At 51.6% G+C, this 70537-nt stretch overlaps 1 protein-coding gene across 3 annotated transcripts; it reads right to left on the bottom strand.

Moving 5' to 3' along the window:
* Window positions 1-952: 952 nt before the first annotated feature.
* SOGA1 (suppressor of glucose, autophagy associated 1) lies at window positions 953-30776 on the bottom strand. Of its 3 annotated transcripts, none has more exons than XM_054081378.1 (16): window positions 30108-30776; window positions 20639-20863; window positions 18872-19030; window positions 16218-16280; window positions 12274-13506; window positions 11185-11301; window positions 10766-10891; window positions 10167-10397; window positions 9891-9998; window positions 9433-9603; window positions 7938-8189; window positions 7727-7798; window positions 7285-7355; window positions 5611-7060; window positions 5373-5514; window positions 953-4378 (listed from the first exon to the last, which is right to left on the bottom strand). In XM_054081378.1, the coding sequence occupies exons 1-16, from the start codon at window positions 30717-30719 to the stop codon at window positions 4350-4352; spliced, it is 5061 nt and encodes a 1686-aa protein (XP_053937353.1). In that variant the 5' UTR covers window positions 30720-30776; the 3' UTR covers window positions 953-4349. The 3 variants fall into 3 exon arrangements, with proteins under 3 accessions (XP_053937353.1, XP_053937351.1, XP_053937352.1); XM_054081376.1 differs by having other exon boundaries at window positions 1496-4378; window positions 11185-11304; XM_054081377.1 differs by having other exon boundaries at window positions 1501-4378; window positions 9433-9600; window positions 11185-11304.
* Between the last annotated feature and the right edge of the window lie 39761 nt (window positions 30777-70537).

The following is a 70537-nucleotide window of genomic DNA, read 5'->3' on the forward strand; positions in this document are numbered from 1 at the left end:
TACTATGAAAGCACCTTGAGTAGCACGGATGGGGTGGGAGGCTGGTTCTCCATCTAACCTAGCCCCACACTCCATCACTAACAGTTAAGGGCCCTTCCTGCTTGCATCAGGGATGACTGTGCAAGTGGTGGCTTTCCTGGCTTGGTAAGGGATGGGATACAAGGCAGGGAAAGGAGGAAGAGAAGGAGAAAATAACAGCAGGACTCAGATGTGCAGGGAGCAAGAAAGTGCAGGGAGGATGGAGGAGAGGACAAATGGGAGAGGTCCAGCTGGGAGAAGACAGGAGGTCAGTTGAAGAAGAATGAAAGGATAGTGAGAGAAGGTGGTGTGAGGTAAGGGAGGATGGTTGGAGGTAAGGGAGGGGTAGAGGGGAAATCTGGGACACTTAGAGGATAAGGAAGGATGGGGAGAGGCAGAGGAGTATGAGGAGAAACAGAGACTGGGAGGTGAATAACAAAGGACGGTGAGATAGCCAGAAGTTGAGTATGAGGTGGGACAGGGCAAGAGGTGAAAGCATGAAAAATGATGGGGAACAATGGGAGATGGAGATTCAAGAGAAGAATAGAGACAGTGGAGGAAGATGTATGAGATGGGAGGATGAGGGAGAAGGTATGGGGGATGGTGGAAGGTGGAGGACAACGAGGTACGGGCAGTGTTGAAAATTGAAGAACAATGAAGAAGAAAAGAGAGGTTGGATGAGGAAGACTGGGCAGACCGTAGGAAGTAGAAGATGAGGAAGAACAGGCAAATAGCTGTATTGGGGCACAGAGAAGAATGGGGGAGACAGTGGGAGTTGGAGGAGGAAGAAGAAGGTGGACAAAGTGGAAGAGGAAAACAAGGAGGTGAGATGGCAGGAGGTGGAGGACAAGGAGGGAAGGGAAGATGGAGATGAAGGAAGGAGGGATATGGACAGTTGGAGATGGATGAGGATGGCAAGAGGGATGAAGAGACATTTAGGGGATAAAGAAAAAGATTGGAGGGCAACAGAAGATGACGGATTTGGGGATGGGGAAACAGAGGAGGATGAAGGGGATGAGGAGACAGGAGGAGGAAGAAGAGGATGAAGAAAGATGAGGAGATATGAAGTGGAGGAAGTTCGTATGGGTGGTGGTGGTAGCTAATAGATGATAAGCAGGGATAAGATGTAGAGGAAGACAGTAATGGTGGGAGCTGATGGAGGATGAGAAGGGATGATGAATCATTGACAGAAGGAATACGAAACGAAAAGAGAAACTGGAGGCAAAGCAGGATGAGCATGGTTGGGATAGGATGAAACTGGAGAAGGAAGAGAAGATATGAGATGGTGGGAGGTGGATAACAAGGAATGAGAGGTAGTGGATGAAGGTGGAGCAGGTGAGAGGGACAGGATGCAAGTGAGACAGGAAGATGGGAAGGTGGGATATGAAGAGCAATGGAGGAATGGGAGGTGGTGGGTGATGAAGAGCACAGGAAGAAAGGATGGTGTGTGGTGAATGATGGAGGAGAACAACAAGGATGTAATGTAGGATGCAGGAGCAGTAGAGGGCAGGAGGGGTCATGCTGGGAAATGGAGGAGAATGGCATGGCAGGGATGGACGGGACACAGTGGATCACAGCACATTCTGGAAGAGGTGTGGAAGGAAAGATGGGATGTGAAGGGGTGGAGGTGAACAGAGAGGGATAGGAGGAGGTGGGTGACAGTGGGGCACAAGAAGGGATAGGACATAAGGCAGGACGCAGGAACACAGGAGAGAGGGACAGGACGTCATGGCTGATAGGGAATCACAATAAGGAAGGATGGGACCTGGTGGGTGATGGAAAAGCATAGCAGGGAGGGATGGGACAAAGTGGGCAACCGGAGCACAGGAAGAAGGGAAGGGATGGGATGGGTGGACAACAGAGGAGCAGCAGAAGGAGAGATGGGACATGAAAGACAAAAGTACACAGGAAAACTGTTGAGATATGATGGGTGATGGCGCATGGGAAGAAGGAATGAGATGCGTGGATGACAGAGGAGAACAGGAAGGAGGGCTGGATTGGGTTAGGTAGGTGATGAAAAAGCAGAACAAAGAAGAATGGGACATGGTGGGCAATGGAAGAGCACATGAGTGAAGAAAGGAATGTGACCGAGGATGGACTATAATGAAAAGGAACTATAGGACAGGCGGGATGAAAGAACAGGGATGAAAGGGATGGGACATGAAGGATGATGGAGGAGCAAAAGAAGGAGGGGTGGGTCATTGTGGGCAATGAAGGACCTCAGGGAGAGACAGTTTAATGCAGTGATCCTGGAGGAGGCTGGGAGCTGCAGATGAGGGACACAAGGGCAAGAAGCCAGAGGCAGTGATGGGAAAGGGGATGTGGGGGTCTGTGTGCAGGCTGGGATGAGTTGCTGGGCAGCATGGCACAGGACAGGGAAGGCAAAAGAAACACCAGCATCTCAAGAACAATGCAGAGCTGGGAGGAGCCTGGTGTGAGGTGACAGCCCTGGCAGTAAGGCCATGGAGGACCACGGGGTGATGACACAGATGGCACAGTCGGGGTCAGCACGTGGGGAGGGTGTTGGGGAGAAACAGGCAGCTGATGAGAGGATGGGACACCGTGTGTGGACTGGGAAGCTGGCAGGGTGGTAGAGACAGAGGGACAGGATCTAGGTGCATCTTCCCACCCATGGGTGCCCCCTCCACCCCACACTCCCCTCCACAGCAGCACCGGTTCCCCAGACAGGACAGGCATCACAGTCCACCCCATCATCACAGCACGGGAAGGCAGCACCGAGGGTGTGGTGAGGGGTTGCAGGACTTTTATTCATCACATGACAAGCAGGCATGGGACAGGGGTGCAGGATGGGATGGGCAGAGGGCCTGTCATCAGGGCAGAAGGTGCCCTTCATGCAACCTTGGCATGGGCTGGCGAGAGCGAGCAGGAGGACAGGGCAGGGGGAAGAGTGGCTTTGCCCAAAGCATGTCGTGCTTTGCCCTGGGCTGGGCACTGGGAGGATGGGAGAGAGGATGCACGGAGGCCAGGGCTCAATGAGCCACCTCCCGCCTCAAGGAAATCTTCCCTTTGCCTTTGCAAAACCTTGCCAGCCTCAGCTCAGCCCCCGGCCCCGCGGGAAACGCCCAGCACCACTATTTACAGAGTACGACAGAACAGACCAATATTACAAATAATTAAAAGGCAGTTGTAAAAATGAGAAACCACATTCGAAAAGTAGAGAGTCTTTTAAAAAAACAAACAAACAAACAAAACCAGAACACCCCCCCACCCCCGTTATCAATGAAAATGCTAAAAACCACCCCAAAAGGATCTATGTACAGCAGAAGATCGCCCATGGCAGCGCTTGTGCCTGCCGGGGTGCAGGAACACGGCTTCTCGGTGGCAGGCAGGGATGCTGCCCGGCCCCAGCTGCTGGTGAAGGTGGGCAGCACCTGCCCTGCACGTCCTGCACCCGGGTGACGAGCCAGACAGGCGCTGCAGGAGCAAAAGGCCATCGGTGTTGGGCCTGCTGGGCCCTGGGCTGATGCTGGAGTGTCCGGAGACACAGGCAGTGAGTGGCCGTCGTGGAGATGCTGACGGAGGCTGCGACGTGGCAGTGATGCAGCCTGCCTGCTGCAGGCAGCGGGCGGCTGGACGGGAGGGGGCAGCAGCTTCGGCAGCAAGAGCATTTTTTAAGCAAAGCTGCAAGATGACAGCAAGGTGCAGAGCCCCCAGAGCAGCGTACGAAGCCCCAGAGCAATGGGCAGAGCTCTTGGAGCAGTGTACATGGACCCAGAATAATGCATAGCGACCCTAGAGCAATGCACAGAGCCCCTGGAGCAATGTACACAGCCCCAGAGCAATGCATAGTGGTCCTAGAGCAGTATGGAGCCCCAGAGCAATGCACAGAGCCCCTGGAGCAGTGTACACAGCCCCATAGCAATGCACAGAGCCCCTAGAACAACGCACAGAGCCCCTGGGGCAGAGACTAGAGCCCCCAGGGAAAAAGTACATGGTCCTGGAACAATGCACAGAGCCCCAGGAGAAGAAGGCACCTGCAGGCAGCGCCATCTGGGTGAATCCCTGGCCTGGCCCCCGGCAGGCAGCTCAAAAATAGGTCAGCCAGCTGCTTCTACATCTGCTGTTCTCTCCTGGAGCTGCACAGGGGCACCAACACTGCTCTGCATGGACCTGGGATGCAGGTCCCCAGCCCCAGGAGCTCTGCGTTACTGCAGGGGCTGTGGCCGCTGCCCCCCCCCTTCTCCAGATAAGGCTTTTTCTGGTGGTGACCGAGGGATGGGCGGCGCAGACCGCAGGCCACGCTGCAGCCTCCCAACCCACAATCCCTTAATCCAATTGGTGCATCTCCAATGTAGCTTGTTTCGGTATTTCTAAAATGCACTTGGTTTTACATTGCAGGCTGTCCGGAGTTGGGCAGAGCCAAGAGGGGAAAAAAAAAAGAGAAATATGTATATTCAGCACTTGGAGAAGTAAATAACTACAAGTGGCCCCAAGCAAAGAGGTGGGTGAAATGTAGAGGGGCACCACAGCCGTGGCCCCTCGGGATGGAGGGAGGAGATTTGCATGCACATGTGTGCGCACACACATTGAGGCACATGCTGTCTCTCCCCGTGCTGCGCACCCAGCAACCCTGTCTTTGCAGCTGGAGGAGCCAGGGGGACCGCCTGGACCCTTGCCAACAGTGAGGAGCCCCAACAGCACCCCCCAGAACAGAAGAGTGGCCAGGGAGGGCTCCCACGCCTAGCCTGGGTGACCGCAGGGACCCTCCCCGCCTCCTTCCTGCCTGGGGAAGCACGTGTGGCCCCACGGCTGATGCAACCGCGCCGCAATCGGAGCTGGCAGGGATGCACTGGAGCTCGGGCAGGGCGGGCAGCGCTGGCAGCGGCTGCGGGAGCTGAAGCCAGCACCCTCTGCCCACGGGGGCCAACACAGCCTCCATCCATCACATCCACACGGCTCCATCCGTCGCATCCACACGGCATCCCAGCTGCGCTTTGCCCCACCCCTGCGCTATCTACACGAGCAGCCTTCCTGGGCTCCTCTCCCCTTCTTGGGGCCCCTGCGAGCCCTCGGCATGGTGGGGTTTCAGCTGACATCCCACGGTGGTGGGCACCGGCGAGGACCCCCCAGTGCTGGCAGTGGCTCTGAGGGAGCGGGTGGTGAAGCAGCCACCCTGGTGGGGTCTCCCCGTTGCACCCAGGGCTGCCGGCAGCCTCAAACGCCAGCTCCACATCTGCTTCCTAAGCGTCCCTGGGGGCGAGGGGACAGTTAGGAGACAGATGCACCCGTGCCGTCTCCGAGAGGGGCCCCCGCGGGTGTCAACACAGGCGCTCTTCCAGCAGGAGAGTGGAAAGCAGGCACGCTGCGTCCCCCAGATCCCCGTCCTCACTCACTCGAGGCCCCCAGCTTGTCCTCTGCCCTGGGGGGGTCCGCGGGGTGCAGTTTGCACTTGGAAGGGGAGTGGCGGATAGCAGAGCGGGACGGTCGGGCGAAGCAGGAGGTGAGGGACTGGGAGCTGCAGTCACACGCCGTGTCCTGCAAAGACAGACAGGGCACAGGGGGGTTAGAGGGGTCGGGCACCCCATCCCTCACCACAGTGGGCCACCCTGCGGGGCCACCCTGCCTTGTTACCTCGCTGGCTATGGCTGAGATGAGGTCGGGGTCCCGCAGGGCTGCGTCCTTACTCCCCTGGCCAAGAAACGAGGCTTTGGGGTCCTCGCAGCTGCTCTGCTTGAGGACTTTCTTGTTCAAGACACGGGAGATGTTTTCGGGTGGGTGGTGGGTGGTCAGGTTGGGGTGCTCGGCTCTCTTGCTGCCCTCCTCTCCAGCGGCTTCCTTCTTCTCTGGAGGGGCAGTGGGGCTCTGTGCCCTCCCGCAGACGTTCCTGAAGAACTCCTGCACAAGGCCGTACTTGGGTGCTTCAGGCTTGGCCCTGCTGCCATCAGGGCAGCCTGGCTTCCAGATGGACTCAGTGCTGCCTGTGTGCTCCACCACACTGAACAAGCTGGACAAGCCATCGTTGATGTTGCTGAGAACAGGGCTGTCACGAGTGGTGGTGGAACGGGCCCAGGCAGAGCCGTTCTGCTTGCTCTGGTGCAGGTTCCAGAGGCTCCTGTCCTTGGAAGCATCCAGCTTGGAGGAAGACCTCCTCTGGAGCTTTGGAGAGCCGTATTTCGGGGAACAGCATGGCCGCTCAATCCTGGCATGGACCTTATCCAGGGAGGAGGAGATCTGCTTGCTGCGCACGGACACAAGGGAGGAGCTGCGTGGGGACCAGCTCTTGCCATGCATGCCGCTGCTTCGTGGCAGGTCAGTCTGCAGGCCGATGCTCACCGTCTGGATGGTCTGCGTCCCCACATGGGCCAGCCCCACTGTCTGGCTGGAGGTACTTTTCACTTTCCTCTCCAGCGAGCTGGAACGGATGGCCTGCCGCACGCAGTTGGTGATCTCCTTCATGTCATCACTCATGTTGCCAGAGATCTCCAGGTCATGTAGCGATGAGGGGAAGCGAGGCACTGGTGGCACTGTGCTCTCCACTGTGCCACCATCCAGCAGTTCCCGCTGCTGCTTGGAGAAGTTGCACAGCCACTGGCTGTAGGTGCTCTCAGTGGTGGCCGACTCCTCCGGCTCCTTCGGCTTGGCCATAGTGAACAAGAACCCAGGTTCAATCATGATCTTCCCCTCCTTGTTGTGCACCAGAGGCGCCTCCAGCCGCCGCACCACCGGTGGGCTGTAGTAGATGCGGATCCCTGTCTTGTCAGGTGCTGTGTAGCTCCTCTGCATTTGCTTCTGGGATGGGTCATGCCCGGAGAGGCTGCTTGCCTGTGAGTAGTCCCAGGAGGAGATGCCCAGCTTCTCCTTGGCCAGGCTGTCGGGGGCAGGTTGCTCAATATTCACATATGTACAGTTTGAGGGAGGAATGCCAGTGCTGTCCCGGATCCCATTGGGGAGCAGCTGGGTGGCTGCAGATGCCTTTTTGCCTCGGGAATGGTCACCCAGCCCCGGTGCAGTCTTTCCAGGGAGGTAGGGAGAACAATCGAGCAAGCTTTCAAACTCAGACATGGAGGAAACAGACTTGGTCCTGTGGGAGAAGAGAAGACAGGGCTCACAATGAGACAGGGCAGCAGGTTGAGGGGCAGCTGGAGGCACCTTGTTCCCACCCCAAGACGACCCTCTTAGGAACCCAGTCATGCTCTTCTTGGCTTCCAGGACAACCCTGAACCATGGCTGCATCTCCAAGTCCAGGGACAGCCCTGCGCAGCCTTCGCCACGCCCTGTGGATCATGCAGGAACCAGTGCACTCACCTTTTAAGGTTGGTTCCCTTGGCTTCTGCTTCAGAGATTGTCTCTTTGTCTGCGATCTTTTCGTTGAGAGCCTAGGAGGACACAGGAGACAGCTCTGGTGTCAGCAAGCACAGGACCAAGTACACAGGGGCTGTACCCTGCTGCTCTCCAGCACTGCCACCTTCCCCCCTGCACCAAGGTCCAGCATCCCATTCCTAGGGCTTCATGGGCTCCCTGTGCTCACATCTATTCTAAATCAACTTTTTAGAACCCCACTGAAGCCCTTGCGGTTCAGTGACGGTCTCCACGCTCTCCTTCTCCCCAGTCCCTGGTGCTCCTCCTTGCAACCTCATTTGCTGTGCGAAGGGGTTTTATCTGGGGTTCACACAACCTCACATCTAACCCTCGGCATAGACGTGAGCCCAACAAGCACCCTGAGAGACTGCTGCCTTCTCTTGCCCACCTCTTTCCAGTTGCTGCCGTGCTTCTCCATTTCAGAGTGCTTCAATGCCCATGGGTTGGCTCCTTTCTGCAACTGGAGGACATGTTGATCACTCAATGTGTGCAATATGTGCCCCTCTGGGCAAGCAAACCCATCTGCCACTTGCCCCTGGAGTGCATGGAGGGCAAGCGGCAGAGGATGGAGGATGTGTTCATGATGGGGGACATCATACCTGGTTGATTTTGTTCTGCAAGTCCTTCGCTTGCTGCTCTGCCTGCTGCTGCTCCTCCTTGAAGCGGGCCAGCAGCTCCACCTTCTCCTGGTTCCAGTTCTTCTCGCTGATCTGCAGCTGCTTGGTGAGGTCCATGACAGCGCTGTAGGACTCAGCTAGGAGATGCTGGTGCTCCTCACGCTCCCTCTTCAATGCCACCTTCCAGTCCGGCAGCGCACGCTCTGTGATCCCTTTGCCTGCCTTTGACTCCAGCTGGGGGGACACATTGGTGATTGTGTTTGTAGCCATGTCATGCCAGACGGCCGGGCAGACGGTCACCCAGCGGGACACAGGCTGAATGTCCTGCCTGCTCGGCTGTGCTCTGCCTGCAATCCTGCCTGCTGGAGCCAACTCCTGCAGAGGGGCAGCATCGCCCGCAAGGCTGGCATTGCAATCCCTGAGGGCACGGCTGCCACTGGCAGCCAGGAAGGCACCTGAAGCCAGGGTGCTGACACCATGGCAGCTCTGCTTTCTTTTGTGGGGTAGAGAAGAGAAATGGGGACGACCACTGAGCTTTGTCTGGAGAAATCCTGCCTTAGTGGTGCTGGATTCATTTGGGTCCCCTCAACCCTCTGTACAAAGGACGACAGGGAATGGCTATAAACTGGAGAAGAGAAGATTTAGACTAGATATTAGGAGGAAATTCTTCACAATGAGGTTGGGGAGGCCCTGGCCCACGTTGCCCAGGGAAGTCGTGGCTGCCCAACCCTGGAGGTGTTCCAGGCCAGGTTGGATGGGGCTTTGAGCAGCCTGAGCCAGTGGGACGTGTCCCTGCCCACGGCAGGGGAGTTGGAATTACATGATCTCTAAGATCCCTTCCAACTCAAACCATTCTATGATCCTGTGATCACCCTGGCCATGCTGTCTTCTGCAGGTGAACAGCATGAAGGAGCTGGAGGAGGAGGAGCTCGCTCCACAGCAGCAGATGGAAAACAAGATGTGCATCTGTGCCAGGGACTGGAGCTGATGTACAGCCACAGCACAGCATAAGGGAGCAGAAACCCCTTATCACTGTGAGGGCAACGCCGGGGGATTGATGGGATTGTTTCTGCTCAAAGGAGCTTCCCCTGTGTCAAGGCTGCCCTCCCTTACCTCCTGCCCTCTTACAGCATCCATGGGGCTGCAGACCATCCCATGCTTTTCCCAGGGAGAAGAGGGCCCTGATGCCACTCTCAGCTGCCTGTCCTGGGGAAGGATGCTGAGCCCCAGCACCATCCTGCCCACCCCAGACAAATGCAGCAGAGGAATAAAGAGCATCCTCTGCTGCTCCACCATCAGATTTTCATGCCAGCCCTGTTGCTATAGAAACTCGTCTGCTGGAGTGGCTGCTAAGTGAGATTCCCACAGTGCCACCCTGCCCCCCCAGCCCCGCTCAACAGCCAGTGATTGGCACAGGACGCAGGCAGACCCCCAGCCCCACGTCCCCACCAGCCCATGGGGTGTCTGGGGCTCCCACCTGGGCAATGTGACACTTGAGCTCGGCGCGCTCCATCTCCCAGGCAGCCTTGGCCTTGGTGAACTGCTGCTGCAGCTCGCTGGCACCGCGCCGCTCCTCCCGCAGCTCCGTGCACAGCTCCTTCAGGGTCACCTTCATGTCTGCCAGAGTCTTGATGCACTCGTTGGGCTGCTGGGGCATTGGGGGTGAGCAAAGGGGGCCAGGGCTCCACGTCAAAGAGAACCCAGTGGGGTAGGACCCCTTGGGAGCTGCTCTCTCTGCACCCCATCCCTGCAGCTTGCCTGCCCCTAAGGTGACAAAGGGTGTCACCAGGGCAGGAGACAACCCTGAGGGTGACATATCAGTGGGGAGCACCCCCTCCCAGCCATGCACCCTGAGAGGAGCAGCCACCCTGTACAACAGAGGCGTGGTGGGGACTAAATCTGTCCACCCCTTGGCCTTGTAGGGACCCTCCTCACCGTGTTGGGGGTCCAGGCATCCCCGGCGCACATCTTGTTGTCTGTCTGCTGCTGTGGGGTGAGCTCCTCCTCCTCCAGTAGCAGGTACAGCTCCTTCATGCTGTTCACCTGCAGAAGACAGCATGGCCAAGGTGATGAGGTGACCCACAGCCCACAGCCAGGGATGGAGGACAGCCTAACAACCCTGGATGGGCAGGAGAGACACTCCCAGGGACACCTGAAAGTGTGGCCCTCTCTCCAAGGCAGCCAAGGTGAAAGCCCCCCAGTCCACAATACCTCCAAAAAGTCCTCGCCTTCGCTGTGCACCATCTTGCCCTGGCGCCAGCGCTTGAGGAACCACTTAAGCTTCATGAAGAGCAGAAGGAAGCTCTGCCTGAACTGCTGTGACTCCTGCACCAGCAAGTTCTTCTCCTGGCTCCAGAACTTCTGCTCCAGTCTCCTCTGCAGGTTCAGGCTCTGCAGCTCAAACTCCCGTCGCAACAGTGCTTTCTGGTGGTCCTCCTTCAGCTGCAGAGAGAGGCATGGGCTTGAAGACAGGGGCTGCCAACAGCGATGTGGTGCCTCCACCCCAGGGTCTGGGTTGAGCCTGGTGCTGGCACCCTGTTTAACACCTCTGGGAAACTGCTACCCTGCGGCTGTGTGCCTGGGACAGCAGGGCCATCAAGATACTGTGGTGGGTGGAAGCCTGGCATGGCTGCACACCCATGTGCAAGAATTGCGCTCAGCCCTGGTGCCCTTGGAAGATGGGACATGCTATGTGTGGTCCTGGGTGACACTGGGGTCCCCAAACGGGTCATCATCTTGGGTCTAGAGGTGGCATGGTCATGCGGATAGGGACATCCCCCTCCCATGGGTCACAGCTTCTGCCCACTCACCTGGCAGATCTTCTGGGAGAAGTTGTCCACCTCGTCCTTCCTCAGCTGTCTTTCCTGTGAGAGCTGCTCCTGCAGTCCCCGCAAGCTCTCGTTGGCCTCTGACAGCACCAGCTGCAGCTCCTTCATCTGCAACAGCAGGAGGAGGGGATGGGAATGGCGGGCTGTGCATGGCCACAGCTTCCCGTGTCCCTCCGATGAGGTTCTGTGGCTTCCCTTGTTCCCAGCTCCCAAGGATATCCCCACCGCTATTGCTTTGCCCCCAGCCCCACTGGCTGAGAGTACACAGCTCCCTGTGTCCCTTTCTGATGGGGTTCTGCAGCTTCCCTTGTCCCCAGCTCTCAAGAGGGACAAATCCATCCCTGCAGCCCTGTCCCCAACCCCATTGGCCGAGGGGACACGGCTCCCCACCTGTGACATACCTCGGTGGCGTAGGAGTCGTTCTCCTCAGGCCGGCAGGTTTTGTAGCTCCGGGGATTCGTGGGGTCTGTGTCCTTGGTGTGGGGGATGCGGAAAGGGTCGGCGTCCCTAAAATCAGGCTGCTGCATGCGTGGGCAAGTTAATGAGAACAAACCAAAAGATTGGGAAGAAAAAAAAGCCAGAAAACAAAACAATGGGTCTCCGAAACAGTAAAGAACTACAAGACAACAAAAAGGATGAGGAGGAGAAGGAGCTTCATCACCATGGCGGGAGACAATGCAGAAACCAAAAGGAAACACAGGATGAGGAGACACGTGGCCTGGATTGTTTAGGGAAAGGGGAAAAAAAGAGAGAAAGAGGGAAAAAATGTGCAAACACCAGTTATGGTGCCATGCAGTGACTGGGAGAGACTGGAACCTGGGGCTGGGGGGGCCACATGCAGAAAAATAGGACTCTGAACAAGCGAGTGTGCTCCAGAAAGGGGCTTGTGCTCGCAGCCCCAACCACCGCTGACATCAAGCTGGGCCCCCAGTGAGGAGGGGGATGGCAGAGCTGCTCTCTGCTGCTCCAGAGGTGCTCCCCATTGGATGCACCATGAGCCTTCGCTCTCCATATTACCCTGCCTGTGTACCACCGGGGGCTGAGGCTTCTTGAAACCAGGGTCCCTGCAATTTGGGCTGCTTTCAGGAAGCCACAGGCAGCTCTTCTCCCACCCAGCTCATCTCCAATAAACTAAGAGCCAGGGATGCTGGGCTGAGTTGGGAGACAGCAGCTGAAACATCAGCCCTTGCTAAGGTAGGCTCACACCCAAGAGCCCCTGGCCACAGGCAGGGCAGCCTTGGCACAACCAGCTGGTGCCACGATGCACTGGGACGCCCACCATCTCCTGCCCTGGGCACACTCTGTTGGAGCAGAGTCCTACCTTGTCCCCAGTGCCACTGGCATGCAGTGAGGTGTTAGTTTGGGTTTTGCTCTGGAGAGGCAGAAGGAAGGTTACATTGGAGATTGTGGTTTGCTCCATTAAAGCAGGAGGAAATAGGGCAGCAAATAAAGCAGTGGCTGCTGCAGGGGAGGTAGGAAGAAGCCCATACCTGGAAGTCAGAGGCACGCTCCTTCTGCAGTCCCTCTTTGGTGGCATCGTGGCTGCCAGGGCCAGAGAAGGGGAAAGAGTCTGTGTGCTCCTTGAGGCCGCTGGTGAGGTGGTCCACCTTCCTCACGAAGCAGCCTAAGTCCTGCTGGAGCACACCCAGCCGCATGAGGAGCACATTCATCAACTTGGCATCACTGGGGCTCTCGCTGCCACTACTCACTGCCTCGCCCAGAAGGTTCCCTAAGCACTCGTTGTCCAAGCAAGCCTTCAGCCCAGAGGTGAAGCCGTTGGCATCCGAAATCAAGACATCAATCGCTTTGCTGACAAGTGCCGCCTGGTCCCGGATACCCAGCAAGGTCTCCAAGTCCTTGGGCTTGAGCAGCTTGGCGGGACCATCAGGCACCTTCCCACTGCCAGGCACTCTGTCCTGCCCATCGGCTTCACTGTTGCCCAGCCCGTCCCTCCAGCCGGTGGTGGGAATGCACTGTGCCGAGTCGCCGGCCTCAGCGTCGGTCTCCAGCATGGGCCGGCTGGTCTGGCAAGAGGCCAGGTCACAGCGCTGGAGGTTGGAGAGCAGCACGCGGTTCTCGTACTGCAGTTTCTTCACCTTGCCGCTCAGCTCGCTGATCTGCACCTTGGCCGTGGCCAGCTCCTCCTGCGATGGCTCACTGACCACTGAGCAGCTGTCCTCCGACAGTGTCACATCCAGGTCATGGTCCGACTTGTACTTGGTCAGCTCGTTCAAGAGGAGCTTGTTCTGGTCCTCCAGCTCCAGCAGCGAGCGCCTCAGCAGCTCGGCCTCCTCCTCCACGAACTGCAGGTGCCTGCGCAGCTCTGCCACTGTGTCCCCTGTGTCTCCACAGCCCGAGATGCCTGTCAGGAACCGCATGTCCTGCCCTGGCAGCTCTCTGTCCCCCTGGCCCTTCATGTCATCCATCTCTGCCCGCAGTCCACGGTTTTCCACCTCCAGCTCCACTATCCTCCGGCTGAGGATGTTGGCTTCCTCCTCCACCAGCTTGAGGTGGACCTTCAGCTCAGCCTCCCGGGAATGAGGAGAGTCAGCCAGCTCCTCCACGGAGAGGGAGCTGTCAAGGTCCCCATACAGGGACCTGTACTTGAGCAGCTCCTCCTTCATGCCATCATTCTCCTTGGCCAGCTTGGTCAGCTTCTTGCACATCAGGGCCGACTCCTCCTTGGCAAAATGCAGCTGGCACTTCAGGTCTGCGCTGTCCTCCTGGGGATCGAGAGAGTGCAGGTGTTAGAAACATGCTCCCAGACGCCACGGTGGCGCTGAGCATACCCAGGGGACATCCCGGTGATCCCTGGGGAAGTGTAGCCTCCAGTCATGTTGGGGGAAAAAAAATTTGAGATCCATCCTGGAGGCTTTGAGGGAAAGTCTGGAAATAGGGCAGAATGCCCAGGTGAGGAGACCTCTGGCTCCAGCCCCAAGAAGGACACTGAGCATGGATGGACTGAACGTGATCGGCTGTGAGGAAGAGGGGGAGGGAAAGCTGTCAAACTCTGCAGAGCAAAATAAAAGCCACCAACAAGGTTCCCTCCCGAAAGCTCACAAGTGCTGAAATGACTGGTGCTGCTGCTGCTGCCACCGCCCCACCAGGGCTCTGTTCCCCCTGCTCAGCCCCAAATGCTCCATCATGGGCAGAAAAGCAACAGTTTCAGTTTCAGCATCCTCTTGAAACCTCCTGAAGTCCTCACTCAGCACTTGTCCCTGCTGCTACCACCTTGCTAGGGAACAGAAAACTCAGGCAAACCCCTTGCATCAGCCTTCCCAAGCCCCTTTGCTTCCTGGGACCGTTTCTCTGTGTGCTGTTTATATTTAGCAGCAAGGATCTCGGCTATTTGCCCAGGCAGACCGTTTCTCTGCTTTGGAAAGCTTTTTGGATGGAGGATCAGGATTTCCTGACATCCAGCTTGTGGCTTCCTGTGCCTTGGGGTCACTTGAGTGCTCCAAGCTCCGGCATGGTGACTGCCAGGAGGAGACCTGCCGGGCTGCACCCCTCACCCCGTGGCACCCACTGGAGCTCTGGGTGGGTGCTAGAGGTGGCCAAGTGGTTGCTAGCCCTGACAGCCACCTCCCTGGCTGAGCTCTTCCCCATTCCTTGGATGGTAAAAACAAGCTGATCCCCACTCTTTGGAACACCCCAGCCATGCCCATGCTCACCCCCCCAAACCTCACAGCAACCATTTACTCTGCAGACTTCCCAGGCTGCTTATGTTGAGACTGGGGGCGATGGGGGTGTCCTGTGACTTTCGGGTGCCATTTGACTCCCCAAATGCCCTGCCGTGACCAGAGGGACGAACATGCTGCTCTTCCGTGCCTGCACATGGAGACTACCGGCCTGGCTAAGACGCATTAAAGCTGTGCCTCCCTAATTAGCTGCGGAGATTAGGGGAGGGCCAGCTCTCTGGGCTGGGGCAGACATGACCTCAGTTCCTGTTTTTCCAGGAGAAAAAAAAAAAAAGCAGCAGCTCAGCCGTCTGCCCTATGGCATCGCTAAAGGGACACATACGTCCCCAAGACCACCTTGAGTGCTTCTGGGGTGCAGGGCAGACCTCAGTGTTGAGTTTGTCCTCCCCCCAGGGCCACTTTTGATGAGCAATGATGCTCGCCCAGCCCAGGAAAGGGGCCCAGGAAGCCACAGATGAGTCACGAGCATCTGTGCCCAAGGGGCCACTGGGACATGGCTGCGTGGGAGCGCCAGGGAGGCCATATCCAGGGGCATTTGCATCCAAGGAAGCTCGGGGTTTGCTTTCCAGCATCGACTCCTTCCTAGAGCATCGGTCCCGCTGCAGAGCTGGTGTCACATCCAGCCCCATGGCCTCAGGCTGAGGGGTCTTGGCTCTGCGGGGCTGTGGGGAGCAGCGGGAGATTTTACTGTGGCCCAGGGCAGGGGTTTGTTTCCTGAGAGGGTGATGGAGGGGCTCCTGGACAGTCCCCTCGGCTTGGGGCACAGCCAGCTGCAGAGGCAAAGCCACAATCTCCTCTTTGGGGAAATGGGGGGCAGGATTCTGGGACCATCAGCTGCCCTGAAAGGGCTCTCAACCATGAGGTTAAAGGGAGATGATAAATAAAAGATCAAAGTGGAAAGTCTTTCAGGGCCTGGGGATCCCTCTCCTACGGCTGCACAGACCTGGCACAGGTCACCCAGAAGCTCTCAGGGTTCTTGGGGTCCCTGCCATGAGATGCTCTCAGCAGTGCGCAGCAGGAGTGGCTTTACAGGGTCTCCCTCCCTGTCACAGCTTTAGGGGAACAGATCTACTCCCCAAAATAAACCTTTCAGGTCTTCTGCCTTTGAAAGAGGATTTTTCCAGTATTAAAACACTTGCATTTCTATTCCCGCAGCAGCAGTTCTGCCCCTCAAGCCCCGGTAACGGCATTAGCGAGTCACAGCAGCTCAACCCAACAGCAAGTGACAGCTGAAATCCCGCTGCCGCCGGCAAATCCCTCCTTGCCCGCACTGCCCCAGCAGCCTGGCATGAGGCAGAGACAGCTCAGCCTCGAGCCATTCCCTGTGGGGACCCACTGCTCCCCCAAACCCCACAGGCCATCCTCCAGCAGAGCTGCTGACACAGGCAGGAGAGCCCCAGATTGCAACAGCCGCAACCCAAGAGCAGAAGCAGCTTTGTAATGGGAAAGTCAAAGTCCTTCAACTCCTTATTAATACATGGAAAGGGTTAAAGCCACCGGCCAGCCACTGATGCTCCATTGATAAATGAGGCAAGTGGCTGAGGACAATGAAGATGGCCCAGCACATCAATCCCTCCCTTATGCAGGGTCTTTGAAAGGCAGGAAAGCCCTGCAAGGGAGGGGATGGCACTGCCATGCCCAGATTTACTTCTGGGCCAGGCGTATCTCTGGCTGGCACCACAACTTGGGGTACTGTGGGCAACCGTGGCATGTCCTGGACACGCTGATGCCAGTACCTGCACTGACGGCTTCTTTTCAGTCTTCCCCAAGGAGCGAGAGCCCCGCTTCTTCAAGGAATTCTGCAGAGAGAAAAGAGAGCTGTTACCCACAGCTTAGCACAACAGCTGAGCACGGACAAACCCACCCAGCGTGGATGGACATGGACACTGCCTCCTCCAGCAGCTCATGAACCCGAGGAAAACACCAGAGCCCCAGTAAGCCTTTGGGGAAGCTGAATTGCCAAGCATCAGATCATGAGGTTTGGCCAGAAATTCCCCCTACAGGCAAAGGAGTAGTGAGAGAGCAGGAGTGAGCAGGAAATGAGCTGTGGAGAGGCTGAGTCATGGTCCTGTCAGGGCTGGATGGAGTGGGGAATCCAATGCCCAGGCCAAAGGACGGGCTCTCGGGGCATGTCAGTGTGAGAGCAGCAGATGATGACATTCCCCATCGCCTCTTCCCCAAGCATGGGATGCATCCTCATCGCTCAGCTATGAGGAGGGCTCCTCAGCAGGATGATGCTGACTCTGCCCTCGGAGTCTCTGGGGACACAAGGGATGATCTTCAGGCTCGTGAGGACAGCTGGGAGATGGGGAGGCCAGATGGATTAATAAGGGAGATCGGAATAAGGGGGGAAAAAAGTGGGAGCCCAGAGCAGGGCCAGTTATCTAGGGAGCTGGAGGAAACCCTCAAAATCAACCACACAGCACCCCATGAGCACTGGCCGATCCATGCAGCTGCCCCGGCTGTATTTCCAAGCTGGTGTTGAGGCCCAGCAGCCAAAGAAAGCAGCTGTGAAATGTAAGCTGCTGCCTCTGCCAAGGTGCTGGGCTCCAGGCTTTCCTATTAAGGCCACGACCATCGCTGGAGCTGCTGCTGCTGCAGAGCCTCTCCCAGGGGCTGGCTGTGCCACGTCGGCATCCCTCACCCCCACGCAGAGCACCCTAGGTCAGATGGTGGCCGTCATCGCTCCACCTTGGGCGCATGCCTTGGGTTGGCCATGTCTACGGGTCTCAACATTGGCATGGGGTAGCTGGACCTGTCCCCCTTTTCTCCTGCCCCCCAGGAGATGCCATGGAGGTATAGAGCTGTAGGTACAAATCCGTGCACCTTTGGGGATGATCAGCCTATCCCAACAATTATCCAATTAAAGGAGAAACCTCTTGGAAGGGAGAAATAATCAGCCCTGGGGGTAAGCCCAGTCCTGTGCAGCCTCCTCCGTTCCACCTCCGCGTTGGCTTGGCTGCTAACAAGCTCTGCCATGCTTTTCGCCCTCCAGCAGCAGGGAGGAGGTGGGAGAGGGCCATTAGCTGTTTGTCTAATTAGCGCTCTGTAATCAGTGAGTAACCCCAATGCCCTTGCTAGCCTGGGGACACACCATGCCCAGCTTGGGGAGCTGTGCTCCATCTCCTGTCAGCCAGCAGTGTCCCCTTTGGGCTCATGCAGCTGCAGAGCAGGGCTGTATCCTGTCCCACGCTCTTTTGCCAGGCCAAGGCAGCAGCTGGTGCTCAGTTCTCCCTGCACAGTGACCACGCAACCATTTTCTCAGCTTGTTTTTCAAGCGCAAAAGTCCTCCAGCCCAGCTCCCGCTGCTGCCATTTGTTATTCAGCCCGCGCTCGCAGGCTGCAGGGAAACAAACCCATTTCACGCCTGTTAGCAGAGGCTGCGCAGTGGAGGGAGAAGACACCTCAGCTGGGGCGATGCTGCTCCGTGCCACCCTGTGAGACGGTGGTTGCAGAGGGGACAAGTGCAATGCTGGCCAGGTCTTGTGGCTTAACTGTAGCCTGTGCATTAAGCAGAGCTGGCCCCAGAGATCCTGAACCGTGTGCTGCCTCCCTGCCCTGCTGGGCCCAGGAGCACGGCTGAGGGCAGAGAGAGCCCTCCCTGCCTCGTGTCCCTGTCCTGTCCCCTGTGGGAGCCGGGCCAGAGCTCTGTCACAGTATATCTCCTCCCACGCACTGCCCTGATGGCTCAGTTAGCGATGCTTCCCGAGGTTCCTCGGGGACCGAAGGCATCCCGGGCAGTAGGGAAGTGGGTTACAAGTGCCACGATGGATAACAAGCGCATGCTGTCACTAGGATGCTTTTCCTGTCCTCGATGATGACACTGCTCCTGGCTGGGAGCTGGTCCCAAACCCAACATGGCATGGAGAGCCCTGGACCCACACATATGGGTACATGCACAGCACACGACTTCCCAGGACACTGACAGGACCGCGCACCCCCAGCTCTGCGGAACTCCTGGGACACTGCCGGGACACTGCCACACAGCCCCCATGGCTCAGCCCGATGAGAACCAGCAGCACGCGGTGAGGATGTGGCCAGCAGCAGGCACTGCGCCAGGGACACGGTGGACTCCACACATCGTGCAGGGCTTTGGCCAGTAGGAGTTGAGCACGGCTTAGGTGGCTGGGCTGAGCAAGTGGCCAAGGACACATGAAGTGTCTCTAGGGCAGTGGGGGAAGCCCTGCAGCCCCACCTCATGCCCATAATGTGGATTGAAGCACGCCTCGACGATGACAGGCTCTGCTCAGGTTTCACAAGCATCTGCAGCATGGTTTAGGTTTCAGCAATGTGAGCAGGGATGGGGGATCCCACAGTGCAGGGCCAGGACACCTGCTACGAGCAGAGCCTTGGGGATGCCTCTCTATCCCCCCTCCCGTGTCCCCCTCACCTCTCGGAGCTTGTCCATCTCGTTCTGCACCACCTGCTTGGCCAGCTCTGTCTCAATGAGCCGCTGGCGCAGGTCCTCGTTCTCCTCCTCCAGCCTGATTCTCTTCTTCTCCACGGCTTCCAGCTCATTGTGCAGCCGAACGGAGACGTCCTTGGCCACCTGGGGACACAATGAAGTTGTCATCAGGCTGGGCACAAGGTGGGCTGGGACCACAGTGCCTGGGCACCTACAATCCTCATGCAGAGATCATCCGGCAGTTACTGAGACCCTTTGGAGCAAACATTGTGCTGGAAGACACCCTGGCTCATGTATGTGTCCCCTTGATTGGTGCTGCGACCACTGTTCTCCTTTCCCTAGCTGCAAAGCTGCCTCGTGTCCCCATCCCATGGCCAGACTCTGCCTTCCCCAGCCCTAACACGATGCTGTGGGGATGCTTGTCGCCTTTTCCTACATTTTATCCTGCGCTGTGAGGCTGGAAAGGCCTCCATAAGGCTAGGAAAGCCTCTGTAAGGCTGGAAAATCTGGTGGGCAGCACCAGAGCAGGCAGCCTCTCGCTGCAGGCAGCAGCTGTGCCGGTGGGAAGAAAGGCGAGCCACTGCATCACGTTACGGAAAAAAAGTGGCAGCTGCCCCTGGGGCGAAGGGTGCCTCCATCCATCCCGGGCATGGCCCCAGAGCTCTTGCTTGGAATCCCTGCAAGGGAGCAGCCCTCAGCATAAAGGGAGCTTAACAGCATGAAGTGTTTGCTCCTGCACCTGCAGGAAGGGAAATATTGTCCACCACTCCCTGGTCCCCTGCCCAGCCCTGTGCAGCCGCGTTGTGGAGGCATCAGCGAGCCCCACTGTGCAGCTGCGGGGGCACAGGCTGTGGGGTTGGGCTCCTGCTACCCCCGAGGATGAGCTGTGCTTTTTTTTCCAGAAAGGGAGCGTTTTTGGCAGCAGCACCTCAAGCTGGGAGCTGCCAGGCAGTTTTGAGAGGGCCAACAGCAGGGATGGGCAGGTTCGCAGCCCCTCACTTGTTCCACATCTCAGCTCCAGGGCTGCCTGCTCTCTGTTTGAAAAACCAAGTTCTTCCTCAAGAAGGCCGTTGCCCACCCTGAGCTGTCTCTGGCTGCCACCGCTCCTTCCTCCTGGCAGCGGCTGTGTCGGCAAGAGCCCTCAGCAAACACTCACTGGCACCAGAGGCTCCTCGAGGGCCGGCAGCTGGTGAGGGTGAGGCAATGTCGCTCTGCAGAAATCCTCTTCTCCCTGCCCTAGTCCAGTGTGCCACGATGCCTGGGGCTCTGCGAGGTTTCCACCATAGCTGAGAGGAGCAGCTCCCAGGTCCCCAAAGTACTTGTCCTCTCAGCTCTCTCCCCGCGCACTTGTGCTGCAGTGGTGGCCCCATCCTGTCCCCATGGATGCAGGATAGCTTCACCCTGGGGCACACGGGGCCCAGCCCGCACAGGATGAACCTCACACATGGCACTTGGAGACCTTCATCCTTGGCAACACGGGCCCTCTCCACCCTCTGGGTCTCCCCAAATGCCCCCACACCTAGACCACCCATGTGCTGAAAGCACTTTTTCCCACTTCTTGTATTGTTGGTGTAGTGGGGAATCGTGATGCTCCCATTAAAGGGCTGCATCCCTTCATAGCACATCCCTACGGAGCTGCCTGCACCCCAATGTCCCCTGCCACACCCTCATGCTTCACCAGCCACCACGTCCACCTCTTCCTCTGGGGGCCTGGGGACTGCCTGGGTGGAGACATCACCCTCCCACCCTCACCTTAACATCCTGCTCGAGGCTGTGGATAAGCTCGCCGTCCACCTGGCCCGTCTGTGCCACGCGCAGGCTGCGGCGCTCGGCCTTGCGCAGACGGTACTGCAGGATGCGGCAGGTCTTGCTGGCCTGGTCCAGCTGCTGTCGGAGCTCCTGCAGCTGGTAGACATCCTCCTCCATGTAGACGTCTCTCATTTCCAGCATCTCAGCACGCAGCTCCTCAATCTCATCCTGGGGAGAGATGGATGTTAGAGGGGTTGGACCCCATAGAGTGGTCTCCACTCTTTTCCCCCATGGGACACCTCCCCATCATGGCTCCCCTGCCCTTCTCCATCCCATGAGCTGTTTTCACAGACATTCAACCCCTCGGGTCAAACCCCATCCTTGCAGGAAAAGGGCTCAGAGCCAGCTGGGCACCATCACCCGCCGGCGAGCCAGCAATCCCGGGGGGGGACAGCCAACACGAGTGCCTATAAATATTTGCGGTAAAAGAAAGAGGAAGGTGGGGGAGGGAGAGGAGCTGCAGGAGCAGCACAGGCGGCAGCCACGGCAAAGAAAATGTAGGTCGTCTTTGGAAAAGATGTGTCAGTGAGGCAGGCGAGGGAAGGAGGAGATGGCAAGCGAGGACAGGGGAGGCTTGGGGACACGAGCAAGATGCCACCAGTGCTGGGGCCTAGAGGTTGCTTCTTGTTTTGTCACCAAGCAGCAACCTCTGAGCCGGGTCTCCCTTCCACCCCATCCTGATCTCAGCAGCTCTCACAAGCCCAGCAGAGCCATATCCTGCTGGCACCAGCTCTGACCCAAAGCCTCCTCCCAGGCCCGTGGCACGTGACCACTGTGGGATGCCTGCAACAGCCCCAGCCTCAGTGCCACCTCCCTGTCCTATGGCCACCGGGATGCTCAAGGTCTGTCCCCTCTGGTCCTTGAGGGGACACTCAGGCTGCGCTGGCCCAAAGCACTTTCCACGTCCCCGTGAGCATGGTCTCAAACCAAATCTTCTAAGCAAATGCCCCAATCATTGTGCTGGCCGTTCTCCTCAACAAGACCTGGTGGACCTGGGAGAGGACCAAGCATCTGCTTTCCTGCCCAAAATCCCCACCGCTAAAAACCTCCCATCGCTGCCAAACGCAATTGCCACTTAAGAGGTTAGGGGCTCACGCTGCCACCTCACACCGTGGCACAGCCCAAGGAGGGACAAGATGTGCGCTTGGCACAGGGAGTGGGGCTGCACATCCCCAATTCACCCCAGCAGAGAGGGGAGAGGACCCCCCTGCTCCCAACACTGCCTGTAACAGTGACCTACAGCCTGAGACAGCAGCACCGTGCCGGCTCTGCCAGGCGCTGGCATGCTCGCTGCTGTGCTCGCCCAGCCTGGACAAAGCCCCAGCTGCAAGAATTCCCCCGAAAAGCGAAGCTGAGCCCGAGGAGGGGGGCAGCAGCTGCAGGGACAAGTCACAGTCGCTCACTGTTGCCTTTAAACACTACTAGACAAATAAGGAACATTAATTAGACAATCCCGGCTTATGTCCCAGCCCAGGCTGCTGGAGACCAGTGGCACTGTGGCCACCAGCATCCTGCCACCCTCCGCTGCCTCTTTCCAGGGGGTCTTGAGTACAAGATATGACGAGGGGTAACAGTTCTAAGCTGGACGAGGAGAGATTTAGGCAAGATCTTAGGAAGATATGTTTTCCTGTGAGTGTGGGGAGGCACTGGCCCAGGTTGCCCAGAGAACTCATGGATGTCCCATCCCTTGAGGTGTTCCAGGCCAGGTTGGTTGGGGCTTGGAGCAACTGGATCCAGTGAGAGGTGTCCCTGCCCATGGCAGAGAGTTGGAACTGGATTTGCCTTAAGGTCCCATCCAACCTAAACCGTTCTATGAGTCTGTGTTTCTTAGAGCAGGGCAGAAACAGCCCTGAGGCACCTGCATCCTGGGAAGACCCATCTGGGCTGCTCCTGGCACAGCCAGAGACTATCCTGTGAAGGGACATCACTGCAGACACGTTTCAGAAACAGCTCTTGGATAGTTCAGGTGTAAAAATGGAAACCCACCCCAGCACTGCCCACCCACACAGCAGTGCCACGGCCCTGGAGACACCAGCAAAACCCCTGTAAGTCAAACCAGCCCTTACAGCTGGTTTATGGGATCTAGGTCTTAAAAGCTTTCATGGGAAAAAAAGCATTACGCAGGTGAGTGTGTGCAACGGCATGGTGGAAAACAGCCTGTCACCACTAAAGTCATGTGAATCGTGGCTTGAATACAACTGCAGAGACACGCAGGCTGCCTGCATCCTGCTCCAGCGCTGACCACACTGGCTCCCGTTTGCCGTGTGGCTTCCCCAGGCAGCAGCTGAGCAGGGCAGGGAGCAGAGACCTTGGAAAAAACCCAACTAAACCTTGCGTTTGCTGGAAGGAAGCCTGGGCTTGCCGTGCTAATATCTCCTCCTTGTTTATGCCTCGGGTTGTAGCAACCGTTATTTTAGGGAGAGGCTGCATCCAGCATGAACTGCTGCCTGGGCAAAGCCTGGTGGCACAGCCCTGAGCCGCTCCAGGGCTGGGGGGTTTGCGGCAGGGCCAGCGCTGGGGTGGGGGGGCTGAGAAAGCAGTGCCTTCCTTCACTCCAGTAGCAGGAATTCGCCCACACTCTGCAATGCCAGTAAACCCGTGTAGCAGCCACAGCCCAGCTGCCGCGCAGCCCACCCTGAGTTTGCCCCTCGGAGGCAAGTCATGCTGCTAAGCCATAGTAACTGGATTAGGACCGGAGAGCAGGAAAATGCCAGCAAACTGGAAGAGAGCTTAGGATGGCAAAGCTGACTCCCCCCGTGGCCAAGACAAGAGCCCTGTGGCGCCCGAAGGCAGTGCATGAAGGGTACAGAGGTTCCCAAACAGCTTTGGGGGTCCATGACAGCCACTGAGCCTCACCCTTTATATCTGTGCACTTTCTGGAGTTGATGCCCAACTTAGCAAAATCAAAGCAAAAAAAATCCATTTGGATGAAGGTGAGCACGGAGCCAGGGGTGGGGACAACCCCCCTACCAACATGCCAAATTCAGGGGTAAGCGATGCTAAATAAAGTGTGAAACAGAGACGAGGTGGGCAACACTGAAGATGAGATAAATGACTTCTTCCCAACACAACTGCCTGTGGGGCTGCCAGGCTCAGCCTCTTGTCCTGTAAACAAAAAGGCACCCACTGCTACGTGGAGTCACAGCCTCCCAGCACCCATGGGCTGCTCCTCCCCTCCATCCTTCAGAATTATTCACCACTGCATCCCTGCTCGCTCCATCTCTGTAGCAGCAAAGATTTAATGGGTTTTTCCATCACAAGTCACCTGCCTTGTTGAAGGCTCTGGGGATCTGCAGGCCAGAGAAACTTGTTTCAACGCCCAAGAGATGATGGTGTGCAGAAGCCACCGCCCAGCTTGTGTTTGCAGAAACCAGGCTATGCCTGATGGAAAGCAACAACATAAACCCTCAACCTGCTCTGAGCGAACCTTGGAGACAATAGCTCTCCCTGCTGAGATTATTAAGGAAACTAAGAAATGGCAAGGTGGGATGCAAACTGCCTGGTTCCCACTCAGAAAACACTCACACATTTTCAGAGCAGGAGAAGGTAACAGCTACAGCCACGTCCACATGCCCACTTGCAGAACATCAGCTCCTCCAGGAAGGGCAAGATCGGGGCTTAGCTTTAGGGTGATGGCCCTAAACAGCGACATGGCAGGAGGGGGACCAATGGAGATGGCAGAGCACGCTTCAAAATGCAGATCAGATCCATTGTGAGTTGCAGCAGAAGAGTTAAACCCTTGGATCTCCTGCCCGCTTGCAGAATATTGGCTCCTTCAGGAAAAGCAAGACCTGGAAGGGGCTGAGCTTTAAGGTGACAGCTCTGAACAGTGGCACGGCAGGAGAGGGACCAGTGGAGATGGCAGAGCATGCCTCAAAATGCAGGTCACAAGTTGCAGCAGAAGAGTTAAGCCCTCAAATCTCCTGCCCAAGGGGAGTTACACACTGGCTTAGGCATCTGCGAGAATGCAGCAAGCTGAGACCAGACCAGGGGATTCGCGCTGTGCAACGCTCACAGCTCCTCAGCAGGATCCACTATCTTTTAGAAGCAGAAAGCAGCAACGGATACAAAACAGGATCATGCAAAAATGACATGGCTGGCGGTCGCACTGCAGACAGCGCATACACCCGCAGCTTTGGCAGCCCCAGGCTCTGGGGCACAGCCAAGCAGCCACCGCCTGCCCACTGGGGACAGGCAGCCCTTCAGGGAGCACAGCCCTGCCTGCATTTGCACCCCACACCCTCAAACCTCAGCGCGAGATGCAAAAGAGGAGAAAGGGTAGAAGCTGCCTGTGTGTTTTGCACCAGCGCCTTTGTGTGGAGCTCGGGGCCGCGCTGGCAGCGGGTGCACCCGCAGGAGAGTCTGCGATTGCCTGTGCAAAGATGGGGATTACTGTCCAGGAGCAACAAGCACGGCTTCCTCTGAGATTACAGGACAAAAGCAGCAGCTTTCAATTAACTCTGAGCCCAGCAGACACAAGAGGGAATTATGCTAGAAATTGCTAGGGAAAAAATAAAGTCGGAGGGGATTTCTAAAGGAAATTGCCCCGGGTGCCCAGGCACGTCCCCTGCCAGCAAGGGGACCCCAGCAAACACAGCTCACCCCAAGCCCACACTGCAATGGGTCAAAGGATGGATAAGGCACACTCATGTGTTGCACACAGGGATTTCTTTAGAAGCATTAACAGCAGCTCTAGCCCAGATCCGACAGTAAACATCAGCCATCCTTCCATCCACATCATGCTGGAGCTCAGTGCGGCAGCCCATGCGCTGCCCCTGGCCAGCATGCCAGCTCCTGCTTGGCACAGCACAGCCCGGTGGCTAGTGTAAAATCAACATTTCTCAGCTTTACACCTGCCTCCGTAAATTAACAGGAAAACAGCTGTGAGCTCTCTGCAGCGCAAACGGTGTCGTGCAGCATCTGAACAGGCGAGAGGCTGTAAAGCCTCTTCCAAGGTGACTGCTGGTGGGGTGATACCCAGCAGAGCCCTGTGCCCTGGCTCTGCCTGTGGTTACCGGGAACCCTGGCCTCGGCCCCTGCCCCTGTGGCTGGGCAGGATCTGGCCAGCACCAACAGAGTCACTCAAATCCATCTTCCAGCCCCCCCTGCAGACCCCTGTGCCCCTATGGGATGCTGGCAGCAGGTGGGATGCTGGCAGTGAGCCCTGTTGGTGGCATGCCCTGCTCCCCGGCTGCCTCAGGGGAAACGATGCACCACCCTACATGTTTCTCCACGGAGCTGGGAAACGCACGCAAACCCTGAGGGATGCAGGGTGGCACAGGGCAGGGTGCAGGAGGGGTCTGGCAGAACTGCGCTCCTTGTATTACATAGCACATGCCTTAAGCCCCTTCCCGTGGAGAGGAGAGGGTTTGCAGGCATCCCTTCCCCTCGCTCCAAACCCTCTCCCATGCCCACTCTTTGTCTGCCTGTCCCTCCGCAGCTGCTGCCGTATCGCATCTCACATTTTCCAGCTCGCTGAGCAGGGCTGGGAGTTGCTCTCCACTGCACGGCTCAGCAACAGTGCAATGATGGGGCAAGGACACCCGAGACATCTCCTCCCTTGCTGGGTTGCCAACCTGGGCATAAAAACCAGCCCTTTTCTGGGGCAAATGCTTAAAATTACCCATTTACTGGAGGTTACAGCAGGTGCATGCACCCCAAAGCAGCAACAAGAGGAGACAACAGCCTGTTATGCACAGAGCAGGAGGAGGAAGGTAGAGCCTTGCCCAAATCTGGGCTGCAAAGAGAAATGGGTGAAGTGTGCTTGAAGATATACATTTTATGATGGCAGCCGAGGAAAAGATGCAACGTGAGCTGGCACAGCTACAGAAGGCTGTGATGTGCTCGCAACAGCTCTGCTGGGAAGCTCCAAAACCCAGCGTGCATCACACACGCGTAGCAGCACCACGCACGTCTGGCCCGTGCCAAAACGTCATCAAAACCCTCCCACTCCTGAAAAATCCTCATTTCTCTTTAAAAATGCAGCAGGTTTTATCTGGCTCTGATGAATAAATAAAATAAAACATTCATTTGCAGCTATTTGGGTGAGTCCTAGGAAATAAGTCACCTCTGGTAAGTTTGATTCACCCATACCCGAAGGGAAGGGAGCTGCCGAGGCCAAGGGCCACCTCTGCAGGGTCCCCACACTCTGCTCCTCAACCTGGGCTGCACAGCAGGGTGGGTGATGCTGATTGCTTGGGTTAGGGCTTTACTTTTGCTGCAAGGCTCCAAATCCCCAATTTTTTAGCAAAGGCAGCACCCTGCTTCAGCCCAGCCCTGTTTTCTGCTCCTTGCTGGAGAAACTGGGCAAAACTTCCACCTCGTTTTGGAGCACAAGGGTTGTGTGCATCTACCTGTGGCTTCTACCCAGCTGGAGCCAGGGTATCAGCCCAGGGGTCTCCTGCTCAGGTATCAGGAGACGTGAGCTATGACACCGAAACATGGTTACAGGCAGGGTGCACATCAGGGAGGTGTGAGCAGAGGGACCCATGTGCTGGTGTGAACGCACATAGGACATGCAAAGAAGAGAGGATGCCATCAGCATCTCCACGGTACTTCTTGGCGCACACCTCCAGCAGCTCTCCATTCTCCCCACTGCTTCTGGCCAGATTTCAGTTGCCACCCCTCATGGCAGGTAAAATAATTACACCCTGCATGCTTGCATCTTGCCAGGAAGAAGATCACAGAGGAAGCAATTGCACTGTCTGCAAGAAGGGCAGCTTCTGCACGTGCGTTCTTGGAAACCGGAGGGGCCTCATCTGTATTTTTCCAGCTCTCCGTAAATCAAAGCCCTTAAGCTCTTGCTGCTAATTCCGGCAGGAGTTGGGACACCAGCTGTGAATCGGGGCTTTGCTAATGGACAAAGGGCCTGATTGAACATCTTCAAGCCTGTCACCCAATGCCCAGCTCCCACCTCATAGCTATAGTCCTGACGCATTTACAAACTTTGGCACTAGTGGCTGCGCGCTGGCCTGATTTCCAGCCTGCGACATCTGAAGAGCAGTCAGCAAGATGCGGTACCTACTCCTGAGCCCCCCAGCTGGTGACTGCACAAGCATCTCATCCACAGCTCCACCCTGATGAAGAGCAGAGGATGCAAAACGCCTGCAGCTCACCAGGAGATGGCCTGTGGTGGGTGTTTTGTGTCCACCCTGCAGCAGGCAGCGTGTGCCAGGGCACACCAGGTCACCAAGCAAGAAGAGCTCTGCGCCCCTGTCCCCACGCAGCACGTCTGCCCCAGCTTTACCATGTGCCCATGAACCAAGCAGCCACGCTGCACAGCCGGAAAAAGGCCCCGGGGAGCATGAAAACCAGCGGAAAGAAGTGAGCTGGAAAATCTCCCCAGGGCCTGGCAGCACCCACAGGCAGGCAGGGCAGCAGGGAGCATCCTACCCCATGCCAGGCTGGGCTGTGCCCAGCCACGCATGGTCAGGCTGTGCCATGCTGTGTGCCAGGGTGCCAAACCGGGATGAGTTAAACTCTGCCATGCTCAGCCATAACAAGCTGAGCTCTGCCTGGCTAAGCTGTGCCAGCCCAGGCTGTGCCAAGCCAAGCCATGCCCAGTGGGGGCCATGCTAGGCTTGGCCGTTCTAAGCCCTGCTGTGCTGAACGATAGGATCATTAGGTTGGAAAAGACCTTAGAGATGATCAGCTCCAACCATACCTGTTTACTACTAAATCATGTCCCCAAGCACCTTATTCACCCGCCTTTTAAATGCCTCCAGGGATGGTGAGCAGAGCTGTGCCCAGCCATGCCACACTAGGGCGATGCATTCCCAGCTGGACCATACCAGGCTAAATCTGCCCATGGGGTGCCAGCAAGTGCCCTGTGCCGAAATGTACCATGCTGTGCTGAGCCGAGCTGTGCCCTGCCATGCCACACCATGCTGGACCATGCCCAGCTGCTCCATGCTGGGCCAAGCTGAGCTTTGTCCTGTGCCCATTTTGGCTATGCTGGGCTGAGCTGAGCCATGCCCTACATCCAGCCATACCACACCATGCCCAGCTGAGCCAAGCCCAGCCGCGGCTTCCAGGCCATCCCCAGCTGTGCCAACCTGTGCCGAGCTAAGCCCAGCTACACTGTGCCAGGCTATGCCCAATGATGCCACGCTGGGCTGAGTAGAGCTCTGTCCTGTGCCCACCCATGCCCAGGGATGTTAAATCATACTATGCCAAGGGATGTTGACCCACACTTTAGGATGCTGCACCACGCCCTGCCCAAGGATGTTGAGACATGGTAGGCCAGAGACACTGTGCCATGCTCAGCCACGCCCTAGGATGACAATCCATGCCCTGGGATGTTGAGCCATGCGATGCCCAGGGATGCCGTGCCATGCTGAGCCATGTCCTAGGATGCCACGCTGTGCCACACTATGCCCAGGAATGCTGTGCTGTGCGAAGCTATTCCTGGGATGCTGTGCCATGCTGTGCCATACACACCCATGCCCAGGAATGCTGAGCCATGCCAAGATTGGAGACGCTGTGCCACACCAAGCCATGCTCCACGATGCCATGCTGGTGGCCAGGGACGCTAAGCTGAGCCATGCTTTGGGATCCTGCACTGTGCTATGCCAAGCCCAGGGATGCAAGGCCATGCTATGGCTAAGGATATTGTGTGATGCCAACCCATGCCCCGGGACACTGTGCTGTGCCATGCCATACCATGCCATGCCATGCCATGCTCAGGGATGCTAGGCAATGCCCTGGGACACTGTGCTATGCCATGCCATGCCCTGAGATGCTGACCCATGCCCTAGGATGCTGTTGCATGTCATGCCCAGGGGTGCTGTTCTGTGCCATGCCATCCCCAGGGATGCTGATCCATGCCATGCCATGCCCTGGGATGCTGACCCATGCCAGGGATGCTGATCCACAACCAGGGATGCTGTTCTGTGCCATGCCATGCCTAGGGATGCTGTTCCACACCACGCCATGCCCTGGGATGCTGCCCCACGCCCAGGGATGCTGTTCTGTGCCATGCCATGCCCAGGGATGTTGTTCCATACCATGTCATGCCCTGGGATGCTGACCCGTGCCCAGGGATGCTGATCCACGACCAGGGATGCTGTTCTGTGCCATGCCATGCCCAGGGATGCTGTTCCACACCACGCAATGCCCTGGGATGCTGCTCCATGCCATGCCCAGGGATGCTGTTCCATACCATGCCATGCCCAGGGATGCTGATCCACAACCAGGGATGCTGTTCTGTGCCATGCCATGCCCAGGGATGCTGTTCCACACCACGCAATGCCCTGGGATGCTGCTCCATGCCATGCTCAGGGATGCTGTTCCATGCCATGCCATGCCCAGGGGTGCTGTTCCACACCACTCCATGTCCCGGGACGCTGGCCCACGCTACACGCAAGGACCCCGCTCCCCCCCAGCCACCCCCGGCGCTGCCCCCCACACCCACCTTGAGATAGTCGTTCTCGGAGCGCAGATCCTCCATCTCCCGCAGCAGCCCGTCGGTGCCGGCATCCAGCATCTCCTCGGTGAGGTCGGAGAAGGCGAGCGAGGTGCTGAGCTGCAGGCGGCTGCTCGCCACCGAGGGCTCGTCGGGCAGCGGCGAGCAGTCCCCCGCCGAGGGGGGAGGCGGCGGGGCCGGAGCCTCCCCATCGCTGCCGCTCAGCTCCAGCGAGAGCAGTTTCGCCTCCTCGGAGGCGCTGCAGTCCGACACTTCGGAGCTGCTGTCGGTGGCGCTGCCCCGCGCTCGCCCCGCCGCCTCTCCCGCGCGGCTCCGAGCCTTCGCCCGCGCCGCCCCTCGCCCCAGCGGCCCTTTCCCGGCTCCCCCCGCCGCCGAACCCCGCTTCTCGGGCCGCCCGTCCTTGCTCCCCCGGCGCGGGTGCGCGCTGCTCGCCGCCAGCCGCGGGGCCGCGCCCGGGTGCCGGGGACGGGGCCAGCCCGGCGCCTCCCGGGGGCGAGCGGGGGACGGGGCGCGCTGAGCCTTCTTTTTCTTCTCCGTAGGAGGTGGTGGAGGTGGTGGTGGTGGTGCCCCCCGTTCCTCCCGACCGTGCTTGGCCTCCATGTCCCGCTGCGCTCGGTCCCCGCTGCGGCTCCGCCCGCCCCGCGCCGCCACCGGGCGGCGAACAAAGGGCGGAGGAGGAGGAGGAGGAGGAGGTGGAGGAGGAGGAGGGGGAACGGGGAGGGGGGGGCGGGGGGCAGCTGTGCCGGTGGCAACAGCGACCCCTCTGCCAGCCCGGCGCCGCAGCGCCCGCACCACACCGCATCCCTGCATCCCGGAGCATCCCTGCCCGCGGGGGGCATCCCGGGGCTGAGGGGCATCTTCGGGGGGGGAGGGGCAACCCCTGGGAGTGAGGGGTATCCTTGCCGGGGGACATCCCCATGGGGGCATCCCTGGGATTGAAGGGCATCCCCGGGAGTGAGGGAGCATCCCTGCCCGTGAGGGGTGTCTTCGGCAGGCATCCCAGGAGTAAGGGGCATTTTAGGGGGGGCACCCTCGGGAGGGAAGGATATCTTTGGGGGGACACGCCCAGGAGTGAGAGGCATCCTCGAGAGGTGCACCCCTGTGAGTGAAGGGCATCACTGCCTGTGAGGAGTATCTTCGGGCGGTGGGGGCATCCCCGTGGGAGCATCCCTGGGATTGAGGGGCATCCCTGGGAGTGAGGGGCATCCCTGGGAGTGAGGGGTATCTTCGGGGACTGACGGGTATCACTGCCTGTGAGGGGTATCTTCAGGGGCGGCATCCCTGGGAGTGAGGGGCATCCTTGGGGGGGGGGGGGGGAAGGTATGGCCAGGAGTGAGGGGCATCCCCGGGCATCTTCCACAGCGTGGGTCCAGGGGGGTGGCATCAACAGTACGGGTTCCCCACAGTGGGAGTCCTCTTGTGTGTCCCCTGCAGCACAGGAGTCACCACAGGGGTGGGGCAGGGTCACACTGGGGTATCCTGGGGGCTGGGGGTCCCTAAAGGAACCCCTGAGGGTAAAGGTCTTGCTGGAGCATCCAGGGGAGTTGTGGTCCCCCGGGGCATCCCTGTGGGGCAGGGTCACACCAGGGCATCCTGCTGGGTGGGAGCCCTGGGGTCACCTCTGAGGCTAAGTGTTCCCCAGGGCAGATCTGGGGAAGGGGGTCCCTGAAGGCAACCTGGAGGATAAGGGTCCCCAGAGCATTCTCAGCGGTGCACGTCCCCTGGGGGTCCCTGCTCCCAGGAGCCTCGGAGAGGAGTGTCCCCAGGATACCCTGTGGGTGAGGGTCCCTTGGGCACCCCCGAGGGTGGAGGTCTCTCAGGACACCCCTATAAGCGCAGAGCATCCTCAGAGGCAGAGGTCTGTCATGTACCCCACAGGTGGGAGGTCCCCAGGGTCCCTCTTGATGAGGATCCCCTACGACACCCATGGGTGGGAGGTCCCTGGGGTCTCTTGCTGAGGATCCCCAAGGCACTCCATGGGTGGGGGTTCCCTGGGGCTCACCCCACGCTTCCCAGGGCTGTCTCCAGCTGCCTGCTAAGCTGTTGGGGCGCACGCTCTGCACAGTGCCTCTCTGGGTGGAAGCTGTAAGCAGCGAGCAGCTGTGCGAGTCTGCTCCCCCCCAATCCGCCTGCGTCTCTCGTCCGTTAATCCAGCCCCAAACCCACTGCCAGCAGCTGAGAGCTGCGTTTGAAAAATGCTCCTGCTTGCCTGCTCCAGCGCCAGCGCGGCTGGCCGTGGCCTCGCAGCGGGGAGCAATGCTCTGCCGCCTCGTCCTGAGCCCTCGTACCCCAACACTGCTTGGATTTGGATTTTAATGCTGGGCAGCGAAACCCCAAGGCAACAGTTGCTTTTCTCCGGGGGCAAACCAGAGCGTGGCTGAGCACAGAACCTGCCACACGCCACAGTCTGCTTCTGCCAGAGATAAACACACATGGGGTTTATTAGGGCGTTGCTTGACACCCCTCCCTGCCTGACACCCAGCTCCCCAAGCACCCTCCGGGACGCGGGGTGTGATTGCACCCCCACTCTGCCCTGATCCAGCTGTACATCCGGCATAGGAAAACTGGGATTGGACCACAAACTTAGGCTTTTTATTGCAGCTCCCTGCTGCTCGTGGCCTGAGCAAGTGCTATAAATTGGTTTGATGCCTTGGGTCACAGCTTTTCGAGCCCCTCCTGCAGCTCTGCAGACCCCTGTGTGGTACCTCCAGCCCATCAGCAGCTGAGGACTGCGATGAGGGGGTTGTGAGCAGAATAAGGGACCCCAGAAAGGTGAGGGGGACTCGGTGCCCCCACCCTGTGCTGTGCCACAGCCGCTGCCCTGGGCATTCCTGCCCCTCCTAAGCTGAATGGCAGCCGCAGGCATGGTTTTCCAGGCTCTGGCACATCACCCCATCCCACCCCTTGCTGAAAAGCGGGGTGAGCAAGGCCCATCGTGCGGCTCAGGGCGTGACGGATGGATGGAGGGTGGCGTGGAGTTGCCTTCCCCTGCGTGCTGCAGAGCAACACGTGCCCAGATCTAACGGGAAGGCTGCTCTTCCCGCAGGACTCGCAGCATCGTTAGTGGAGTTATGATTCAGCCCTGCTGCATGACTGCACATGTCCCTGTGACGAGTGCTGCGCTCATTAATGAAGATCATTATTTTCCCTCCGAGCAGTGGTTAATTGCGTAATGCAAGGCGCGCCATGGGCTGCCCCTGCAGAGCTGCACAGTGACAGGGGAGAAAGAGATGAAGCGTGTCCCCAACCTTATCCTTGGGGAGATTCCCCAGGATGCCATAAGGATCAGGCACAGGATGCATCCCCAGAACTGCTCAGGGCTGAGCACAAAGTGAAATCAGCCTCCTTCAGGGAAGCCAGGCTGGTTTTGTCACCTACCAGTTGCTCGCTGGATCTGGGGACACATTCCTGCACTCCTGGCCTGACTCTGGCTTGTCCCCACTCCTGTCCAGGTGGCCTCAGGTTGTTGCACCCAACGGTGGCCACGAATCTCGTTGCAGCGGGGTGTGCATCCAGTGGTGCGTGTGCATCCCGTGACAGCCACGTTGCATCTCACCACTTTTGCAGCACAGCAATGGGTTTTGGAGGCAGCCAAGGGCTGAGCCAACCTCCTTCTGCGACTGCTGCCTGGGGGACAACTGCACAAAGGCAGAAACAGGTTTGGGGTGGAAGTGGGAGGGATGTAAACAGACCTCAAATTATCCCTCGGGGCCAGAGGTAGTGCAGGCAGCCAGGTTTTGAGCTGAGCCAATGTTTCCCTGGGCCAGGCGCCTGGTCCTGTGCTCACCATCCCCTTGGCACGGCGATGGAGATGCTCTGGAGGACACAGAGCCCTCCACAGCCAGGGCTGTGCCAACCAATCTCGTTGATGATCTGCTGTAGTGGCTGGTCTTGAACTAGCTGCTCCCAAGAGAATTATTCAATAAATTTGAATTAAATGCGGGCGGGCGGCTTTCTGAAGCCTCTGAAAGAAAAGCAATGAGCTTAACCAGCCCCCTGGGCCTTTGGGAAGTCTGGCTGGCAGCCAGTCAGAGCCACGATTCGGAGCATCCCTGAGCAGTGCAGGGAGAAAGGTCTGCTCAGCAGCCTCTGCACCACTGGAGATAGGGCTCGGACAAGGCAGGAGTCCCTTTGGCCACTCATCCCATCCCATGGGACTACCGGGACCTGGGAGAGGGGACACAGTGAGGGTGCCAGAGGGAACGCCACCTGCTGCACCACACAGGGTCCCTGGAGGGTGCTGGTTCCCAGCACAGGGACACCAACCCCACACATCCCAGCCATCACCTCCAGGGCCACAGTCACCACCACACAGGAGTTGCCCTGGAGTTGCTCCCACCATGCTTGGTGTGGACAAGGCTAGAAGGTCCTACCATGCTTGGGTGGACAAGGGTAGAAGATCCCACCATGCTTGGTGCGGACAAGGGTAGAAGGTCCTACCATGCTTGGGTGGACAAGGGTAGAAGGTCCCACCAAGCTTGGTGTGGACAAGGGTAGAAGGTCCCACCATGCTTGGGTGGACAAGGGTAGAAGCACCCCAGGGGCTCAGCGGGGACACATTTGAACATGTGTTCCCTGAGTACAAAGGGCAGAGCCCTCTCCTGATATCCAGGTGAGCAGTGGGGAGCAGCAGCAGGTCTTAACACCTGAGCACCTTTCTGGATCAGGCCCTGGGCTCTGCTCAGTGTCTCCTCCTTCTCCTCTGTCTCAGTGGCAGCACTGGCTTCGCTCCAGCGCCCTGATGAGCCTGTCAGGTCCATTTTGTGTTAAGATGCTACAAAGCAAAGAGCAGTGAGCCCTGGAGGGTGGCAGGAGGCAAAGCCGGAGCCCTCAGCCTCCGAGGGTGCAGCAGGACCCAGTTAACCTATGCGTTAGGCCAAACTTGAATCCCTACCATATTGACCAAAGCCAAGAAGCCTCCATAAATTGATGATCTTATAATTACTGGGGAAAATTGGTTTAGAAATGTTTGTAACGCTTGGCCAAGATTTAGCATCCCCCTTACTGAAACAAGATTTGAATCTGATAGTAAGCACTATATATATATATATATATGTATATATATGCACACTATTTGAGTGACAAATACTCTGAACATGTTATTTTTAAACACCAGCATGCATTGCTGAGTGTAAGCATCATGCTTCCCCCCATCCCCAGAGCTGCTTTCACTCTTGCAGCCAGGGAGGGTCCCGGATAGGGACAAAGATGGGGACATGCATCCAAAGGCACAGGCAGCATCCCAGGGGGACCATGGGACCAGAGGGGACAGTGTGTGTAGCCACCCATGCCACACTCACATCTGGGGGAAATGCTTTGCTTTCCAGCTGCAGCACATCTGCTTGCAGAGCTGCTTGACAAGATGTTGCATCGAGGATGGTGTGCGGCAACCATAGCAACGGGGCTGCCTCGCTTTTCCATTTTAACCAGCAGCAATGATACTGCTTTCTCCCAAATTTGCTGCTGCCTGAGAGATGCCAGCAAAAATCTCAGCCCAGGCAGGAGGAAGGGGCCGATCTGCCCGGGGGAAGGTACCCAGGCTTGGACCGTGGTGTCCCGTGTTGGGTGAGGACGCTGGTGTGGAGCTTGGAGAGCAGCTTTGCAGGCTCCAGGCATTCCCACCTCTGCCAGCTTGAGCCTCTGCAGAGCCCTGAGCCACATCCCACCCCACGTCAGCAGGGTGGGAAGCACCGCCTGCCTGCACCCACAGCTTGGATATCACAAGAGGGAGGAGGAAAAATAAGAGCCAAGCATCCAAACATGTGATCAGTGGCAACCTGTAAGTGGACAACAGTGCCAGCACAGCATTGCACAACACAACACAATGGTGCTGCACATCAACACAGCTACCTGGGGTTTGGAGATAGGGTCCCTGGATCCAGGAATGGTCATGGTGATTTAGGGTGTCAGAGTGGCCGCCCCAGGTGCTGAGGATACCCTGGGATCAGAGCAGCACTCGGTTTCCATAGCGCTGCACCAGCATCTCACTGACCTGCGATAAGGTATCAAAAAATGCAAAGATGAACAAAACAAGACACATCCTGGACTCCCCTCCCCTGGCCCCGAGCTGCACCCGTTCCTGTGCCGACCAGGGTTGCTGCAGCTGCGGCACCCACTGCTCCAGCACCGGCTGAGCTCAGCGACAAAACCCACAGCCAATCCCACCTTCCAGCATTGTGGACTTTGCATCTCATGCTCTCCTATAATCACTGATGATGATCACCCTTGCTGCCCGTCTCAGAGCTGCAGAGCCCCCCTCAGCCTGCCCTCCCCTTAACGTATGGTCCAGTGGGGCTCTGGGCTGTTTTGCTGCTGCTCAGTGCTCCTGGGAGCTGCTTTTTGGAGGACCTCTTGCTCTTGGAGTACTAAGTCACTGCATTCAAGTCCAGGTTGCATTCCCCTTGCACAGCTTTCTTCTCCCAAATACGGAGCAATCTGGCTCTGCAACGGCAGCACGGGAGGTGTACAACGTCAGGTCCTGGGCCAGATACTGGCAGCACACTAAGTCCCCCACCCTGGCTGTCCCCAACACTGGTGACACAGCAGTATGGCAGGATGGTGTTGTTCTTGAGGAGCAAGAAGGAGAAATTTGCTCCAGAAGCTCATCTTTTGACACCTCTCACCCATATTTACACCATGGACACCAGGGAAGTGCCACTGCACTGCCCACCCAAGGACCCTGGCTGGCAATTTGGCTCTCCCGGGCTGGAGATGGGTACCTGGGTCCAGGAATGCTCAAGGGGATTTAGAATCATAAAGGTTGGAAGAGATCTTTAAGGTCATAAAGCCCAACTGTAAGCCCACCCCCACTGTGCCTATTAAACGATGTCCTGAAGTGCCACAGCCACATGGATTTTGAACACCCGCAGGGATGGAGACTCCACCACTGCCCTGGACAGCCTCTGCCAGGGCTTCACCTCTCTGTCAGTAAAGAAAATCTTCCTGATATCCAATTTAAACCTCCACTGGAACAACTTGAAGCCATTTATCCTTGTCTTATCAGTTCTTACTTGGGAGAAGAGACCAGCATCCACCTCACCACAACCTCCTTTCTGGGAGCTTGAGAGTGTGATAAAAGGCATCAGAATGGCCCACCAAGATGCTGAGGGCATCTCCCAGACTGCCTGCTCCCCTGCCTCCACTTCACAGTAGCTGCTTGCTCTGCTGGGCATAGAGACAAGGACGTGACCATAGGTCCTCACACCTGTGAGTCTTTTCCTGGCCCCAGAAGCCCAAGGCAACCCAAATCTGTGGTCCCTGCCCTGTTTTTCCTGATGAAGCACAGTTGTGCAATGAACACCCAAACCACCATTCCCTGCCCAGTTTCTCCTTAGGAAGCCCAGAGATGTACAATGAACCCCCAAATCCCTGTTCTCTGCTTAGTTTCTCCTTAGGAAGCTCAGTTGTGCAATAAGCCCCCAAATCCCTGTTCCCTGCCTGATTTCTCTTTAGGAAGCTCAGACTCGTGCAATGAACCCCCAAACTCCCATTCCCTGCCTGATCTGTCCTTCGGAAGCTCAGACTTGTGCAATGAACCCCCAAATCCCTGTTCCCTGCCTGATTTCTTCCTCAGAAGCTCAGAAATGTGCTACAAACCCTCAACCCCCCGTTCCATGTCCCCTCCCTCCCCGGCTGTGGGCTGCAGTGCCCCCTGGTGGCCACAGAGGGTAGCGCAGCTCCAAGGAAAGCAGCTTCTCGGCTGCCAAAGATGCTCCTTAAAAAGAGGGCACTGAAACGATGGTTTTTTGCTTGTTTGTTTTTATTTCTCAGTGCTCCCTCCCTGCCACTTCACTTCTCTATCTATTTATAAAAAAGGAAATGAAATAGGAGGATTTAAACAACATTATACGTGGGTTTCTATTTATACAGATATAGAATCATAGAATGGTTGGTGTTGGAAGGGACTTCAAGGCTCATCCAGTTCCAACCCCCTGCCATGGGCAAGGACACCTCCCACTGGATCAGGTTGCTCAAAGCCTCAGCCTAGAACATTTCCAGGGTGGGGGTATCCACAGCTTCCCTGGGCAACCTGTGTCTCACCACACTCACAGTGAAGAATTCCTTCCTAACGTTTAGTCTAAATCTTCCCCTCCTCCAATTTAAAGCCATTTAAATGCAGTACAAAGTTGTTTCAGTTGCCATCCAGTTTTTCTGTTGTACTTCACATCCCTATGCCTGATACCTTGGCTGCTTTTGGGCCTGAGAGCAGCGAAAGACAGACCACAGCTCTGCTAAAGCACTATCCAGAGCATCAGCCTCTCATCTGGGGTTCTACAAGTAACAGGTTAGCGAGACGCAAGTGTCTTCCTCTTCCTCCTATCGCACTGGTGGAGATGCAGTAGGAAAACTATGTCACTGCAAAGTCTACGCTAATATTTGAAGGCTACTATTTATCTTTTTCTGGTTACAGCAGAAAGTTTTAGCAATGTTGTGAGTATAAAATCCAGTCAGAACAGCACAAAGGCTGAGCTGAGAGCAAAACGTGGGCATTGGTTTATCTCCTCCATGGCCACCAAAGGCGACTGAGTATGTTAGGCAACAGGAACAAGACAGGAAGGAAGGAGGAACAGCGAGTCCATGGATCAGCCAAAGGATCAAAAACACAAAGAAAACCTGAACTGATTGTTATCCTTTCTTAACTTGGCCATCGAGAAGCTATTATCACCTCCTGCTATATGAAATTTTTTAGTGTTGGACACTTACATTGCAGTGCTGACTACAATCTGGCTTTCAAGAAATCTCTAGTACGTATATATAGATTTATACATATATATATCTACTAGTGAAGGAAAAAAGAAATCCAGCAAATCTGAAACCATAGCAGTGTTCAGAGCTCAAAGCTATCTAATACAAGGCCAGCTACATCTGCATTCACCTTTTAGAGAGGACTTTATAGCCAGATGCAGAAGGTAAACCTTAAACAGTGAGAAGAAGTTTTGCAAAACAAGGTCTCCCAAGAAAGGCCAAAAGTGTATTTTGGAGCTTTATAACTGGGCAATGTCAGACCAATATTTAGTAACAGGACAAAGACAAGAAAAGAAAAAAAAGAACACAACTCATCTTTAACTTTGCGTTATGCATCTCCCATTATACCTTAGATGTTATTTGTTATCATCTAGGCTAGAAGGAGTTCAGCATCTCATCTCAGCCAAACACCGCCAGGGTGCCCTGAGTGCTCTAATAAACCCTAATGCCTTAATAAGCCTCACCTGGGACTGTGCTCACACCCTTCACTTGGGGTCCTGGAGTTCCATTTAAGCTCAGACCCAAGGGCTGCTCTGCTATTTGATCTCCAGGGTCTGTGCTCCATGGCTCTGGTATCTGGCTACAATGCGTGTCCTTAGGCAGCTTATCCTGGTTGCTTTGGATCTGTGGGAGCTTAGGCGATCAGCAGCCCTGCTCAGCATGACCTTCCTCTGCGGCCAGTCGGGATGAAAACTCAAAGGGCTCCAGAAGAAGCAGAAAATGGTTCTGTGCGCTTTTCTGTACCTCAGGGCTGTTAATGCTGGCTGGATGCTCGCACCTTACAGTGTGAAGATGTTTATTTGGGCAGTTGTTGCTGATTAGGCACATAGAATCACAGAATGGTTTTGTTTGGAAGGCACCTTAAAGCCCATCCAGTTCCACCCCGTGCCATGGGCAAGGACACCTCCCACTGGATCAGATTGCTCCAAGCCCCATCCAACCTGACCTGGAACACCTCCAGGGATGGGGCAGCCATGAGTTCTCTGGGCAACCTGTTCCAGGGCCTCCCCACCCTCAGAGCAAAACATTTCTTCCTAAGATCTCACCTCAATCTCCCTTCATTCAGCTTAGAGTTGTCCCCCTTTATCCTATCCCTGCACTCCCTGATCCAGAACCCCTCCCCAGCTTTCCTGGAGCCCCTTTCAGCACTGGAAGCTGCTCTAAGGTCTCCCCGCAGCCTTCTCTTCTCCAGGCTTCTCCAACTCTCTCAGCCTTTCCTCACACAGGAGGTTCACCAGCCCTCTGATCATCTCCGTGGCCTCCTCTGGACTCGCTGCAACAGCTCCGTGTCCTTCCTGTGCTGAGGATCCCAGAACCGGATGCAGGGCTCATTAGAGCAGAGTAGAGGGGCAGAATTGCCTCCCTCAACCTGCTGCTCACAGAAAGAAACCTTCTGTTCTCTTGGGGGAAGAGATGAAGATTGGGTCAAGAGCTCCCTGCAAGGAAGAGGAGTGGTGGTGTCCACATGTAAGGAAGAAGCCCAGCTCTATGTGAGAGACAACTCAACAACTTTAAATGAGCTTTAAATTTTAAATTCAGTAAAAGGACCTCTTTGATCATGGGAAGGAGTGAGTCTCACACCCCTACATCCGTTATGGCTCAGATTTATAATTTCTTCTTCATCTTTCCTATCTGTTTTATGTCCTGTTTAAAAACCCCTTCTAATTAGCAGAGCGGAACTTGGGCTGCAAAATCCAAACGAGAGCCAGTGCAGAGACCAGGTCCTCAGGGTTCGGGGGGGTTTAGTTCAGCCCAAAGAGAATGACCCACTTACAAAATCCCCTTGAAGTCAAGTTTTGAGCAGACTCTGTGTCTAGACAGAGTATAAGGAAGATTCTATATTTAGTAATTTGAGTTGTGGGCCGTATCCCTCTCGTCTGTAATAAGAGGGTGCTGCAGCTCTGTAGGAGCAGCGTTACATGCTGCTGCACCTCTTTGGTCCCTGCTCTCAGCTCCTTTCTTCCAAGCTCACCAATGCGGTGTCAGGGCAGCACTAAACAGGAGAGTTATGACGAACCTTTAATTAATGGGTGCTGTGAAAAAGAATCGTGTTGAATAAAACCCAAATTCTTAATGTAAGGTAGATTCCCAATTCAGCAATAGCCTAAGCTCTAAACTGCCTGCCTGGGCTACGTTACACCCTTTCCTGCCCACGTGGCACCCGCTCTGTGCAGGCTGGGAGATAGAAAGGTAAGAAGATGTTGCGACGCTGGCGACAGAGGAGGAATAGGATAAGATGCCTTTGATGCTCTCTGCACTGAAGATGGTAAATAAAGCCCCTGTAATGAGTTGGCCAGTGCACAAGAGCACAGCTCTCATCTTCAGATGGAATCGAAAGTCTTGGCTCTGTGCAGCAGCCCTAATTACTGCTCGTTAATAGAAACCATATTCCAGTTTAATTGCTGAGAATTTGTGTTTCTGAAATAGAAGGTCCCATCTTACCTCTGCTACGAAGCTCTAAGCAAGTCCTGCAGGCAAGGCAGAAATTTCAGTCTCCCACTCCATCACAGCAGACTTTGAAATGGGATTGAACTTTTCCAGGCTGGGTTTGAATTCCCAAATCACTAGATGCTGACAGTAAACCCCTTCCATCTTTGCCTCCTAGTTGCTTTTCCCACAAAATAAAGCATGAGTGAGGCTTGATTAAACAATGAGTTGGAGGTGTGAAAGCACTGAGGAGCTGATGGGCCAATAGTATGATAAACAGGTTAATAAATGTTGGGGAAAGCCTGAGAGTGGGCTCTGGGGTTGTTTTGGGAGGTTTAAGCTTGTGGCTGCCTCTCTGTACAGGCAGGTCAGCCTTTCCTGGCTGGGAAAGACCACGAAGTGCTTATGGCTGAGAAGAATATCTGTGCAAAACAGGCTCCAGGGTGTGAAATAATAGAACTTTATTGCAAGGGTGGGTTCATTACAGAGATGGATAGAGCAGTAGGGTGAACCTCAATATCTTCCCTGCTGAGCTCCACAGGGCTGGACTTGCAGTAATCATGAGTCACTGCAGTGCAAAAAGCATCTAGTAAAAAGGTGAAGATGGATGAAACACTGCTGCAAACTCCTCCGTCTGCTGGCTCGCTCCTCAAAGAGATCTTAATGGGCAGACAGAGGTGTTTGCTCCGCTGCCTGCGTCTGATACCGGCCGTGGGACCAGCATGCAGCGTGCTTTCCCCATCACTAAGATCTCACTCTGCTTGGAAAATAAATCAACTTGGATGTTAGCTCTGCGGGGTACCTGGAAGCTTAACGGATGCCTGACACACCACATTTCCAATGTACTGGTATGAATCGAGCGCATTAACAATGCCTTGGGATGGTATCTAAAGGAATTAGAAGTACTGAGCTCCTACAGTTGCAAGCCAGAGGCTATATTCTAGATTGGGGTACGCGTGTGGGAGATGCAGCCAAACATCTGGGGCTCCTGCCTTCGTGTGCAGACTGCTGCTTTCCAAATGGGATTCCCAGCATGTGGCCAAGGGCGATGCGCTGCTCAGTTGAGTAGGTACGAGGCATTAGCTACTGAGTTGTAGAGCTAATTTGATGTGCTTTGTGCCAAATGTTTGTAGCAGATAGCAGCTGTTTGCTACTCCTACTATTTTCTTACTGTGGGGCTGGCTACGAAGGGTGTTGTTTTGATTAAAAAGGCAGCAGAAGAGCACACCAGAAGAGTTGGTGTGGGTGCTCATCAGGAATGTGGTGCCATTGAAATGGCCTCAGGTGATCCTTTTCTGGAAGGTGGAAAGCATTGGGTGTCTTCATACTCTGTGGTGGGACCCAGCTGGTGACCTGCAGCACCTGAGCCCAGAAGTGATCTTTCCTCTGGCTTTCCTGTATCCCAGTGAACAGTTTACAGCTGTTGGCAGGGGCCTGAGACAGGAGAACTCACGATTTTTCCATAAACTTAGGCAGAAAATAAGTCAAAATTAATTAAAAACTGGTTTTCGCATTTTTTGTGTTTCTCTGAGAGGCAGTAATTTCACCCTCCAACATGCTCTCCAGGAAACGTCAGGAGGAAGGAAGGGTCCTGATTCTGAGCCTGGCACAACTTGCAGGTAGGAGCCTTGCATGCATCCACTGAGTCCGGTTCCCCTCTTCCTTGGCATTCACCTGGCCTGTTGTGGGCAAGATTAAATACAGGGGGAATCATTCAAGAAACAGCTGATCCACTTCAGTCACGGCCTCCAAGCAACAGAACAGCAAATATAAACATTTTTGGAGATGGTGAAAAATTTATCTGGTCCAGACTTCTTTTATAACCTTGAGATGTCTGCTTTCGGGTCCACAGTAAGATTGGAACCGGCTGCCCAGGGCAGTGGTGGAGTCTCCATCCCTGGAAGGGTTCAAACACCACGTATGGCCATGGTACTTGGGGACTGGGTTTAGCAGGCACAGTGAGGTTCGGGTGATGGTTGGACTGGATGAGTTTAGAGGTCTTTTCCAACCTTGGTGATTCTATGAACTCTCAGGCTGCCCAAAGAGAAGTTTGATGAAACAGCTTCTTCTGGGGAGACTTTTCAGGGATACTTACTTGGAGCTTGAGGAAGGTAGTTGGCGACTTTGCCACCTGTTGGATGTGACCATACGAGATGGGGCTTGCACGAGCTCTTCCTCCTTTTGAGGAGCTCCTCTCTCCTTCCAGAGAGCTGAGCAGGCAGCACTTGAAGGTCTTTTGCAAAGGAGAGAGGATTACAATAGGACACTTTATAGACAGCCTAAATAGTGCCTGCACTTCTACTCCTGCTCCAAGCCTTGACCCTTCCCAGCACGTTATAGCCCATGGCTTTTGCAATGCGATGCAGGGTGAAGCCTCGCTGTGAGCCTGTGCGATGGTGGGGGGCTCCCTGTCACTCCTTGCAGGTTTAGTTGCCCTCAGGAGACAGTGCAAGCCCTGCGGTGTTGCTCCTGCTGTGCCATGGCAGCTTCTAGCAAGATTTTTAAGCCATAGGAAGTGCAATGGGACAGTTGGAAGTGGATATGATCCAAGCGGGTGGGTTTGCTGGTGGGTTTTTTCAAGCTGCAATCTCCCACGAGATGGTGCTGTGGGATAAGCGACATTGGCTACAGGGCTCTCGCTGTGTCTTTCTGGCACCAGGTATAATAGAAAATAAATTTGTGGCTTCAGTAGAGGAAATGGGAATTTCTTGTAGCGTCTTTGCAAAGGTCTCTTCAGGGGGCACAGATGCAGAGTGACCAACGTTGTCTGCAGCTGGGACAGTCCCTATTATGGGAAAAGCCAATTAGAGGGAAAGCAGTCATCAAATCCCATTAAACGATACAAACCCAACAACTTGTGCTGAGGTCCTGTTCGCTCAGATTAAAGGTGCTATCATCATGCTCCAAATCCTTATGGACAAAAAGGAAGCACACCTTATGTGTAAGCAAGAGTAGGAAGACATTGCTGGTATATTCGGTATCTTAACGGTTCAGTCATTATTAGACAAGATAGGATGTTAAAGAAATAAGGCAATTAAAATGTTTATAAATGCACTTGGTTTCTACCCTGGCTTTGGGGGGTTATGCTCATCCTTGCCTTGCTTCCCTGGCTAGTAAGGTTGGTGGTTTCATTCTAGTAGGAATGGAGGATGTTTCAGCACGTATTGCCAACATCTGAGTCCTTTGCTAAGGACATGTTTTTGGTGGTGGTTTTGGTTTGCTTGCTCTTGGATCCTCTTGACCAACCTGATCCAGTGGGAGGTGTCCCTGCCCTTGGCAGGAGGGTTGGAACTGGGTGATTCTTAAGGTCCCTTCCAACCCAAACCATTCTATTATTCTGTGATTTCATTATATTTGCTAAGGTGCCTTTACACTTCACTCTTACTTCATCGAGTAAATCAGCCTTAACACCATTGCTTCTTTCTTCATGGTCTGCAGCTGTTTTATTTCCAAATTTATCCTGTGCTGGCCCTTTTCATATACTAGATTCTGCTTCTGTGTTCTTTTTCACACCTAAAACCAGCTTTACCCAGCTCCAGGACTGCATTTCTTTACCTGACCATCAATGAGTCATTTATATTTGTGGGTTCTCCAGTGCCAGCCTGTGCTCCAGCTCTTATCACCCTACACCTATGTGCCTCTGGGTTGCATCCCATGTTCCTGTTTCAGTCCTAAGGTTTTTTAAGCTTGGTACAAAGCTTACAGCCTGCTGCTAGTGTTGCCTGTCCTGTATTACAGTACACGTGGTCACCCTGGCCATGTGAGCACTGGAGAGCAGGCTTAGGGTTTCTGTCCCATGCCCTGTTGGTGCCTTTCCCCTCCAGTTATGATGCTTAGTGCATGAGGGCTGTTTGCGGCAATTTTGATACTGAATTCCTGACCTCCGAGAGTCTTGTTAAGCAAAAAATGTCTTTTTTAACAACTTCTGTCATATTATGTTCTTCATTAATAATGATAGCTTTGATCAATGTCATGGAAAATGTGGGCAGTTCTGAGAAGATTTGATATTTTACAAAGAAAGTGAGTAAATGAAATATTTGCCACAGGGATCCTCCTTTCTTTTCAAGCAAATATCTGGGTTATTCCATTTAAGAAAGATATTATAGAAAATACAAAAAGATCCAGGAATGACATGTCTACCTCTGTTTTTTTATTTTTAATTTCAGAGCCTCTCCATCTAGAAATAAAAGTATTACTGGGGTTTGATCTAGAGTCCTCTGAAGTTAAAGGAAGATTTTTCCTCAAAGTGCTTCAGTAACAGTTCATATGGGATTGAGAGAGGCTAAATAATTTAGTCAAATATCCCCTGCTGTGTGTTTGCTATCCAAACATGCTGCGAGGCAAAGGGTGTGCTGAGATGTCTGTGAATACACAGATCCCCTCCAATTCCAGAACACAGGGTGGGTCCAGCAGCAGCTAAGCCAAGTTTCCTGGGTCCTTAAAACCTTTGCTTGTGGCAGCTACTGGGTTTGGTCCACATTCCCGCTATGGAGATGGTGTGGGGTTTGTCCCACCTGGATGTAGGTAGGTGATGAAAAGAAGTGTGTGCTCTGCTCTCACCCAGTAGTGCTTGTGTCTGTAATCCAGGAGAGCTCTTGAGGACTGCTACGACAAAGTGGTTTCACTGGTTGCATTGGTGCAATTAGTTAATTCAGTTAGTTTGACTTTGACTTCTTCTGTTTGTTTTCATTCTGAGGAATAGGTCAGCTGGGTGACACGCATAACACAAGTTGCAATCTCTTTCTATATTGTGCCAAAACCAAAATAACCCTGGTTTGGGGTTTTTCTCATGCTACGTGTTGATCAGCAGAACCCTTCATTACTGTCCAAAAAAGGATTTTAAGCTTTGCTTCTGCAGTAGCAAGAAAGATGATCAGTTGTACTTTTCACCAAAGTATTGTTTCCTCTTATTAATTTATCTAGCCTGGTCACTCAGGTGTGATCTTCCCCCAGATCTTTAATCAACCATGTTGTAGATTATGCACATGTGCTCCAAGACTATGGTGACTTGTTACTTGCTTTTGGTGGAGTGAAGTAGTCACGCTGGGCTCTTTCTTGGCTGGGAGTTATTTGGCAACAGCAAGTCCCAGGGCCAAGGCTGTAGCACGGTATTTCCTGCTCTGGCTTTCTGTGGCGATGACACCCACCTCTGACGCACATGTTCTTCTCCTCAGGCCTCACCTGGGAACAACTTCTTCTGCAAAAAAATAGGCAGCTCCTGATTTTGGGCTGATGACTCATATCTCTGCCTGATCACTCCAGCCCTGTCTCCTCCTGTCCATACAGAAACCTCAGCCTGTCTCTCCAATGTCCTTCGGAGATGCAACCACCAGCTCAACCTCCACATAGCTGAGAGACTCAATGATCCGGTGGGTCCTTTCCAACCTATGTGGTTCCTTCCATCCTCCTCCCTGATCTGCTGGCAATGCCATGATTATCATTCAGGTCAGCTCCCTGTTGCTGTCTTTGACTCACATTTCCCTCTAGCTCTTGGTGCTGAAGCTACTTTTAAATCTTGCAGACTTTCTGCCTAACTTTTCTATAATTCAACTCTCCTGATTCATCTATGCGGTAGGGTGCCCATGCCTGTTAGCTTTCCTGGGGCTCAGATGTTCCTTCTGGAGCTACCAGGTAGAAACAGCATAGGGGGAGGTGTTAAAGACTTTCGTAGCCACAGTGGGTCCGGTGCTTGACCAGCTTGTTGCAGGTTTGCTGGAGTTTTTCTTTGTGCAAAGGCAGCTTTGTGGATACCCTTAAGCCAACCCCAATTACTTCTTACTGAGCTTCCAAAGTAACAGAAAACCTGGAAAAGTGCCATGAATTGGTTTTCTTCCCACTCACCAAATCTTTTTTTTTTTAATTACAATGGAACGCCCCCCCAGAACTTAATAAACTCAGACATGCTAGAAACTCGAGGATGCTGACCCACTCTGCTTAGTTAAAACATTTCCCTGAGTATCTTGTTTTTACCGATTTGTTGTGACCACCCCTCCTCTGACTGCACCCCTGGGGCTCCCCTTCCCTGTCGCAGCACTGATGTCCCAGCAAAGCTGCTGTCTTCTCTCTTCAAGGCTCTTCAAGCGCATTCCTTCCCAGAGGCCAATCCACCCTCTTGACAAACATCTTTGTGGCTTTTCCCAACCAGTCTCCCACAGCTGGACAAACCGCCTGTAAAGACTTTCTAGATTAATCAGGATGGTCCTTTACTTTCTTCCTTTAACATCTGCTTTGCACATTGGAATCTTGATATCAGGCAGACCACTGACATGGGATTTTCGCCCATGGGGCTACTCTGCGTAGTCTCCCTGATTCCTTATTTCTTCTCTCACCTTACTGAAGGCAGCGGTAGATCTTAGTGGGAGTGAGTGATGTGCAGGAGGTCAGACTAACCCCATGCCCTTTGCCTCTTGCTGTTCCCTGCCCTGGAGGTCTGCTCCCAGTTCCCTTTGCCATTCCATCAGCTTTGCATGTGATACAACGATCAGCTAAGGAAGAGGCTTCTTTGCTCTGTACACTGAGTGTCTGGAGCAACTGAGTCATAGGTCAGGTTTTCCAGATATCAGTGCAAATAATTGCTAATTACATCCCAGAGAAAAGTGGCTGTCTCCTATAGTTCTGCAGGCAAAGTATCTCAGATCAGTATGCAGAGAGAAATCGGATGTTCTGGACAGGGGTGGTGGTGGCCCAGATCTCTCTGGCGTGCTTTGTGTGAGCATCTAATGGGCTTTGTTTATTAGTGCTAAGTCACGATGCCTTTGGTCACCACAAATGCAAAGCGGAACAGTTCAGACCATGGAAACTGGGTCAAATTACTAAGGAGGAACACAAAAGGCTAGTGTGTGAACCTGAGAGGGCAGAACCGAGTGGCCGAGGCTCAGAATGTTGAGGGAACTAGAAAGGATTCAGAGGATGAGAAAAAGCCACTGTACGAGTATATTCGGTGCAAGAGGAAGGTGGGGAAGAGTTGGTCTGGTCCTCTGTGAAGAGGGATGGTTGTGAATGAGCAATACCCAACACGTTAGAGTGTTTCGTGTTGAATTGCTTCAACTGAAATCTGCAGGCTACCACCAGGCAGCTAACACAGAGAATGTGAGAAAAAAGAAGGTGGATTGTTGCTCTCAAATCAGCAAAGTGCGCTCAGAGCTGTTCACCATTATTTTTGAGACCTTAGGAAGGATGGGTGATGTCTTCTGGCAAAGATAATCTAATTCTCTTTCAAATAGGGTTAAGGAAGCTCCACGTACAGACCAGCACTCTGACTTTATCTGCCAGGAAAACACTGGAACAAATACTGAGACTGTTAGTAGATAATGAGGTGGCCAGCAGCATCCTGTGGGCTTTGTCTGGAACAAATGGCTTTCAAAACATTTGGATTTTTCTCCAGTGACAGTGTAATCCAGTTTTGCAGTCAAAAGAAAAGCAGTGGTTATTGTATAACATGATGTTAATAAAGCTTTTGATTTTCTCCAATTATATTCTCATAATCAAGATAGAGAAACCTCATTAGAAGGAAGTTTTCATTCGGTGATTGCTAAAATGGTTGGAAAGCCATGCTAGAAAGTGATTTCTATCAAGACAGAAGACTTTGCAAAGTGAGGTTCTGCAAACTTTGTCCTGGGCTTACTGTCAAGCAGAATTTTCCTTAATGATCTTGAGGATGAGATGGATTGTTCTTATCAATTTTGCAAATGAGGTGAAACAGAAAGTTTCAGCTGCAAATAGGTCAGAGAAGGGTTGGGATTTAAAATTGTTTCAAACAAAGAGATGAGGAATAAAACGCTTTCCATTCCCTCTACTTACGGGAGAAGAAGTCATGGGTATATCTTTCATCTGTTTAGATCACTGAATGCAACTTCCCACCAGGAAGGATAATCAAGTACTGGCATCGCTTCCCTCAGGGTAGTGTGAAAGCTTCAGCACAAACATGATGTGAGAAAGGAAATTAAGGGATGGTTTGTGTAAAGGTGGTCCTTCCCCAGGACAGAGGGCTGGTCTGTCGAGGTCTCTTCCCTCCCTGTTTCTGACCTGCAAGGCAGGAGAATGTTGTTTGGTTGCTGTCTGTGATTACTACAAGCATTTAGGAACGAGCCCTGCGTATCAGTGCAGGAAGGCAATAACGTGCATGTTCCCCCACCACTGACTTTCATATCTCTTCTTGTTTTATAGAGCACATTCTACTGACTTGCAGACCACCAGAGTATTCCAAACACTGCTTTTGCTGTTTCTCCAGATTTCTTTGGTTGAGGGGGCGAATGTGGGAATTCATAACATGTCGTATCAGCTGCAGAAGGTAATAATACGGATCTTGTGTAATTGGACCACTACCAAAGAATAAATCATTAAAGCACAGATCCTCTAAGTTCACTAAATTCCCAAAACTAAAACCCTTCCAGAATTTCTCTGTATCTGGAATGGCATTGTCTTACAATTTACAATTGTGATTCTGTTTCTGAACCGATACAGCTCATAACATTTTTTTTTTTTTCACTTCCAATTTTGGACTTGAAAAAGGCATAAAAATAAAAACCGGTATTTGGTAAACAGAGATTTTCATTTTGGATCCTATAGAGAGAATAAAATCTGCTGTGTATGGAAATTCCTGCTGGTCTGTAGTGGTTAATTTGCTGTTGTCTTCAGGACGCATGACATCAGGTTCATAGAATCATTGAGGTTGGAAAAGAACTCTAAGCTCATTCATTCCGACCGTCAGCCCAACCCCACTGTGCCGACTAAAACATGTCCCCAAGTACATCAAAGTTTGTTCTTAAGCAGAGATGGATCAAGACCTGACACGCCCCAGCTTTGGGTTCAGTTGGCAGCTGGGTTAGACTTTGGCAGTAGGAAGCATTCCCTTCTAGAGCCAAGCAAGATCTACTGGGCTTTTCCAAAACTTTGGATTAAGTGGATTTTTTGATCCTGGACCTGAGCTGAATCCTCATTTTGCATTGCAGGTTTTTTTGTATGGAGAAAATTTTATGTAAAGGGAATCTATAGGCAAGGAACATATTGTGCTACACTGTAATAAGATTTGAGTTTCATCAATATTCAGTACTAGCACATGCTGGGTGGTGTTAGGGACTGAGCAGATATTGCTCGCACCAGCTGTTGCTTTATGGCGATTTTTCATGCTTAACAGTAGGAGTCTAAACTCTAGCATCATGCAAAATGGAAAGCTATCACGAGTTGCGAGCAGCACAGTAAAATTCATGCAAATCCTCTTTTGCTCGTTAATGGGCATTTGTGATTGCACCAAGGAAGAGCAGCTTGGTGCTCTGGGGTTGTTAAGAAGACCGTTGTTTGCCTGCACTGTCAGAGTTGCAGTGCAACCTTGGGCAAGTCTCAAAGGCATACTTATTTTAAGATATTGAGGTCTACAGAAGCCTTTACGTTAAGGTTGACTAATGCATTATAATGTCTTTTAAAACTCTGGTGCTTAGATTTCTTGAAGATGAGTCATCTTACTAAAAGCGCGTCTTACTCCCTCACACTTCAGGGCTTTAGCTGGTGACACATGGTTCCTCAGGGCCTTGTCACAGGACCTATAAAGGAAAATGTGCCCAGGGCAGGTGTGAGAATTTTGCCCAACTTTCCTCCCATGCTTCTGCATGTTTTCAGTTATTTTACTTAATTCTTAATTTCCAATCCTCTCCTTTGCAAAAGGTCTTTCTGTCCTTTTTGCAGGTACTTTGAAAAAAAGTTCTGCAGGTCTTCTTGACTTATAAGACAAGGAGAGGTGTTCATGGCCAGGTTGGACAAGGCTTTGAGCAACCTGAGCTAGTGGAAGGTGTCCTGCCCATGGTAGGGGTTTTGGAACTAGATCTTTAAAGTCCCTTCTGACCCAAACCATTCTATGATTCTAAGACATTTCAACCCTGCCCCCTCCCCCAACAAATTCTTCAGGGATGAAAAGCGTTGAAGGCAGAGGCTTTGCGTTCTTCTGCAGTGAAGCCCAGTCAAATACCTTGTGGCTGGTGCACGGGCTGTCCTGGAGCCACGTCTAGAACTCCACAGCCAGCACCAGGAAATGTAGGTCCGGTGTCACCAGGTTGTTCCAAAATTGCGTTATTGATTTCCTGAACAACCTTGGCCAAACCATTCAACTCCTCCAGGTTTCAGTACCTTTCTGAGCAAAGTAACAGTTCTCGTTCTTCAGTTCTCTGTCTGCCTTGAGTAGTCAGATCAAGATGTTCAGTCCCGAGATGTTCTTCACTTCTTTCTTTGATGGATCTATTACATGGGGAAACTCAAAACTTGGCAGTAGTTGGTGCAATTTTAGAGCTACTGGGAATAAAGTGTCAGGACTAATGTCTGGGGAAGATCTCTTTCAGTCCATTAAAATCCAAGCATGAATGGTAATCCTCTTCCAGATTTGTATTTACAAAGTATACATGGTAACTTTATGAAATGCTCTTTTCCCTAAGAGTAGGTGATGCTCTGAGATTAGAACCCGCTTTGGTTCTAAGGCTGTAGCCTTAGAAATCTCATTATTGAATGATTGAGACATTCCCCCAAACACCCTACATTATTGCTAATGGCAGCTTCTTGCCGTGATACAGAATTTCAGTTTATGGAAACAGTTTTTTTTGAGAGCAGGCCTCTATGTTGAATGCCTTTAGGCTGATTGAATGGAAGCATCACTTTACAATTAACTCTGAGCTCAACAATGGTTGTGAATAGAACTCTTTAAGGGTTATCATTATTACTTTTTGCAAATCGAGATATGAGAGTGTACTTCTAGTATAAGGTTTTTTTTGTTGATTTTCATTTACCTAAAGACTAATTTGAAAATCTGGGGATTTTATTTCTGATCTGCGAGGGTGAGGGAGGTGGCGTCAAACAGCAATTTACATACTTGCTGGTCGAATGACAAGATGGTGCATCTGCAGGAACAGGAACATACTGGGTTATGTGCCATTTGCCAGGGGAGGAAGTAATTTCCCGTGGTGACTAAAGGCTTCTGTTCCCCTACCAAGGTCAGCAGAAGCGTTCGCTGCCTTTGGCTACATCATAATTGCATTAATAAAGACTGTGGCTCCCAGAGGCAAAGGCTACAATTAGAAGCAGCATCAGAAGTTTCATCACTGTCTCTGCAGTGTTCCCCTGCAAGAAGATAGGCTCTGTCTGAATTTATTGATGTCATTCCCTGTCTCTGAATAAGTAGCTCCCACTGTGCTTTGAGTACCTGGCAGATCTCTCTGCAGTTCGAAATAGGTGTTGGGGGCGCAACGCTGGCAATTGGATCTGCTCCCTACAGTCCTCAGCTGAGAGGAGATGGCAGGAGCAGTGAAAACCAAATGTTTTGGAGGATCAACTGGTTCTTCTCAGGAAGGGGGTCATCACGATCACTGTGTTTCAGTTGGTTGACCCTGTGGACTGTCTTGATGTGACTTATGGCTTCTCTGCCTACCTTGGCTGCTCTTTCAAGTTTAAGATTGGCCAGGAATGACGATATCTGCACAAACTTTCTCGCAAGGGAACTCTGTGCACCTACTAAGGTGACAATCACTTGGCAAACCTTAGATGGGTTGACTGCAAAAGGCTCTTCATTTGTTTGCAAAATTGTTGGCTACAGTATTTGAAGACCCGTGTTGCACAATATTGACTGAGATTTTAGAAATGTGTTTCTGTATATACGCACGCACATATAGCTGCATATACACATATGGAGAAAGAAAAGCACAAGCCCAAATGAGCACTCACGCTGGGACTGTCTGTGACCTCGCAGCAGCTCTACCAGAGCTCCTGCAATCCCTCTAGCCGGCAAACTCTCCAGGGGTAGAGCGAGGTAGAGCTACTGCTGTGCTTTTCTCTTGTGAAAAGTCACTGCTCTGTGCTACTCCCTGCTTGATAGCTTATTAACTTTCTCCAAAGGTGAAGGTACTGGGAAGGTCTTAAATTGCTTCTTGGCCTCCTCATTGCACTTGGTGGAGTTGTTGCTCTTGAACACTTCAACTTAAGTAAAACTCCTTTTAAAGAAAGAAGATACGAGTGAAAGTAATGTGGTAGTTTACTCACTCTTTGTGAGTAGAGGTTTGAGTGGAGCAGCATGCAGGAAAACCTATGGGCTCACATGTTCGTTAGTACTCTCCTTGTAGCCTTCCATGACGAGAAGCACAGGGTGGACATGTTGGAGGCTTAGATATGACCTAGAGCTGGAGTAAACTAACCAGATCCCATGTTGGCTTCAGTGGAACAGAAGATGGAAAAGCATCTATCCAATGACAGGCATATATATTCATATCCAAGAGCATCAAACTCTCCAGTTTGTCTGCAATGCTGTTTCATTATACATCATACTCCACAAAGCCAGGAAAATGCTACTGTCTCCTTCCCTCTCCATATCATCACCCACTAACCCGCTGCAACACACCACTGCTCTCTCTTTTCCCCTTGACAATCTGAGGTCCTTTAAATGAAAAAAAAAAGAAAAATAACAATAACAATAAACCACCATCTGGTTCCCACAAACATGATCAGATCTTGGGCCATTTCCTCAGTATAAGCTGGCACAGTTCCGTCCTCCACAGCAGATCAACTCCTATGACTCCAGCTCTGGGTTTTGTCCCATATGGCCAGTGCCCAATTTGTTTCTATTATTTATATTACAGTTGTGCCCCAAGTCTCAGACCTTTTTGTGCGAGGTATGGTGCGGCATCAAGCAAACCCAGTCCATGCATGGGGGACTAAACATATTAGTACCAATCATGGCTGTATCTTTTAAGTGATGTTCTAAGAGCTTCAAAAGCTTTCTCTAGTCAAGTACTGTGCCTCATAGCTTTTCTTCTGTAGCATTTGATCATTCTCTTCAAGTCCAAAATGTGTTTAAAATCACTGCTTTCAAAAAAGGAAATAGATGTATATATCACCACAATTATTGTTATGAAAACTTACCCTCTTAAAGATTCAAACCTCATAGGGTCCAGGAAACTGAACGGATTTCTTGTAAGATTAAAGTTGAGAAGACATTGATGTTGTCAACCTCAGTCCCACAGGAGAGTTGGGACAAATAATCACAATTCTATTGCAAGAAGGTCTGGTAATTCAAAATGGAATTATACACATTTTTTTAAACTGCCTGTTTTCTTATTTACTTGGTAATTGAAAAAAATAATTAAATGATGTTCATCAAATGAGGTAGCTGGAGCTTTCTTCCCTGCGATTATCAATGAATAAACAATTGGAAATGATTTCTCACTAACCCACTTGGGCACTCAGGTTTCGCTGTGGCTGTTCAAGACATCAGCAATAAAGTCAACTGGACGGGAGGAAATGAAATATGAGTTTCTACCCTTTTGATGGAAGCCTGCGACCTTCTGGTGGCGACTGCCACAACCCATGATTACTTCTCACAGGGCCATTATAAGTGAATACAGAAACCACAAAAGGAGCTGCTTTACTTCTAGAAACTGCGTTAGAAGAAATTTGATGTTTTCATAGTGCAGCGACTTCTGAAGAGTCACAACCAGCGTTGACTCCTACATTTGGAAGTTGATGATATTAATGGGCAGTGCTCAGGATAACGAAGAAGCCAAAGCCAAGCAGAAGCTTCTCTAGAGCTAAGCAAAGTCTCCACAAGCAGCTGGGTATGGAAAAGTCTGGAGTGAGAGGAACAACAGAGCCTTACCGGGAGGAAAGATTCTCAAACGTTTCTCGGTTTAGTGGAATGACCAGGTTTAGTAGAGTCAAACTGAGAGTTTCCAGCCTCTGAAAGCAGCCAAATAACTTCAAATCAAATAAGCTTTGATTTTTAAACAAACACTAATAATAATAATGGATCAATGTTTGAAAATCAATTACAGTTCAGTTAAGCTGTGACCCTTAATACCTCCCAGAATTGCTCTGCTGTGACGTATTAGAGCACCCAGGTCTGCTCAGAGAGGAAAGTTATCTTTGCTTCCAAAAACTGCATTTCTCTCTTTAAAACCAGAAAAATACAGTCCTGAGTGGTTGTTTTGTTGTTTTTTTTTTTCCTCTGAAAGAGGAAAGAATTCCTTAACAGCTGCAGGAAGAAGTAATGAAAAATACACACACTCATCTGAAACTGAACATTTTGACATGCTCTCTTGCCATTTCCCAAGGTAGTTACTTCTGAAATGACAGCCACTTACGCCTTTAGAAATGAAACACAGACACCTGCAGTGTACAGGACACAGCAATCCAGAAAGACTCTTAAAAAAAAGAAGAAAGAAAAGAAAACAGGTAACTTTATGGCCATAGCTCTGCTGTATAACCTCACATTCTACTTCTTTACGCCATGAGTTTTCTTTAAGTCCATGACTCAAGCTATGTTTTGTAGGTTATTGTTGAAGCTTTTCAGTGAAGGCCACATCTTTCCTTCTCTGTGGAAGGCAAAAGTACCTCCTGGGGAAGCCACCGAGTATGTGGAGTTCAAAGAGGCATCAAGAAGTTGGTACTAGGATGTCCCCAATGACCTCAGCTATCAGCAACATGAAATGGTCTTTGTAAACCTTCCTTTTCCTGTTCAAACACATTAAAATTCAGTCTTAAAGCTCCCATACCAAGGAGGCTGAATTGAAGGGGAGAACATGGTGAAGCCCCCGAGTTAAAACTTGGTAATGGCTTTGTGGGAGACTTGAACTAGCGCATGAAGTGTTTTAATGGTGCCGCAGAGAGCACAAAACTTAGGTTGTCTTTGTGCTATTGAAGTATTAGGCGATTTTTTTTTGCTGTGTGAACTGCATGTAGGACAGCTATGGGTTTGGTGGGAGGAATGGGGTGCCTGCAGCTGCCCCAGCACCCTGGTGCCAGCCTGAAGTGTGGTGTTCATATCAACCCAGTACTGGTGAACCATGAAACTCCTTTATCTCTCCAAGTTTTGAGTCTTAAGGAAGGATTTTTTGATAGTTTAGAAGGGAGGATTGATCACTCTGGCACTTCTGTATGGAGCTGTATTTACAGTTACCGTGAGCCAGCAAGTGCAATGCTGTTTTCACTAATCCAGACGCATTAGAAAAGTAAAAGCACGTTATTGCGGAATGACTTTCTAGTTAGGCTCAGTAAACAATTATTTCTCACCCTCTAAGTGCCCCAGGCTCGATTTTCTGCGGGTGATGAAGGTTTCCTCCCTGAAGAGTGCATCGGGCAAGATGGAGGCATCGGTTTATGTACAGGTAGGGTTGCTCTTAGTGACCATCTCTGATGCCTTTCGTGATAAAAGGAAAAGAAGAAAGATCTGTTTGTAACTTGGAAAGAGATAATCCATTAACATTGTTATAATTATGCTGCTGCCGATCACGATGTGAGTGAGCATATCTGTGCACCTTGACTGCACTGATATTCTAACAAACCCTGGGTGCCTTTTATGGAGCAGAAAAAGAAGCTTCTGGAAAATGTATTTACTGAGGTTTTCCAATTACTGCTGCCCTTTTTGTGCTTTGTTCATATTGCATTAATTTAGATGAGTTCAGAGATATCAAGTTAGCCAAGAAGATAAATAAATTAACCTTTATTAATTAGACTATTTAGGACTGATTCATTTATTTTGCTTCAGTATTTCTGATTCACCGGTACTATTTTCTACTCTCTCTGCCTCACAATCTGTTTGTCTTGAATTTCAGTTTATTGTTGCATCTGTTTGGGATCTTTTCGTATGGGAGAGAGCTATGATTCAAAGATTATAAACACATATAAACAACGTAGGAACAAACTGAGAGGCTCAGTATATTACCTTGGGCTCCGTGCCATGCTAACATGACTATTAGGAATATCTGGTCTAGAGTTGTCTCGTATCTGTCTGCTTGGCAGAAGGCATCGTGATAACAGGGAGCTGTCTGTGTCTTGTCCATACTGATATCCTTTGAGCATGACAGCATCTTTGACACCACTTTGGGTCCTGAAATACCAGGATGAACAATTCCTCCCTGCCAAAACTGGAGAGTTCTCCCTGCTGAAGCACCAATAGCACAGGGTAGAGCACACGGTTCCCTTTCAGTGACCACATTTTGAAACTCTCTTTTTGGTTTGATGAATGCCCATCATGCAGTCATTTGTCGAACAGTCCCAACACTGAGAATAACACTGCTGCCTCTCAGTTTTTCAGAATTGGACTGAGGATGGTTTGAACAATATTTTTACCCTGATAAGAAGACTATAGATCTGATGTTGTCTGTCTGGACACCATCCAAACACCCCAGTAGATATAAACAGACACGAGATTACTGTTACAGCTCTCACCTTGCCTTACCCATTACCAGAAGCAAGTCAAGGTTTTGTTAGTTACATTTGCATTTCTCTCAATTTGAGTTTACACTCTTCTAATTTTCCCTTCTTGATCGGGCTGAAGAATAAAATCATAGAATCATAGAATAGTTTGGGTTGGAAGGGACCTTAAAGCCCATCCAGTTCCACCTTCTGCCAAGAGCAGGGCCATCCCACTGGCTCAGGCTGCCCAAAGCCCATCCAGCCTGACCTTGAACACCTCCAGGGGTGGAGCAGCCACAACTTCCCTGGGCAACCTGGGCCAGGGCCTCACCACCCGCATGGTGAAGAAATTCATCTCTATGTCCAGTCTAAATCTGCCCCTCCTCAGTTTACACCCATTGTCCCTCGTCCTGTCACCACAAGACTTTATGCACAGCCCCTCCTCAGCTTTCTTGTAGCCCCTTCAGGTGCTGGAAGGTTGTTATAGGAATAGAAGAAGTTGATGTTTTTCTAGGATGGCGTTTGCCCATCTCCTGAAAAACTTTATTTAATTGTAGAAAAGCTTCTCAGGACAGGAATTTATGGAAGGCAAAGAAGCAATTCTAGGAAGGGCAGCTTGCTCTCTGCAGGGCAGTGCTATTTCCAGGCGGTTTTGCATACATTTCCACCCTGAAGTGAAGAGGTTCCTGTCTTACACAGAGATTCATTTATTCTCACGAGTCTGCCTTAGTGCTGGCCGTGCTCCTGAGTGGAACACGGTTGAATCCTACAGATGCTCATGCCGGTCTCCCTGGAGGCAGCGAGGATGGCTCAGTGGGTGCACCTCTCCCATACGTTGAAGTGGTCTGGAGATGTTGCATGCAATCAAGTCAGGTAAGACATAGTGCTGGTGTATGAGTGGAAAATTCACGCCACAGGAGTCCACAAAAGCTTAAAACCCCAGCTGAGCTGCTGCTTTGAGAGCTGAAACTGTGTCCTCCACGGTGGCTTCTCAATGAGGGCACAACAAGTGCAAAGTGGCACCGACAGCGGTGTGCACCCAGACAGGCTCTGCTGCCGATTTATCTTATTGCTGGGGTTGAACCTATCATCACACAGAAGTTCTTTATCACAGACGGTGAAGCAGTATCTTCAGCATGGCCCTAATAAAGCCATTTCTCTTTCACAGCCTCGACCAGGCAGGTCTGCTCTGGGTACTGATCAACAATTTAGCTTTACTTGGATGACTTGGAACAATCCTAACTCTTTCAAGGCTGAGTGGAAAAATGTTCCCAGCATGTCCAAGGGAAGACCTTGAAGATTTATCTATAGTTGTTATGGTTGGTGCATCCCACTGTGCATTTGATTCCCATGTTTAAATTCTGAGCCGATAACAGTTAGCCTTCGCCAGAATACTTTTTTTTTTGCAACCCCATCAGCATATCAGAGAGCAATATTAATGCTTTAGAGTGCAAGTCCCAGACACACCAGCTCTGCTAGGAGCGCGCAGCAGGCTGAAGCATCCAGAGGTAAATAAGCTTAGAAGCGTCTCTGTAGAAAGTAAGAAAAAGGCCATGTTGTAATAAGACAACAAAATGCTTGTGCATCCATTTGCCTTTGTAAAATTGCTGGAAAGGAACATAAGTGGTTTGCACGTGGCACTATTTGTTTGTAATTTGTGGGTTCTCTGGTTTTCTGGTTTGATTATATCAATGTTTGTTTGTTTAATAGAAGCTGCATTATACCTCCCTGCAGAACTTGCCTCTCATTCTTCAGGCAGAAATGGATTCCATCGTGTCACTGCAACCCAAGCAGGCATTCAGACTTTGTGTGTGGTTTCTGTTTCTTAACGTCTGGTTTTAGACATTCCTCTAAATAAATGGGAATAAAATACCACAAACTACCTTTACACAGGGGGCAACTGGGCATACAATGAAAATTTCTTAACATGCTACTGGGTTGGCATACCTATTCCCTCTGGAAGTGGATGGAATTCATTCCTTTTCGGTAGCGATAGCCGCTGGGGTTTAGCTCAAACAATGACTCCACCTTAAGCTTTGAAGTGTCCATTTCTTATTAAAAAATATCATTAAGATACAGCTAGAGCGAAATTCTGGGAAACCTAACTTTGGAAACAGATATAATTCTTTCCCGGAGAACACAATGAATTCACAGTTGTTTTCTTTTAAATCGGTAACTTAAAAATAAATTAAAAAACCCCAGACTTGACTCTAAACAGTTTTTAAAATTACCTGTAGGATGTCAAGGTTGCCTATTTTCAAGCGAGGCTGGTGAGACACGAGCTTGTATCAGTCGCATCTTGTAGCTTTGTGTGTTGAGTACGTGAGAGGGTAAAAAATACATATAATAGAGGTAGTTTTGGCAGATTAGTTAATGGGGCCAACAACTTCCCTCCACCCACTCATCCTCACTCTTCAGGCTCTTGCAGGTAGAAGTCACAAAAGTGAGAATTTTTCTCTTTCTGCCTATAAGAAATGGCTTTGTAAGACAAAGAGCAAATCCTCACCAGAGCTCCTTCGCTTCTGTGGGTGTCATTTTTATGGGCAAATAATTAAGGCCATGTGGGGTTTGAAAACAAAGGTGAGAGTTACAGAAGTATTTGCCGGCAGTTTGGGTTCATTTCCAGCAGCCTTTGCTTTGTGACACAGGATTCGAGCAGCAGAGATTGCTTCTCTCCTGAAATATAAGGTCTTTTAGCAGTAGTGTCGAGGAGGAATTGCTGGTATATTTTTTCATCTTGACAGTGAGCGGCCTCTGTGTGTACACCTTGCAATTAAAAGGGAGAGACCTTGTATGAAGTTTGCATCCTCAAACTTCAAGCACTGCCGCGTGCCCTTGTTAACCATTCTTTTGCTGCAGCTGCTTACGGATTCAAATAAAATTTTCTGATGAAGATCTTCAGCCGGCAGAATAGAGACAAAAACATATGGTACAATGCAAAAGAACCCTCTGTTTTGCAGCTCCTTCCTCCCTCACCAGAAATATGGGCTAGGGAAAGAAAGAACAAGAGTTTGATATGCTAATTTCTAGTATCATTAAAATATAATGCTTGCTTGTCCTCCGTCAACAAGCTTGTTCATCTCTGAGGTTCAGCTTGTCATGCCTAATCACACGCTGTATCAGCTGTCCTCCGAGGCAGCTGAATGAGGGGGGATATTAGCACCAGCCAGTCAGTGTTGACTAACCACATCCGCTTGCATCTCTAATATCTTTGTCTATGCCAGAAAGGATGTTACCGCAGTGCTTTTGAGGCTGATGCTAGGGAGTAGCACCAGGGGCATCGTGAAATGTCCTCTAGGGACACTTTCTGAACTTGCTGCTCGCCGACTTGCTAATCTGATTTCAGTGCATTGCTCCTAGCTTGGCTGGAGCTGCTCTGATTTTTCTCTCTTAAAGTCAAATCAAACTTGAGCTGTGCTTTTGCCTCTCTTGTTTGATTTATCTACCCCAAAGTTACAGAAGAACCAACTCCATTCTTGCAGAGAGGCATAGATGTATAATTGCAGAGAAAATTCCATCATTGTAACTGGATTTAGCACTGGGAGTGGAGACTAAGGTAGATAATAGTCTCTGGGTTTGTAAAGATTCTGAGTTTTTAAAGCTCCTTGCCATCTGTAGGCATACGAGAGCAATGTGACAATGTTTTATTTCTTATTTCACTCTTTTTCAAAGAGGTTCCAATTGCCCTGTTCCAAGCTTTGCACTTGCCTTCATGTCTAGTGCTGTTTGGAGCCAGATGCAGCCCGGCATTCCGGAGCTTGTCTGCCAAGCTGCAGAACTAAAGGCACCATCAGCAGTCTTGAGTGACCTCTGCTCTGGAGCTGCCACGTGCTGCATTATGTCCATCTTACACTCATCCCTGTAACCTCCATCCAGGTAGGCTGAGCATATTCTATTCTGTATTGAGTACCTCTTTCAAGATTTCCCCAATAGCAAAGGCCTTGAATTGCATGCCTGCTACAAAATGCTCCAAGATTCCTCCCCATTTGACCATCCTGAAGCTCATGGAGTCCCTTAGCATGAATCTGGACCAAAATGCTTCACGTGCAGATGGATATTTCACCATAAAACGAATGGGATGAAAATGACCCAGAAAAATAAGGCGAATAGTGATGTCTCTATTCACCTAGTTTTGCATCCTAGGAAAATGAGTTGAGACTGGGTGGAGAGCCAGCCCTTCTTTGTTTCAAAGTGAGTAGACTGCAGTTACTTAATCTTTGCCTATACAGATGTCAGTGATTGCATATATCAGCCAACCACAGTAGTGTTGCACCAAATCTCACAGATTCCTGACCGTGACATCTTGCAGAGGGATCTGTCATCTAAGAAATTCCTTTAAAAAGATTTTTTCAGCGTTAATCTCTTTCTCACGAGTAACAGCTTCCAGCCTCCAACACCACATACCTTAGGGAAGCGTAGATTTTGGATTATTCCCCTACCATACCCATTATTTATACTTTCCTCTGGCCTCTGCTGAGATGCAGTATCACGTGCTGGCATAGAAGTAATTTATTTTACTAAACTCATCTGCTTGTGGCTATACAAAGCAAATCAAAAGCTTAAACTTTTCAAACCACAGGCAGATGTGATTTACAAAGCAGCGTGTTCACCTGCCGTCAGCGGTCCAGAGAGAAAAACCGGAGAGCAGCACGTAGAGGCTTCTCAGTTGATTTTATCTACGAGGCTGGATTATTGGAACAGCAAGATAATGGGAAAGAAAGGGTTCAAAACATGCTCATTTTCATATAGATATACATTGTGAATTTGCAAAGAGTGGGTAGAAGTGGGATTATTTTAGTTTCTATAAAGCAAGATTTCCAGCTCCATGTTTTATGTACTCAGCACTGCTCATGTCCTCTCTCTCCTGTTTTTCTGTCTAGTCAAAAGGTCACTCACGCTGTGGTGGGTTGGTGGCATCGCTGTGCAAATCCCTGGCTGGACAGCAGGAGCTACAGGCAGGCAAGCAGCCCTCAGCCAGGAAGCAAATATCACCTCACAGGGCCCTATCCTTCGCTTCTTCACCGGCAGGTGGGTCAAGCCAAAAGCCTCTGATAGCAAAAGAAATGCTTTCTGGGGAGCAGCACGCTCTGCGTGTCTGGCTTGGTACAAAGTGGTATTGATCCTGTGTTAAGGCATTTAAGAATGGCTGCAATACAAAGAAATAAATGTCACACTCAGAAATAAGAGTTGAACTAATTTAAATTACCCCTGCAAGATAATTAGAAGCTATTACAGCTCTGGATCCGTGTGCTCCCTGCTTGAAATATATAATTTGGCAAGGAGATAACCCCTTTTCTGCTCTACTTTTGTTTCTTTCAGCCGTTCAAGGGGCATAGCAGTAATATTGGATGGAAATGAGAAAGATGCTTATAGCATGAATTGTGTTTTCCTATAATACACCCAGAAAAACCTCTTTCCTCATCCCATATCAATAAGAAAAGCTAAAGATAGAGGGCAGAGAAACAGAGCCGTAAGCTTTTAGGAGCAATCTTTCTAAACTTGCTATCCCGTACTGCTTTTTTAATTAAAAATTTATCCTCCAAAGAACTTATAGTTTCCATCCGAATTTTACCTTTCAGACTGCTTCAACACTGGCATCTATTTTAGCAAGTGCAGCAGCGCAGACAAAGCGGGGGGCACTCTCGCCATCAGCAGGTTTCTTCCCTATTTACCTACATCCTTTCACCTCACTCCTCTGCTGCATATGCTTAGCATCTGGCTGCTAACCAAACACGTTTGACTACTGTCTACAAATAACATGATTCCAAATATAAAATATTCTGTGACTCACATTAATTACAAAAAGAAAAAGAAGAAAAAAAAAAAAGGGGATGTGTTGCTAGTGAACTGGAAGTCTTCCTGGGAAGATGAAGCGATCTATCTGATTGCCATGAGCCAACTAAAGAAAAAAATAAATCCACAGAGGAAAATAGAAATCTCAATTATAGTATAAAAGGGAGTGTGCTATGTATTTTAGAGAATAGATTTGAAATTATTCTGAGTCAGCCTCAGTGATGGCAAAGCAGATGGGGTTGTAGCCTCGGCCACCACAGACCTTTAATCAGAGGGGTTTAAGAAGAGATGTGAAGATGTTTTTCTGTCAGCTGTGTGCTGCTTCTACACTGTCATCCCACCATGATGTAGCGAAGCATTACAGCATCCCCATTATGTTTGTTGCCAGGGATTGCTGAGCACCACTGCAAGGTTTGCAGTGGTCTCTGACCACATCCTACCTTGCCTCACTCTGTGCCCTTTACCAATGCGACGAATAAGCTCAATTTACTAGCTGGCGTTTGGCAATGTAGATATTAACCCATTTCAACTTTATTTTGTGCACCCACATTTCATAAAGGTTGGGGTATCGTGTCAAATTGCTACAGCTGCCTTTTCTTCTGCACTCCCAGGTTAGAAACGGTGACTTTTCTCCAGCACCCAAACCCCTGTCCTCTCCCAAGACTGGCTGCGCTACTTGTTTTTTTTGCAGGGAAGTCTGAAAGCTCCATAGGAAAGCAGTTCACTGTTTGGCACATGGAGAAGGTCACACTTGATGAGATAAGAAATGTTATTTTTCAAGCTTATAGTCAAGTATTGCAAAATAATTACAAAATAGAGCTCTATATTTATGTAGCTTAGTGGTTTTTCACCTTGCATTGATCAATGCTTGCTTCCAATCTAATGCATGAAAAATTCTATCAAGCATAACGCTTATTCAGTGCGAATCTCGGTTAGAAATAGATCCTCAGGTGATACATCCACGATGAGCCATTTTAAAGAGGGTATTGTATGTTCTCTCAAAGACTTTGGGAGGGAGGAGGAAAAAAGTACTTTGAGACAATAGCAAGCTGATTCAATAGCTGCACATGGGAAAGGCAGGCTCACGGCGCAGCCTTTGCGAGGCAAGCCAGGCGTCGCAGTGCTTTTATGAAATGCAAATCATTTAGATGAAATGAGAACAACTAAGAGAAATAAAGGATGGGCTCAGCAAAGGCCAATTAAAATGAGATGGATGCAAATCTTGGCAGGAATTTGGAAGGAACCTCGGGCTGAAGCGTTCAACCACCGCTGCTGCTTGCAGAGCTGCTTGCTTTCAGATTGACAGATGGGACAGGGATGGAGTGTTGATCTCTTCTAAAAAATGTATGCTTTTGTGGTCTCTCCGGGACTGTTTAACAGACCTTACAAGGCTGTATGAAGCAAAGACATATCTTCCAAATCCAGTACTTGATCAGGCTTCCTGACTGACTGGCAGTGCTCAGTTTTGGTTTTTAGCCAAGAAAATAATATCAAAAGGTGTCTTTCACCCTTCTCTTAAAAACTACAGTCAAAATAGCGCGTGGGCAAGTGGCTTGCTTTAAACAGTCATGCTAGTTTGTCTCATCTGTGTTGTATTACACGGTCCTTTCTGCTTCAGTTAGAAGCAACTTTTGCAAGTGAAAACAATAAAATGTGCTTCCAAATGATACACTACCCAAAACATCACCCACAAATAACACTTCTACACGGAGTGGTGACAGAACTGATGTGCAAAACCACAAAGGCAGTTTTGGAGCTCAGTTCAGCTGCTGGGTCTCCACCCTCAGCTCTGCACAACAGCCCTGGACACTGCGAACCTCCAGCTGTGGAAACCCTCCCCTTGGGTTAATCATCACTGAATGAAAATATTTCCTGAGTGCCCTTTGCTGTTAAAGTAGTTCACGACTAGGAGGGGGTGAGACAGCGAGGATATAATTAGAAGAGCATTCATCACTCCTGCTGGTAATTGTTTTCTAAGAACTCATAAAAAGAGAAATGATAGCTTTCCAAAGTGCCCCATCGGGCTGCAGGTACCACTCACAAATCACATGAAGTTGGTGAGCCCAGCCTGGTCCCTGGCAGTGGTCGTAAGGAAGACAGTAGACATAAGGAAGAATTTCTTCACCATCAGAGTAGTGAGGCCCTGGAACAGGCTGCCCAGAGAAGTGGTGGCTGCCCCATCCCTGGAGGTGTCCAAAGCCAGGCTGGATGGGGCTTGGTCGGCCTGATCCAGTGGGAGGTGTCCCTGCCCATGGCAGAGGGTTGGAACTGGATGATCTTTAAGGTCCCTTCCAACTCAAACTATTCTATGATTCTATGATTCTGTGATCTCCATGACAGACCCCACTGCTCCAAACCCACAGTGGACAATGCGAGCAACAGCAAGAGAAATAAGAGCCCATCAAAAGAGATTTATGGGACTGGGAGGAAAATGCCTGTGATTGCAGCCTGGCCCCGGCACTTACAGCTGCTTTCTGAACTGCTTAAACCTGGGATATTTGCAAAGTGGAAAAGAAAGAAAAAGAACAGAAAATGAAGCAAATTCATTTCTTCAGGTTTGGGATTCAACCTCTACTTTCATTGCGACAACATGCATCAAAATAAAACTATTTTAGGTAAGCGTGACTTCAAATGATGCATTTCTTGGTCTGGCAGGGAAAGGTTTAAAGCCTCCCTGTATAAATGAGGCCAGTTGATCTGTGCTTCGGCTGTTTATTACACAAAATCAAAGTGGGTATAAAATGCTACTGAATCAAAATGACAGTGCTCACTACTACCTGCAGAGCACCTCTTATCAGTGCTCCCATAATCACTCCTGCACTCAAGTTAATCTTCTACTGGGTGGCCCAAAAAGGGGTGCAGATGTGGTCTAATGATGATCAAGAAAGAGCTAAGTTCTTCCTTTGATTTGCTTCTGTACCCATGGCCACAGCCGGGGCTGGGGTGGGGTTCAGGTTAGTAATAAAGATATTAAGTAGAGCAGGATCTTACCCCACCCATTGCCTGACCATCGTTCCCTACACGATGGGGCTGCACCAGCACTCACCTGCTCCTTCTACTGTCCTTCCCCTATGAGGACAGGCTGAGAGATTTGGGATTGTTCAGCCTGGAGAAGAGAAGGCTGTGGGGAGACCTTAGAAGAGCCTCCCAGTACTGAAAGGGGCTCCAGGAAAGCTGGGAAGGGGCTCTTGATCAGGGAATGCAGAGATAGGATGAGGAGGAACGGATTTAATCTGAAAGAGGGGACTTTGAGATGAGATCTTGGGAAGAAATGTTTTGCTGTGAGGGTGGGGAGGCCCTGGCCCAGGTTGCCCAGAGCAGTGGTGGCTGTCCCATCCCTGGAGGTGTTCCAGGCCAGGCTGGATGGGGCTTGGAGCAACCGGGAATCAAGTGGGAGGTGTCCCTGCACATGGCAGGGGGTGGAACTGGATGGGCTTTGAGGTCCCAGGTCCCTCCCAAACCATTCTGATTCTATGAAAAACCTCTAGGAGCCACCAGATAGAGTTAAAAGTTACAGTCTGGATTAAAAGACAACATCTCCTCCCCCAAACTGTAAACAAATGCACCAGACCTCATCCCATAAATAAATACATAGCATATTGCCCCCTAAGCAGAAGAGAGCAGAAAAATCTGACCAGACCAAACAACTAAACACCATCTTCGCTTCAAAAATGGTTGGAATCTGCCACCATGCAAAGGCAGCGTCGTAAAGACCAACAAAGAAAGTGTCAGAAAACTGAAACAGTTGTTGAAAGTAAGCAAAGTCACTGGTGATAGATTTCATGGCAAAGAAGATTTTGCTTCCAGATGGGGAGTTGCACACTGGAAGGTTTCGGTCTGAGTCTGTTTCCTGGCACTTTGTCCCCATGCAGTAACCTGAGTGTTGGTGTTGAGGGGAGTAGGGGACCTCGTTTGGTGGGTGGCTGTGGTGGCTGGGGGGACGCACAGCCATCCTGATGGCCACTCTCCTGCACCTCCCTGCCTGCCTGGCCAGCAGTGGGGACCACAACTTCATAGCTTGTTCTTGCTTTCATCCTGCTCCCATTTTCTGGGAAATCGGAATATCTGTGGGAAAATGCTCAGGGAGGAAGAAGCTACGGTAAGCAAGTGCTTCTGCTCCCAGGCTGAGGGTGGGTCACTCCGCACAGCCTGGTGATGATGGACGGAACCCTCGGGCTGTGCAATTCCTATGCTATTTTTATGAAAGTCCTTTTGTGCAGAGCTGACATAATGCAGGGTAACGTATTCCTTCTGCTGCTCTTTAAACATGTTACTTCCACTGAAAAATGCAAGCCAGTATTTTGTTTTATGATTTTTTGAATCAGCTGCACAGTCCATAATGCATATTATCGTACCTTGGAAGTACATTGTGGTATTGCATTGTGTGGAATTAGGGGGGACTTGCTGTACCCCTATAAATGCTGAATTTCACACGTGGACTAAGTACTGAATAGAAAAATCCATTCCTCTGTGAGGTTTCCTGATTAGTGAACTCTAATAAGCTATTGAACAACGTTCAGTGCAACAGTCGAGAAACCTGACTGTAATCACAGCCCCTTTATTGAAGCCCAGACAAGTCATTAGCAGATAATCCTGCAATGCCAGACAGTAGATGGTGCTCTTGGTTTGCATTAGCTGCCTACAGTCAGAGCACGAGGAGATCCACCACTCTTAAGTCTGGTTCTAGTGAAACAGTCCTGAAGATAAAGCTGGAGATGCCTGAGCTTTTTAGTAGCCTTCCTAAGTCTCCCAGTGGCCACAGCCCCCAAATCACCATATACACAGTCCACAGACGTTTCCTTCAAGAAGATGTTGAGGATAAGTATGGATAGACAGCAAGCCAGCTGTTCCATGGCTTCTTGCAACCCTAGCAAACATTTCCTGGAGAGATTCCCTCTGCAAAAGAAAGATGAAGCTTCAAGAAAACACACCCCGTGCTCGGCTGTGTCTGGGGGCTGGTGTTGCACCACGCTGCACGTGAAGACATGGTCTGAAGGAGCACCTACTTCTCCAGAGAGCCAGACCACAGTTTTTACAGCTGTGCAAAACCCTTCTCAGCCTGAGCCAGTTCATATTCTTGAAAGGAAGAATAAAGCGAGATTTTCTGTTTTGTGGTGTCCTCTTTGTAGGAAAAGGCAAGCCGGTCAAGATAGAATCATAGAATCATTGACGTTGGAAAAGACCTCTAAGCTCATTGAGTCCAACCGTCAGACCAACATCACTGTGACAACTAAACCATGTCCCGAAGTGATGGGCAGGGGAAGTTTGACGTGGTGGTGAACACATACCCGCGGCTGGGCCAGTGTATCCCTTGCACAGGCGGCTGCTGCAGGGACAGGGCTCTTGGCCCCATGGGTTCTCCCATTGATTCCAGGCGCAGTGGCTGCTCTCCCACTTTGCTTTGCTCAGCTACACATTTTAAATCACAGCAATTATGGTTTCCATGTTTAGGTTTTACTTCCTTGAAGGGCTGCGTGGGAGCTGATGACACTGTACCTGAGAGGATATATCAGCAAGTACACAAAGTAAAGTGTCAAAAAGGCTTTCCAAAAGGATAAACACCCATGTGAAGTCCTGCCTGGGGCTTGTAACAATTCAGGCTGAGAATTCAATAGGCCTTAAAAAGCAAGGCATGCTGTAAAAGGCTTGAGTGCCCAGCGCTCGTATAAACAACTCCATTTCAGTCAGAACATATACTTCAAACCAAAATGTGCTCTGTGAGAGTTATTAATATATATAAACTATATGCACACACTATAGCCCATGGTTGAGCACTGCCAGTTTAAGATTATACATAATCCATAAAAATATTTCTACTTAAGCAAGTGAGGCCTCATCGTAAACCAGAACAGCTGTGCGAGGATATAGAATCATAGAATAGTTTGGGTTGGAAGGGACCTTAAAGATCATCCATTTCCAACCCTCCTGCCATGGACGGGGACATCCCACTGGCTCAGGCTGCCCAAGGCCCATCCAACCTGGCCTTGAACAGCTCCAGCGATGGGGCAGCCACAGCTTCCCTGGGCAACCTGGGCCAGTGCCTCACCACTCTCCTGGAGAAGAAATTCTTCCTTATATCAAGCCTAAATCTGCCCCTCTCCAGTTTATACCCACTCCCCCTCATCCTATCACTACAAGCCCTTGTAGAGAGTCTCTCCCCGACTTTCTTGTAGCCCCTTCAGGTACTGGAAGGTCACTACAAAGTCTCCTTGGAGCCTTCTCTTCTCCAGGCTGAACAAGCCAAACTCTCTCAGTCTGTTCTCATAGCAGAGGTTCTCCAGCCCTTTGATCATCTTTGTAGCCTCTTCTGAACCTGTTCCAACAGATTCATACCTTTCTTATGTTGAGGATTCCAGAACTGGACACAATACTCCAGCTGAGGTCTCACAAGAGAGGAATAGAGGGGCAGAAGAACAGCGACCCTTATACACATGCAGACGTATGTACCTTATATGTGCCTGCATGCTTGTGAACAGGCACAACTGGCATCTTTTAAAGACACTTGGTTGCCTGGACATTAAAAGGCTTGGAGAGAAAAAGGAAGAAAAAATAAATGCTTCTGCAGCTTCCCTCTGTACTAATTGAATTTCTGTCCATAACATTTACAGATTTTAAGAAGAGCCCGCATAATTACCTCTTCTCTTGATTTTTTTTTCTCCTCTCCATTTAAAACTCATTGTATTGTGTCATTTTATAGGCGCCAGGAATAAATCTTTTGTCAACTCGATTGCATTATTATGCAAAGTACACAAAAAAGTATAGGAATAAAACAGCCTGAGAGAAGCAGAATGCTGCTCCTTTCAGTCCTCCCATTCTGTCCCAGCAGCAAGCCTCCAAGTTTGCTAACACAATCTTTTTTCTCAGTGAAATTTCCTCACCCTTGGCCATTGATTGCAAAGAATTCACTTGACCATGCTAATGCTGGCTACGAGGAAGTGTATTTACTGAGCGAAGAAAGACTTGATGAAGGCACCATCAATTATCTCTGCAGAATTGATCCTGAGCGGGTGAAGGAGTTGTTTGGTACAGGGAGGATTTCTTGCCAGGAGGAGAGAGGTCAGCTACACTAACCTCCCAGGCATGGAGATGCATCCCAAGAAGAACCATATTAGGAAAAAACAATGTCGTCGGCGTTCAAAAATATTCTCAAGGGCAAAGTTCAAGAGGTACATGGGAACTTTTCAGCCCCTTCAGGTGGTCTCAGCAAGCTGTGATTAATCTGAGGAGCTCAGAGAGAAAGCTAAGGTGTGGGAAGAAGGACCTTAAGTTGAGGCTGACCCTGTCGTGTCCCA

The sequence above is a fragment of the Cuculus canorus genome, chromosome 16 (genome assembly GCF_017976375.1).
Source record: "Cuculus canorus isolate bCucCan1 chromosome 16, bCucCan1.pri, whole genome shotgun sequence".
Classification (NCBI taxonomy): Eukaryota; Metazoa; Chordata; class Aves; order Cuculiformes; family Cuculidae; genus Cuculus; species Cuculus canorus.

Coding starts and splice junctions, on each gene's coding strand:
- SOGA1 (XM_054081376.1), bottom strand. CDS start 30,719: ATGGAGGCCAAGCACGGTCGGGAGGAACGGGGGGCACCACCACCACCA. Junction 7,799..7,937: donor TGCAGAACAAAATCAACCAG/GTATGATGTCCC, acceptor CATGTCCTCCAG/TTGCAGAAAGGAGCCAACCC. Junction 7,061..7,284: donor AAGGGAACCAACCTTAAAAG/GTGAGTGCACTG, acceptor CTTCTCCCACAG/GACCAAGTCTGTTTCCTCCA.